Here is a 60237-nt window from a genome sequence, read left to right as displayed (position 1 = left end):
ACATTACAGATAATATTTTTAAATAGGAGCTACTCACTCATTTCTTTCACAGAAGCAATGACCCAACACAGCATTGTGTGTGTGTGTGGGGTGGGGGGGGGCTTCTTTGCAATATCAAATTTAACTCGTGTTTATTTTAAGATGTAATTGCTATCGGTTGAAGAACTGGTTAAAACAAAAGGAAGTTTGGGGTGAGTAGGACTCTCACCTGGTTCATAGAGAAGTTGATGTAACCCACATCAACTTGCTACTCAACCTGCAACATCAACTCACCAGCAGCAGCACATACCCAGCAATTCTTCCCTCACCCTGCCAGGCTCACCTCACCTTGCAAAGCCTTGACATTGAAGATATTTTCCATCTAGTGGAAGAGCTGAAACATGCTTCTCTCCAGCCTTCTGAAGGTGGTCGTGGCTTCACTGTGTTTAGGTAAGGATGGTCTTGATGGGATTGTGCTTCCTCTGTGACCTAAGGACCAAAGGAACAGGCAGTTTTAAGCGTATCCTGGGAAGGAAGCCTAGCTGAGTGTAAAGTAGAATTTCTTTATTCTACATCACTTATTCCTAAATCTCTATTGTTTTTGTTCAGTAGCTAAGCTGTGTCTGACTCTTTATAACCTTATGGACTGCAGAACGCCAGGCTCCCCTGTTCTTTGCTATCTCCTGGAGTTTGCTCAAATTCACATCCATTGAGTCCGTGGTACTGTATAATCATCTCATCTTCTGCTGCACCCTTATTTTGTCTTCAATCTTTCCCAGCATCAGGGTCTTTTCCAATGTGTCTGCTCCTTGCCTCAGGTGGCCAAAGTATTGGAGCTTCAGCTTCAGCATCAGTCCTTTCAATGAATATTCAGGGTTGATTTCCTTTAGGATTAACTAGTTTGAGCTCCTTGCAGTCCAAGGGACTCTCAAGAGTCTTCTCCAGCACCACAATTTGAAAGCATCAATTCTTCAGCACTCAGCCTTCTTTCTGGTCCAACTCTGACATCCATACATGACTACTGGAAAACCCATAGATTTGACTATACAGATCATTTTTGGCAAAGTAATGTCTGCATTTTAATACACTGTCTGGCTTTTCCATAGCTTTCCTTCCAAGAAGCAAGTGTTTTTTAATTTCATGGCTACAGTCTACTTCTATCTATTTTTTCCTCTAGGATCCAGTATTGCCCAGAAAGTAACTCAAGACCAACCACCAATGTCAGTGCAGGAGAAAGAAACTGTGACCCTGGATTGCACATATGACACTGGTGATACAACTTATGGTCTATTCTGGTACAAGCAACACAGCAGTGGGGTGATGACCTTCCTCATTCCCCAGGACTCTTATAACAGGCCAAATGCTGCAGAAGGTAGCTACTCATTGAATTTCCAGAAGCCAAACAAATTCATCACTTATCCTCTCAGCTTCACAACTGGAGGACTCTGCAGTGTATTTCTGTGCACTGAGTGAGCCCGCAGTGAGAGGCATGTAGGAGGGACCTGCACCAAAACCCAGAGTTCTGATTGATTAATGCACCTGCTGTAGGGACCAGGGTAGGGAATTGCCTTCACAGACAGGAAGGGGTTAGTACTGTGGCAGCACAGGTATAGGTTTAGAGGGGAAACACTCATTCTAATTGAGTATTTCTCTAGGTTCATAGACCATGTCTAGGGCTATCGCGCATCAAAAACATTCTTATCCCTGAAAATTTGGATTTAAATTTCTTATTGAAGACAAATATAACCACCAAAATCTTTATCATTTGGTGATTAGATTAAGCTAGAAGAATTGACTAAGGAAATTCAGAAATGTCTGAATTAAAAATCAGTTAAAAATATATGTGAATTATTGGTCTTTCAGATCAGTTCCGTTCAGTTCAGTCGCTCACTTGTGTCTGACTCTTTGCGACCCCATGGACTGCAGCACACCAGGACTCCCTGCCTATCACCAACTCCTGGGGTCTACTCAAACTCATGTCCATTGAGTCGGTGATGCCATCCAACCATCTCATCCTCTGTTGCCCTCTTCTTCTCCCACCTTCAGTCTTTCCCAGAATCAAGGTTTTTTCCAATGAGTTAGTTCTTCACATCAGGTGGCCAAAGTATTGGACTTTCAGCCTCAGCATCAGTCCTTCCAATGAATATTCAGGACTGATTTCCTTTAAGATGGACTGGTTGGATCTCCTTGCACTCTCAAGAGTCTTCTCCAACACCACAGTTCAAAAGCATCAATTCTTCAGTGCTCAGCTTTCTTTATAGTCTACCTCTCACATCCATGACCACTGGATAAACCATAGCCTTGACTAGATGGACCTATGTTGGCAGAGTAATGTCTCTGCTTTTTTTCTTTTCTTTTTTAATTTATTTATTTTTAATTGAAGGATAATTGTTTTACACTATTGTGTTGGTTTCTACCAAACATCAACATGAATCAGTCATCGATTTACCCATGTCCCCTCCCACTTGAACATCCCTCCCATCTCCCTCCACATCCAACCTTCCTTTTTTTTTTTTTTTTAACTTTACAATATTGCATTGGTTTTGCCATACATCAGCACAAATCTGCCACGGGTGTACACGTGTTCCCAATCCTGAACCCCCCTCCCACTTCCCTCCTCATACCATCCTTCTGGGTCATCCTAGTGCACCAGCCCCAAGCATCCTGTATCCTGCATCAAACCTGGACTGGCGATTCATTTCCTATATGATATTATACATGATTTAATGCCATTCTCCCAAATCATCCCACCTTTTCCCTCTCCCACAGACTCCAAAAGACTGTTCTATACATCTGTGTCTCTTTGGCTGTCTCGCATACAGGGTTATCATTACCATCTTTCTAAATTCCATATATATGTGTTAGTACACTCTATTGGTGTTTTTCTCTCTGGCTTACTTCACTCTGTATAATCGGCTCCAGGTTCATCCACCTCATTAGACCTGACTCAAAGGTATTATTTTAATGGCTGAGTAATACTCCGTTGTGTATATGTACTACAGCTTTCTTATCCATTCATCTGCCGATGGACATCTAGGTTGCTTCCATGTCCTGGCTATTATAAACAGTGCTGCGATGAACATTGGGGTACACGTGTTTCTTTCAATTCTGGTTTCCTCAGAGTGTATGCCCAGCAGTGAGATTGTTGGGTCATAAGGCAGTTCTATTTCCAGTTTTTTTAAGGAATCTCTGCACTGTTCTCCATAGTGGCTGTACTAGTTTGCATTCCCACCAACAGTGTAAGAGGGTTCCCTTTTCTCCACACCCTCTCCAGCATTTATTATTTGTAGACTTTTGGATCGCAACCATTCTGACTGGCATGAAATAGTACCTCATTATGGTTTTGATTTGCATTTCTTTGATAATGAGTTATGTTGAGCATCTCTTCATGTGTTTGTTAGCCATCTGTATGTCTTCTTTGGAGAAATGTCTATTTAGTTCTTTGGCTCATTTTTTTTGATTGGGTCGTTTATTTTTCTGGAATTGAGCTGCAGGAGTTGCTTGTATATTTTTGAGATTAGTTCTTTGTGAGTTGCTTCATTTGCTATTATTTTCTCCCATTCTAAAGGCTCCATTTCACCTTGCTTATACTTTCTTTTGTTGTGATTCTTTTACAAGTGATTGAGCAGTTTTCCCAGCACCACTTGTTAAAGAGATTGTCTTTGATCCATTGTATATTCTTGCCTCCTTTGTCAAAGATAAGGTGTCCATGGGTGCGTGGACTTATCTCTGGGCTTTCTGTTTTGTTCCATTGATCTCTATTTCTGTCTTTGTGCCAGTACCATACTCTCCTGATGACTGTGGCTTTGTAGTAGAGCCTGAAGTCATGTAGGTTGATTCCTCCAGTTCCATTCTTCTTTCTCAAGATTGCTTTGGCTATTCGAGGTTTTTTGTATTTCCATACAAATTGTGAAATTATTTGTTCTAGCTCTGTGAAAAATACCGTTGGTAGCTTGATAGGGATTGTATTGAATCTATAGATTGCTTTGGGTAGTATATTCATTTTCACTATATTGATTCTTCCGATCCATGAACATGGTATATGCCTCCATCTATTAGTGTCCTCTTTGATTTCTTTCACCAGTGTTTTATAGTTTTCTATATATAGGCCTTTAGTTCCTTTAGGTAGATACATTCCTAAGTATTGCATTCTTTTCATTGCAATGGTGAATGGGATTGTTTCCTTAATTTCTCATTATTCATGTATAGGAATGCAAGGGATTTCTGTGTGTTGATTTTATATCCTGCAACTTTACTATATTCATTGATTAGCTCTAGTAATTTTCTGGTGGAGTCTTTAGGGTTTTCTATGTAGAGGATCATGTCATCTGAAAACAGTGAAAGCTTTACTTCTTCGTTTCCAATTTGGATTTCCTTTTATTTCTTTTTCTGCTCTGATTGCTCTGGCCAAAACATCCAAAACTATATTGAATAGTAGTGGTGAAAGTGGGCACCCTTGTCTTGTTCCTGACTTTAGGGAAAATGCTCTCAATTTTTCACCATTGAGGATAATGTTTGCTGTGGGTTTGTCATATATAGCTTTTATTATGTTGAGGTATGTTCCTTCCATTCCTGCTTTCTAGAGAGTTTTTTTTTTAATCATAAATGGATGTTGAATTTTGTCAAAGGCTTTCTCTGCATCTATTGAGATAATCATATGGCTATTATTTTTCAATTTGTTAATGTGGCGTATTACATTGATTGATTTGCGGATATTAAAGAATCCTTGCATCCCTGGGATAAAGCCCACTTGGTCATGGTGTATGATCTTTTTAATGTGTTGTTGGATTCTGATTGCTAGAATTTTGTTAAGGATTTTTGCATCTATGTTCATCAGTGATATTGGCCTGTAGTTTTTCTTTTTTTGTGGCATCTTTGTCAGGTTTTGGTATTAGGGTGATGGTGGCTTCATAGAATGAGGTGGAAGTTTACCTTCCTCTGCAATTTTCTGGAAGAATTTGAGTAGGATAGGTGTTAGCTCTTCTCTAAATTTTTGGTAGAATTCAGCTGTGAAGCTGTCTGGACCTGGGCTTTTGTTTGCTGGAAGATTTCTGATTACAGTTTCAATTTCTGTGCTTGTGATGTGTCTGTTAAGATTTTCTATTTCTTCCTGGTCCAGTTTTGGAAAGTTGTGCTTTTCTAAGAATTTGTCCATTTCTTCCATGTTGTCCATTTTATTGGCATATAATTGTTGATAGTAGTCTCTTATGATCCTTTGTATTTCTGTGTTGTCTGTTGTGATCTCCCCATTTTTATTTCTAATTTTATTGATTTGATTTTTCTCCCTTTGTTTCTTGATGAGTCTGGCTAATGGTTTGTCAATTTTATATATCCGCCCAAAGAACCAGCTTTTGGCTTTGTTGATTTTTGCTATGATCTCTTTTGTTTCTTTTGCATTTATTTCTGCCTTAATTTTTAAGATTTCTTTCCTTCTACTAACCCTGGGGTTCTTCATTTCTTCCTTTTCTAGTTGCTTTAGGTGTAGAGTTAGGTTATTTATTTGACTTTTTTCTTGTTTCTTGAGGCACGCCTGTATTGCTATGAACTTTCCCCTTAGCACTGCTTTTACAGTGTTCCACAGGTTTTGGGTTGTTGTGTTTTCATTTTCATTCATTTCTATGTATATTTTGGTTTCTTTTTTGGTTTCTTCTGTGATTAGTTGGTTATTCAGAAGGGTGTTGGAATTTTTAATAGTTTTTCTCCTGTAATTGAGATCTAATCTTACTGCATTGTGATCAGAAAAGATGCTTGGAATGATTTTATTTTATTTTATTTTTATTTACCAAAGCTAGATTTATGGCCCAGGATGTGATCTATCCTGGAGAAGGTTCTGTGTATGCTTGAGAAAAAGGTGAAATTCATTGTTTTGGGGTGAAATGTCCTATAGATATCAATTAGGTCTAACTGGTCTATTGTATCATTTAAAGTCTGTGTTTCTTTGTTAATTTTCTGTTTCATTGATCTATCCATAGGTGTGAGTAGGGTATTAAAGTCTCCCACTATTATTGTATTATTGTTAATTTCCCCTTTCATACTTGTTAGCATTTGTCTTATATATTGCAGTGCTCCTATGTCAGGTGCATATATATTTATAATTGTTATATCTTCTTCTTGGATTAATCCTTTGATCATTATGTAGTGTCCTTCTTTGTCTCTTTTCACAGCCTTTATGTTAAAGTCTATTTCATCTGATATGAGTATTGCTACTCCTGCTTTCTTTTGATCTCTATTTGCATGGAATATCTTTTTCCAGCCCTTCATTTTCAATCTGTATGTGTCCCTTGTTTTGAGGTGGGTCTCTTGTAGACAACATATATAGGGGTCTTGTGTTTGTATCCATTCAGCCAGTCTTTGTATTTTGTTTGGGGCATTCAACCCATTTACATTTAAGGTAATTATTGATAAGTATGATCCCGTTGCCATTTACTTTATTGTTTTGGGTTCCAGTTTATACACCATTTTTGTATCTTCTGTCTAGGGAATATTACTTTAGCATTTGTTGGAGAGCTGGTTTGGTGGTGCTGAATTCTCTCAGCTTTTGCTTGTCTGTAAAGCTTTTGATTTTTCCTTCATATTGGAATGAGATCCTTGCTGGGTACAGTAATCTGGGCTGTAGGTTATTTTCTTTCATCACTTTAAGTTTGTCTTGCCATTCCCTTCCAGCCTGAAGAGTTTCTATTGAAAGATCAGCTGTTATCCTTATGGGAATTCCCTTGTGTGTTATTTGTTGTTTTTCCCTTGCTGTTTTTAATATTGTTCTTTGCGTTTGACCTTTGCTAATTTGATTAATATGTGTCTTGGGGTGTTTTGCCTTGGGTTTATCCTGTTTGGGACTCTCTGGGTTTCTTGGACTTGGGTGATTATTTCCTTCCCATTTTTAGGGAAGTTTTCAACTATTACCTCCTCAAGTATTTTCACATGGTCTTTCTTTTTGTCTTTTTCTTCTGGGACCCCTATGTTTCGAATGTTGGAGCATTTAACACTGTCCTGGAGGTCTCTGAGATTGTCCTCATTTCTTTTAATTTGTTTTTCTTTTTTCCTCTCTGATTCATTTGTTTCTACCATTCTATATTCTACTTCACTAATCCTGTCTTCTGCCTCCCTTATTCTAGAATTTGTTGCCTCCAGAGTGTTTTTGATCTCATATATTGCATTATTCACTATATATTGAGTCTTTTTTATTTCTTCTAGGTCCTTGTTAAACCTTTCTTGCATCTTATCAATCCTTGTCTCCAGGCCATTTATCTGTGATTCCATTTTTATTTCAAGATTTTGAATCATTTTCACTATCATTATTTGGAATTCTTTATCAGGTAGATTCCCTATCTCTTTCTCTTTTGTTTGGTTTGTTGGGCATTTATCCTGTTCCTTTACCTGCTGGGTATTCCTCTGTCTCTTCATCTTGTTTATATTGCTGTGTTTGGGGTGGCCTTTCTATATTCTGGCAGTTTGTGGGGTTCTCTTTATTGTGTAGTTTCCTCACTGTGGATGGGGTTGTATCAGTGGCTTTTCAAAGTTTCTTGGTTAGGGAAGCTTGTGTCGGTGTTCTGGTGGGTGGAGCTGGATTTCTTCTCTCTGGAGTGCAATGAAGTGTCCAGTAATGAGTTATGAGATATCAATGGTTATGGAGTAACTTTGGGCAGCCTGTTTATTGAAGTTCAGGGCTGTGTTCCTGTGTTGCCAGAGAATTTGTGTGGTATGTCTTGCTCTGGAACTTGTTGGCCCTTGGATGGTGCTTTGTTTCAGTGTAGGTATGGAGGAGTTTGATGAGTTCCTATTGATTAATGTTCCCTGGAGTCAGGAGTTCTCTGGTGTTCTAAGGATTTGGACTTAAGCCTCCTGCTTCTGGTTTTCAGTCTTATTTTTACTGTAGTCTCAAGACTTCTCCTTCTATACAGCACCATTGATAAAACATCTAGGTTAAAGATGAAAAGTTTCTCCACAGTGAGGGACACCCAGAGAGGTTCACAGAGTTACATGGAGAAGAGAAGAATGAGGAGGGAGTTAGAGGTTACCCGAATGAGATGAGATGGAATCAAAAGAGGAGAGAGCAAGCTAGCCAGTAATCACTTCCTTATGTGTGCTCCACAGTCTGGACCGCTCAGAGATGTTCATGGAGTTATACAGAGAAGAGAAGAGGCAGGAAGGAGACAGAGTTGGCCAGGAGGATAAAAGTGGGGAATGAAAAGGAGAGAGACAGATCCAGCCAGTAATCAGTTCCCTAAGTGTTCTCCACCATCTGGAACACACAGAGATTCACAGAGTTGGGTAGAGAAGAGAAGGGGAAGGGAGGAGACAGAGGCAACCTGGTGGAGAAAAAGCAGAGTCCAAAGGAGGAGAGAGCAGTCAAGCCAGTAATCTCGCTCCCAAGTAAAAATGGGTACTGAAAATTGGGTTCTTAAAGGTAGAAAATTGATAACAAATACCAAAAAGCAAAGATTAAAAATCTAGAGAAGTTGGATTTTCAAAAATACAATATTAAAGGAAAGAAAAAGTAAAATAAAAAAAAACACAAAGTCACAAAAATTATTAATATATATATATATATATATATATATATATATATATACACACACACACACACACATATGAAGTTTGCTTTAAAACATAGGGTCTTTTTTTGAAAAGTAATAGTAGGTTATAAAAATGAAAATTAAAGGAATAATAGAGTACTTAAAAATTTAAAGAAGTTAAAAAATTGAATCATCTTAAAAATAGTAAAAATATATTTAGGACTTTCTCTGGTGTTGTGGGCAGTGTGGAGTCAGTTCATTTTCAGATAGTTCCTTGGTCTGCCTTCTATTTCCCATGACCTATAGGCCCCTTCCTATGTAGTTGGTACTAACTACAGGGTTTTAATCTATTGCACCTGTCACTTCCAAGGCGGTTCCCTCTGTTTTAGCTTCTTCTGTTTGCTGGTCTCTTCAGTGTCTGATTTCTGCCCTGACACAAGGGGGGCGGTGGTGGACACATTTTTTTTTTTTTTTTAGGCTCACTTGTTCAGTCGCACTGTGGGGAGGGAGGGACGCTGCAAACAAATAACACTAGTGTGTGCTCGCAGTGTCTCAGCCACGCTGGGCCTGCCCCGCTCACGGCACGTGTACCCTCGCTGCCCACACAGCTCAGGTTCTAGGTTGCTCCACTGGGAACCATCTGAGGCCGGCCCTGGGCTGCATGCACCTCCTAGGTCTAAGCCACTCAGGTTCAGGCACTCAGGTAGTCCTCAGAGGCGCAGACTCTGTTGGGTCTGCGTTTTGTGCCCTTGCCAGGTCCGAGCAGCTTGGGTGATGAGGTGTTTGGCGAGTGCGGTCACTGCAACTTAGCACCTCTCCTGTCGCTGCTGCTCAGTTTTCTGGGTGTACAACCAGCACACATTCTCAGGCAGATGATGACTGTCCTGAACCCCAAGAAGTCTTAGTTAGCAAAGAAGCCTGCTTGCAGTTTGGTAGATAATGTCTCTCTGGGGCTGCAATTGCCCCCTTCCAGCTCTGGCTGCCTGTCTCTGGAGGGGGATGGTCTGCAGCCCGCTAATTCTGTTCAGTCCTTTGTTCTGTGCATGGTCCTGGTGGTGTTTTAAGTTAGAGCTTTTCGCGTGGTATCTATCCCACAGTCTGGTTTGCTAGCCCAAGTTAGTTTGCTCTGATTACCCTTGGGGCATTCAGGCCCAATCCTTACTCTAAGCAATGCAGCCTGGGCCTCCCTGCCCAGCCCCCACCTGCTACTGGCGGATGCAGGCATCTGCGCTGCTTCTCCACTGGTGGAGTTACCATTGGGCTCATAATCTGTGGGGCTTAATTTATTTATTTTTCCTCCCTGTTATGTTGCCCTCTGTGCTTCCAAGGCTCGCCACAGACTCAGCAGTGAGAGTGTTTCCTGGTGTTTGGAAACTTCTCTCTTTTTAAGACTCCCTTCCTGGGACGGAGCTCCGTCCCTCCCTCTTTTGTCTCTTTTTTTGTCTATTATATTTTTTCCTACATCTTTTTGAAGACAATGAGCTGCTTTTCTGGGTGCCTGATGTCCTCTGCCAGCATTCAGAAGTTGTTTTGTGGAATTTACTCAGTGTTTAAATGTTCTTCTGATGAATTTGTGGGGGAGACAGTGGTCTCCCCATCCTATTCCTCCACCATCTTAGGACTGCCTCCTAGGCCCTCTTTTTCAATCAGTGTTAACATAGTCCAAAATACCCTTGTCTCCAATTTCCTCCTACCTCTAATCTCATTTTCTCAGCACCTTAAAATCTGAATGGTAATGGATGATTGATAAGTGGTCTTGTATTATAACTCCCTCTTATATTTGCATTTGGTAGCAGATGTGTAAAGTAGAATTCTTAAAATACTCCCTTAAATTTTTTTAAATTAAGTTTTTATCATTTGGACATTAAGTTTTACTACTTTAACTATTTTAAGTGTTCAATCCAGTGATACTAAGTACATTTACATTGTTGTTCAGCAAGCACCATCCATCTCTAGTACTCTTTGCATCTTGAAAATGGAAAATCTATACTTATTAAAGACTAACTCCTCAGGACTTCCCTGGTAGTCCAGTGATTAGGATTCCAGCTTACAATGCATGGGGCACAGATTTGATCCCTGGTTAGGGAACTGATATTCCCCATGCCTCGATGTGCAGCCAAAAATGTAAATTAAAAAAAAAAAAGGCTAATTCCTCATTCCCTTGTCCCTCCAACCCATGGCCACTGTTGTTCTACTTTCTCTTTCTATGAGTTTGACTACTTTAGATAACTCATATAAGTCAAATTATAAAATATTGGTCATTTTGTTACATCTCTTTTACTATCAGATCAGATCAGTCATGTCCGACTCTTTGCAATCCCATGAATCGCAGCACGCCAGGCCTCCCTGTCCATCACCAACAACACAGTTCAAAAGCATCAGTTCTTTGGCGCTCAGCCTTCTTCACAGTCCAACTCTCACATCCATACATGACCACAGGAAAAAACATAGCCTTGACTAGATGAACCTTTGTTGGCAAAGTAACGTCTCTGCTTTTGAATATGCTATCTAGGTTGGTCATAACTTTTCCTTCCAAGGAGTAAGCGTCTTTTAATTTCATGGCTGCAGTCACAATCTGCAGTTCTACTTTCTCTTTCTATGAGTTTGACTACTTTAGATAACTCATATAAGTCAAATTATAAAATATTGGTCATTTTGTTACATCTCTTTTACTATCAGATCAGATCAGTCGTGTCCGACTCTTGGCAATCCCATGAATCGCAGCACGCCAGGCCTACCTGTCCATCACCAGCTCCCGGAGTTCACTGAGACTCATGTCCATCGAGTGATTCTGGAGTGATTCTGCAGTGATTCTGGAGCCCAGAAAATAAAGTCTGACACTGTTTCCACTGTTTCTCCATCTATTTCCCATGAAGTGATGGGACCAGATGCCATGATCTTCATTTTCTGAATGTTGAGCTTTAAGCCCACTTTTTCACTCTCCACTTTCACTTTCATCAAGAGGCTTTTTAGTTCCTCTTCACTTTCTGTCATAAGGGTGGTGTCATCTGCATATCTGAGGTTATTGATATTTCTCCCGGCAGCCTTGATTCCAGCTTGTGTTTCTTCCAGTCCAGCATTTCTCATGATGTACTTGGCATAGAAGTTAAATAAACAGGGTGACAATATACAGCCTTGATGAACTCCTTTTCCTATTTGGAGCCAGTCTGTTGTTCCATGTCCAGTTCTAACTGTTGCTTCTTGACCTGCATACAGATTTCTCAAGAGGCAGATCAGGTGGTCTGGTACTCCTATCTCTTTCAGAGTTTTCCACAGTTGATTGTGATCCACACAGTCAAAGGCTTTGGCATAGTCAATAAAGCAGAAATAGATGTTTTTCTGAAACTCTCTTGCTTTTTCCATGGTACAACGGATGTTGGCAATTTGATCTCTGGCTCCTCTGCCTTTTCTAAAACCAGCTTGAACGTCAGGAAGATCACGGTTCACATATTGCTGAAGCCTGGCTTGGAGAATTTTGAGCATTACTTTACTAGCGTGTGAGATGAGTGCAATTGTGTGGTAGTTTGAGCATTCTTTGGCATTGCCTTTCTTTGTGATTGGAATGAAAACTGACCTTTTCCAGTCCTGTGGCCACTGCTGAGTTTTCCAAATTTTCTGGTATATTGAGTGCAGAGCTTTCACAGCATCATCTTTCAGGATTTGGAATAGCTCAACTGGAATTCTATCACCTCCACTAGCTTTGTTCGTAGTGATGCTTTCTAAGGCCCACTTGACTTCACATTCCAGGATGTCTGGCTCTAGGTCAGTGTTCACACCATCGTGATTATCTGGGTTGTGAAGATCTTTTCTGTATAGTTCCTCTATGTATTCTTTCTAACTCTTCTTAATATCTTATGCTTCTGTTAGGACCATACCATTTCTGTCCTTTATCGAGCCCAACTTTGCATGAAATGTTCCTTTGGTATCTCTGATTTTCTTTAAGGGATCTCTAGTCTTTCCCATTCTGTTGTTTTCCTCTATTTCTTTGCATTGATCGCCAAGAAAGGCTTTCTTATCTCTTCTTGCTATTCTTTGGAACTCTGCATTCAGATGTTTATATCTTTCCTTTTCTCCTTTGCTTTTCACTTCTCTTCTTTTCACAGCTATTTGTGAGGCCTCCCCAGACAGCCATTTTGCTTTTTTGCATTTCTTTTCCATGGGGATGGTCTTGATCCCTGTCTCCTGTACAATGTCATGAACCTCATTCCATAGTTCATCAGGCACTCTATCTATCAGATCTAGGCCCTTAAATCTATTTCTCATTTCCACTGTATAATCATAAGGGATTTGATTTAGGTCATACCTGAATGGTCACATGGTTTTCCCTACTTTCTTCAATTTAAGTCTGAATTTGTCAATAAGGAGCTCACAGTATGAGCCACAATCAGCTCCTGGTCTTGTTTTTGCTGACTGTATAGAGCCTCTCCATCTTTGACTGCAAAGAATATAATCAATCTGATTTTGGTGTTGACCATCTGGTGATGTCCATGTGTAGAGTCTTCTCTTTTGTTGTTGGAAGACGGTGTTTGTTATGACCAGTGCATTTTCTTGGCAAAACTCTATTAGTCTTTGCCCTACTTCATTACGTATTCCAAGGCAAAGTTTGCCTGTTACTCCAGGTGTTTCTTGACTTCCTACTTTTGCTTTCCAGTCCCCTATAATGAAAAGGATATCTTTTTTGGATGTTAGTTCTAAAAGGTCTTGTAGGTCTTCATAGAAACGTTCAACTTCAGCTTCTTCAACATTACTGGTTGGGGCATAGACTTGGATTACTATGATATTGAATGGTTTGCCTTGGAAACGAACAGAGATCATTCTGTCATTTGTGAGATTGCATCCAAGTACTGCATTTTGGACTCTTTTGTTGACCATGATGGCCACTCCATTTCTTCTGAGGGATTCCTGCCCGCAGTAGTAGATATAATGGTCATCTGAGTTAAATTCCCCCATTCCAGCCCATTTCAGTTCGCCGATTCCTAGAATGTCAACATTCACTCTTGCCATCTCTTGTTTGACCACTTCCAATTTGCCTTGATTCATGGACCTGACATTCCAGGTTCCTATGCAGTATTGCTCTTTACAGCATTGGACCTTGCTTCTATCACCAGTCACATCCACAGCTGGATATTCTTTTTGCTTTGGCTCCATCCCTTCATTCTTTCTGGAGTTATTTCTCCACTGATCTCCAGTAGCATATTGGGCACCTACCAACCTGGGGAGCTCCTCTTTCAGTATCCTATCATTCCGCCTTTTCATGCTGTTCATGGGGTTCTCAAGGCAAGAACACTGAAGTGGTTTGCCATTCCCTTCTCCAGTGGACCACATTCTGTCAGATCTCTCCACCATGACCCGCCCATCTTGGGTTGCCCCACAGGCATACCCCTTGTCCAAGGTAAGGAGCATTGGCTGCACTTTGCTGGAGCAGCAGAGAAGAGATACTCCACACCCAAGGTAAGAGAAACCCAAGTAAGATGGTAGGTGTTGCAAGAGGGCATCAGAGGGCAGACACACTGAAACCATACTCACAGAAAACTAGTCAATCTAGTCACACTAGGACCACAGCCTTGTCTTTTACTATAATGTCCTCAAATTTCATCCATGTTGTAGATTTTTTTTAATACCTTTCTAAGGTTGAATAATATTCCATTGTACATATACACTACTTTTTGTCTACTCATTCATCTGTTGATGAACATTTGGATTCCTTCCATCTTTTGGTAGAAACATGGATATATGAATATCTCAGTGTTTGGGTTATATATCCAAATTCTTTCAAGTGTTTTGAATATAATATAATCAGAAGTAGAATTGCTGGATCACATGGCAGTACAATTTTTAAATTTTTGAGAAACGTTTATCCTGCTTAGTCTGAAAAACTATGCTCTAGACTTCTTTATCACATGTCAGTTTCAAGGGAAAGAGACATAGAGTGATCAGTAGTCATGAATGAGGTTTCAAAATTGTAGTGGTTTACAGAAACCTAGAAGAGTTTGTCACCCTTGGTATGGTGTATTGCTCCTCAGGTGCCAAGTAATTAGTAGTCTGAAAGGAATGGTCAAGGCACTACCTCATGGTCATCTTCTGAATTGCAGCTTGAATATATATTTTTTAAACTTTATATTATATTGTAGTATAACTGATTAACAATGTTGCAATAGTTTCAGGTGGACAGCAAAGAAATTCAGCCATACAGATACATGTATCCATTCTCCCCCAAGCTCCCATCCCATCCAAGCTGCCACATAACGTTAGGCAGAGTTTCCTGTGCTATATATTAGGTCCTTGTTGGTTATCCATTTTAAATATAGCAGTGTGTACATGTCCACCCCAAACTCCCTAACTATCTCTCCCCCCATCCTTCCCCTTTGACAACCATAAGTTTGTTCTCTACGTCTGTGAGTCTGTTTCTGTTTTGTAAACAAGTTCATGAGTATTCTTTATGTTTCTTTCCTCTTTCAGTGAAAAGGCCAAATCTATAATTATTTAATTAGTTAAATTTGCATTAAGTAAAGAACCTATTAAAAGACTGTCTTAAAGTATTTCAAAGATTTGAGAAGTAATTTTGCTGCTCTCTCTCTCTCAAAATTTCTCTGAAAAGACTCTATAGTGGAAAAAGGGAACAGATTTTTGCTATTAGACAGGTCTGTGTTCAAAACTATTAACTCTAAAATTAAGTTTATAGATACCTTTGTTTTACTATTTGTAAGATGATGGAGTGACATCTTCTTTAATATTTTGTTATGACAGTTTATCAGTAATGTATCCACAGAGATTAACAAGTCACAGATGATTAATGACAGTAACCTCTATAGGTACAGAAAAACCACTGGACAAAACTCAGTATCTATTCTTGATTAAAACCTCCCAGCAAATTAGGACTTAAGGGAATTCATTAACTTAATAAAGGTCCTCTACAAAAAATCTACATCAAATACACTTGATGGCAAAAGACTGAATGCTTTCCTTCAAATTTCAGGAATAAGGGAAGAATTTTGACGCTCATCATTTGTACTGAATATTGTACTAAGGGTCCTAGCCAGTGCAACGAGGCAAGAGAAAGAAACAAAAGTCATACAGTTTGGAAAAGAAGAAGTGAATCTACCTTTAGTCACAGACAGCGTAAGTATCTGAGCATCAAATCCAAGGGAATTTGCAAAAACGTTACTAGAAAAAAACGAAAGATAAACAAAGTCAAATATATACTTAACATAGACTCCAGTCATTCCACTCCCAAATATTGACCCAAGAGAAATGAAAGTTTGACTATAAAAAATCTTATTCACACATGTTCATAGCAGTTTTATTTGTAACAGCCGCAAACTACTGCTACTGCTGCTGCTAAGTCGCTTCAGTCGTGTCCGACTCTGTGCGACCCCATAGATGGCAGCCCACCAGGCTCCCCCATCCCTGGGGTTCTCCAGGCAAGAACACTGGAGTGGGTTGCCATTTCCTTCTCCAATGCATGAAAGTGAAAAGCGAAAGTGAAGTCGCTCAGTCGTGTCCGACTTTTCAGGACCCCATGGACTGCAGCCCACTAGGCTCCGCCTTCCATGGGATTTTCCAGGCAAGAGTACTGGAGTGGGGTGCCATTGCCTTCTCCAGGAACAGCCCCAAACTAGGACTAACCTAAATGTCCATCAATAGGTGAATAGATAAATGTATCTATAGATAAATCATATCCATATAATGGAATACTATTCAGCAATACAAAGGAATGAAACATGATTATAATAACCATGGAAGAATCTTAAAATAATTATGCTGAATGAAAGAAGCTATCAAAGGTACCTATCATACCATTTATTTGAAATTACTGAATATGCAAACTATTTTATGAGAGAAATGTTGCTTGAAAATGGGAGTAGGAAGTGAAGAGAGGGCTGAGAGGACTAAAAAGAGACAAGAGGAGACTTTTGGGGTGATGCATTGTTCATTATCTTGATTGTGGTGATGGTTTCACAAGTATATACATGTATCAATCTTATTAAGTTAAGGAGGTACAATTTATTTTAAAGAGAACTATGCATTACTAAAGCCATTAACATCCAATATAGCAAATATTTTTCTTCAGTGTTGTAGTAGTCTTCTTTTATGACCCCGAAATGCAAAAATACTTCTCCTATATGTACTCATTGGCATTAAACTATGTTTTTTTTTAAAGTAGAGATAACAACTACCTGCATCCATGTGCTATACATTTATTTTCAGTCCTACATCATTACAACCTATTTTAGAGTCTTTCTATATACCAGAATTGCCAGCATATTCTTTACCATCTAAGCCACCAGGGAAACTCACCTACCAGAACATAAGTTTGTAACTGATTTTCCAGAATTTCTTTCTAGCATATTTTTGAGGCAGTTTCTCACTATGTGATTTGGATGGTAGAGAAAAAAAGGAAGGGATATGTGAATCCAAGAAGTATCAAGCCTGGTTTTCTAAATTTAAACCTGAATTTGGAAAATGATTCATGTGCTGACTCTGGACTCATGAAATTCCTTGATGTGAATCTGAGAAGAGTGAACTCCCAGAAACAGAATGAGCTAAGCTTCCATCTGTGTGTTTAGGGATCTATGGTTACAGGGCTTTACAGAAGATGAATGCCTCTTAGAACTTCATCTTGATACTCCTCAGAGGTTTTGTTTTATAAAATGAATGGTCATAAAAAGAGAGCTAAAGAAGTGCTTGTTTTTGCTGCTGGTACTCAAAAAGAGAGGTTTTGAGTATGTTTGTAATCCTGGGAACATCCTGTTGCTCCCTAATCTTTGACAACTACCTTGATCTAGGACATCTGTCCCAAATGAAAACTTGTAAACCAACATTGGACTGGCTGCCACCCAACTTCTTGGGGAGCTCTCAAAAATTACAGATTCATGGGTCTCAACTCTGGATAGTGTGGTTCATGAAGTTATTGGTGGGCCCAGAATGTGTAATTTTCAGTCATTCACTCATTAATTCTACTTTCAGCTGTCATGTGAATATTGGCTCAGAGGTTTTTAACAATTTGAAAAGCTGGGAAAGAAGAGCATCCTAATTCATGCTCTAAGCTTTTGACACAAATCTACATCTTCAGGGTTTCAAACACTGGGGGGAAAGTATTTGGTTAAAGTTTGGCAACAAAATGTGGCAGATGGAATAGAAAGTATCTTTGAGGCTAGATATCAACTAAGAATATACAATAGGATAACGCATATATATGGAATTTAGAAAGATGGTAACAATAACCCTGTGTACGAGACAGCAAAAGAGACACTGATGTATAGAACAGTCTTATGGACTCTGTGAGAGAGGGAGAGGGTGGGAAGATTTGGGAGAATGGCATTGAAACATGTAAAATATCATGTATGAAACGAGTTGCCAGTCCAGGTTCGATGCACGATACTGGATGCTTGGGGCTGGTGCACTGGGATGACCCAGAGGGATGGAATGGGGAGGGAGGAGGGAGGAGGGCTCAGGATGGGGAACACATGTATACCTGTGGCGGATTCATTTTGATATTTGGCAAAACTAATACAATTATGTAAAGTTTTAAAATAAAATAAAATTTAAAAAAAAAAGAATATATAATAGGATTAGTACTTGTCTGATTTACATAGGCCAACCCTCTTATCTTAGAGTCAAAGAAGAAAAAGGAGAATAAGATATTGATCTTAGATAATTCTACAAGGATTTGATAATTTCAATTATGATATTTCTTTTATTTTCACATTTTAATGATTCTGAAATTCAGGGTTATTTGACTATTGATAAGACAGTGGACTTTTTCCCTTAAAAAATTTTATTAGAAAGATAATATTTCTTACAAATGATATTATTTAGGACTGAGAAAATATTTTATTTCAAGTAGTAGTGATTCCACAATCAAAGACCCTTTATTCATTACTTTTTTGGTATAGCAAATATTTAGTGAGCATGTAATAAACATCAGTCAGGGCTTCCCTGGTGACTCAGTGGTAAAGAATCTGCCTGCCAGGAGACTCAAGTTCGATCCCTGGATTGGGAAGATCCCCTGGGGAAGAAAATGGCAACTCCAGTATTCTTGAATGGGAAATCCCACGGACAAAGGAGCCTAGCGGGCTACAGTCCTTAGGGTTGCAAAAGAATCAGACCTGACTGATTCAGTGACTAACAACAAATAATTGTCAGTCACTCTTCTATAAATAGGGGTACAATGCTGAAAAACAGAGATTCACTCAATAATGACCTAGCTTCTTATTACTTCCTCTGTAATCAACCACAAACTCTTCTGACAGTCAGTGGATTATAGGTTGGCCCACAATGGATACATGAGAATATAAAATACTATATTAAAGTTCTTAATAAAATTGATATGTTCTCAGCTACAAAAATACCTGGAATGCTTTGTTAAAGAACTTCCATGTCAGGTAGTATCCTAGGAACAAAACAGACCTGAGAAGTGTTGACAGCAGTTGATCAGATTTCCAAGCTCCATCTGAAGACTGATATGTGCCTCATGGATAAAGTCAAGGATAACATTTTTCTAATTTAGGGAGGAGACCAGGATACGTGGGCTTCCCTGGTGGCTTCCCAGTTGGTAAAGAGTCTGCCTGCAGTGTGACAGACCCAAGTTCGATCCCTGGATCAGGAAGATCCCCTGGAGAAGGAAATGGCAACACACTCCAGTATTCTTACCTGGAAAATCCCATGGATGGAGGAGCCTGGCAAGCTACAGTCCATGGAGTCTCAAAGAGTCGGACCCGACTGAGCGACTTCACTTTCTCTCCAGTATACATGCATCGCATTTCTGTCCCTGTCCACCAGAGGGTGCAGTTTCCTAACACAGACACATTTCCTGTGTGTCTAAACTTCACAGAAACTAAACCTCACTGTGACTTCAACATTTCTTCATGTTAAGAGTCAAGAACGTTATTCAGGAGACACTCTAGAGATGAGCTCTTCTCCAGGCTTAGTGACTGAGATACTCTTCCTACTGGGTAAGAAAAACACCTCTAAAAATTTGGATCCTTTCTTCTGTTATGTCAACAAAACCTTTAGGCGTAGTTTTATCCCAGAGTTTTATGCCCAAGATCAGAGAGAACTCTCTTATTTTCCCCAGGACAAACCCGTGGAGACTCAGTGAGCCAGACGGACGGCCAAGTGACCCTTTTGGAAGGGGCTACCTTGACTGTGAACTGTACTTCTTCAGCCACCGGGTACCCCACTCTTATCTGGTATGTCCAGTATCCTGGAGAAGGTCCAGAGCTCCTCCTGAAAGCCACGAAGGCCAATGACAAGGGAACCAACAAAGATTTTGAAGCCACATACAATGCAAAAACCACTTCCTTCCACTTGGAGAAAGCCCCAGTCCAAGAGTCAGACTCGACTGTGTACTACTGTGCTCTGAGTGACACAGTAGTGACAGAAACTGCAGGGGGAGCTGAGCACAAACTCGGAGCAGCAACGGGGCCTGGATCCACTGTGGTTCCAACAGAGCCTATGGTTGTTTGTCTCTTAGTCTCTGGTTGATACAAAAAACACAAATGGCTAAAGCATAAGAATAAGAAGTGAATATTCCGCATACTCAACTCTTTATTAGTGAAACTGAAAACTCTCTGACACCAATAGTTCCTTTTCCAGGGTCAAAGTAATTTCAAGGTAAACCACATAAGCAATGAAGTGGTGTTTTGCATATTCTGCTGCTTCCACAAGTTGTTCCAAGTCACCCAGGTCGTTATTACTATGCCTTACTATACTTTCATAGAACCAAAGTGTGCCAGATGAGGTGTGGCCTGCACAATGTCTTCCTGACAGAGCATGATATGAGAGGTGATAGGAGAGCCACAGCCTCCAAAAATTATCATTCTTAATAGAGAAAGAAAGGATGAAAGGAGGAGGAACAGAATCTCATACATAATGAAACAGTGGAAAGAGACGAAAAGATTTTATTCACACTCATCTCTTTATCCCCCTGAAACTCTATTTAAAAGATAGTAAATAAAATAGAATGGGTATACACCTGAAAATACAGAGAACAGAAAAGGAGTTAGCAGCGCAGAGTGCTATCAACAAATTTCAGAGGATGAGAAGTATAAGGAGGAACGAAGACTTGTAGAATAGTTGAAGAAGGAACCTAGACCTAGTGTGAGATGCATCACAATGCATGCTGAACACCTGTGCAAAGGTTAAGAAAACAAGGCACTGATCATCTTTGAATAATTGAGAAAGACGGTGTTGCCCTCATAAGTGCACATGTGTGAGTGTTGAGGGTTTTGGGGAGCACTAAAACAGGAGGCCTGAGTGAGGTCACTTGTAAGCAAAGAACAGCTGTGCTCTCCACAATTCTTTATGACAAGCAAGATGACTTTCTAAACTCAGCATAAAAGTGGAAGTTAGTCTTTAATGAACTGAGAACAACACGAAGAATTCCCCCAAACTTTGTATGTGCTGTGCTGTGCTTAGTCACTTCAGCTGTGTCTGACTTTTGCAACCCCATGGACTCCTCTGTCCATGGCTCCTCTGTCTCAGGCTCCTCTGTCCATGGGATTCTCCAGGCAAGAATCTGTGTTGCCATTTCCTTCTCCAGGGGACCTTCCTAACCCAGGAATCGAACCCAGGTCAGGTAGATTCTTTACTGTATGAACCACCAGGGAAGACCAATAATACTGGAGTGGGTAGCCTGTCCCTTCTCGAGGGGAACTTCCCGACTGAGGAATCAAACTGGGGTCTCCTGCATTGCAGGCGGATTCTTTACCAGCTGAGCTACCCAAGTTTGTTAAACTTTACTATTAAACTTTTTGACTTCTACTCATTGTTTAGGCTTTATTTTCTTAAAAGTGTTCTGTAAATTTTTTTCCCTTCTCTCCTATAACCCCTTGCAAACACTGATCTTTTTACTGTCTCCATAGTTTTGCTTCGTCCAGAATATTACATAGTTGGAATCATATGGTATGTAGCTTTTTCAGATTGGTTTCTTTCACTTGTGTATATGTGTGCTCAGTCCCTTCAGTCCTGTCTGACTCTTTGTGACCCTGTGGACTGTAGCCATAACAATGGCTATGTAACTATTTTAAAGGTTACTTTCCATTTATAGTTATTACAAAATATTGGCTATATTCTCCATGTTGTAACAATACATCCTTAAACCGACCTTATACCCAATTGTTTGCATCTCCCACACCCACACCCCTCTACTGACTCTGACTCCACTAATAACCACCAGTTTGTTCTCTATGAGTCTGCTTTTATTGTTATATTCACTAGTTTATTGTGTTTGTTAGATTCTATACACAAATGATATCATATGGTATTTGTCTTTCTCTGACTTATTTCACTTAGCATAATGCCCTCCAAGTCCATCCCTGTTGCTTCAAATGACAAAATTTTGTTCTTTTAATAAATTACAGTATTTACAGCACAACTTCTATAAATAAGGATTTATTTTGAACTAAAGAAATGAAAAAAAAAGCACAAGATGAAATTTGTCAAATTTTTTAAGGCATAAATTTCCATGAAATGACATTTTAAGAGTAAGAGTTTACTTTTAGTTTCCACTTCAATCTAGGCGGTGACTGTTTTCCTCTGACTACTTTCTTCATCAGGAAGCATGCAGTGAATGGGACTGGAGTTTTGTGATGCTGCAGTTGTGGGTCTGAAGGGGTCTTTGTTGAGGGTTTCAGTCCACTAGGGGGCACTGTAGGCTTTACAAGACATGAAGACTTTTTCTGATGATTCCAAAGATGGAACAGTTAAGAGAGGGAGCCCAGAGAGCATGGGAAACAGTCAAATTATAGACAGCAAAGGTGGGGAGTGGGGAACAGTGTTTCTGTCAAGTTCATTTCAGATTTCAGCTATGTCATTCTATATAAGGTTTGGAAAGCTGTAGCCCTTACCCCTGTAAATCCATGGTGAGGATGATTTTCTGAGCAGAAGTAGAGAAATAGGGATACTACTGAGCTCTGAGAGCATGGAAGCTCAACAGAAAACATCTGTGTTACCTGGATTCATTTTTAAAGTTTTTATGACAAAATTCCTCAAACCCACTGACCCAGAAATTATTCCAATACCTCAGACCTCCTACCTTTTCATATATTTCCTCGAGAGTAGAAAGAACAAGAATAAAAAGAGGAAAAAATAAGGAACAAAAATAGAAGGAAAGGAGAAACACAATATTGAATTTAAGCAAAAAAGTGTGGCCAGATCAGAATTAGCTGTGGGTCAACAGGGCGTCCAAGAATTAAGGCAGAGTGAACATTATATGCATGTCCTGTTTTTCAACAACCAAATTCTTATTGGAATCATTTCTATGCAGAGGCTGACTATATATCTTGGTTTCTAAATGATTTCAAGAAATTGTATTTACTTCTGCAATAAACAATGCATGTATCAGATAGTTTTCCTTGATCAGAATTTTCACATAACCGAATTATCTAAATCTCTGCCAAACTATGCAATCTGAAAAATGGGTCATCCTTCCCTATAATTCCTCAAGGTTCTATGTAATCCATCCTGACACAACTCTTCTAGAAATATCATCGACCTTTCCTCACACATTATCCCACAATCTTCTCTTACGTATAGTCTTTTAAGAAAAAAAAAATTCTTTATGACTTCACATATTGGAAATATTGCTTTTACCTCTCTGCCCTGCCCCCCCAAACCTCAGTTTTGGAGAAATTGCTGACCTTACTGCAGTCTCACTAGGCCACTGTGGGTGGAGTTTCCTGTTAAGTGAGTTGACTCACCTCAGATGTGATTGGTCCTCAGTGATTCTGGAGGAACATACTGACAATAAGAACAAAATTTCTCTGGCCCCAAGACTCTATATTCTTCAGAGTAGGGGTGAAGGCACCTCAGTAACTGGGCAAGGGATCATGAAGAGAAAATGGGGAGCCCTGCTGGGGTTTCTGTGGGTCCAGATTTGCTGTGAGTCGGGGTCATCCCAGATAGGGAACTGGGGAGTGTCCACAGCTGTCAGTGGGAGGGAGGGGAGGAAAGCTGACCTGGAGCTCCTAGATGGTCCTACATCCTCAGGTGTTTCCTGAGATAGTTTCCTGGTCTGGAAATCCCATCCGTGACTCCTCAGTGACATCATTCGTGTTTGCTTCTCTCTCTTTCCAAGCAGGGGTGAGGGGAGTGAAGGTGGAGCAGAGTCCTTCAGTCTTGAGCCTCCAGGAGGGAGCCAACTCCACTCTGAGGTGCAATTTTTCTGAGACGGTGAACAATGTGCAGTGGTTCCAGCAGAATCCCAGAGGCAGCCTCACCAGGCTGTTTTTCATAGCTTCAGGGATGAAGAAGAATGAAAGGATGAGTTCCACAGTGAATTCTAAGGAGCGGTATAGTACCCTACACATCACAGCCTCCCAGCTGGAAGACTCAGCCACCTACCTCTGTGCGGTGGAGGCACAGTGCTCCCAGGCGGCCTGCAGCCTGTACCCAAACTGCAGCTGCCTCAGCCCCAGCCCTCCACAGTACTACAGCATCCAAGTACCTTGTTACGTCTTTGGGTTTCCAGATTCATAACTCAGCATTTTTTCCTCTGAAGATCAGATCCTTTAGGACTGTCATTTCACTTTTTTTTTTTTTTTTTTGTCCTTCTTCTTCCCAGAAATCTCTTGTGGATACAAAGCTCTAATATGGAGCCATTGTAAAAACTGATGTAGATGCCAATACTCAATGTCCTGTTGAAACAGTCTAGTGCTCCTGATAGATAAAATGTAAGCTACATTTTATATATAAGTATATATATATATATATATATATATATATATATATATATATGTATATAAATTTCTCTGATGGAAAATGCTTGGAAAAATATACAGTGATCAACAAATAGAAAGAGATGACTCAATTTTTTGGTTAACTGCACGTGTGTGTTCCTTCGAAGTGAAAAGGGAATTAAATGTGTGTAATGTTTTTAAAGTTTGTATTCAGATTTTTGAGTCCTGGTAATAACAAATATGAGAAAAATAATTTTTTATGTGAAGACAAGGCAGAGACTGGAGTGATGTGTCTGAAAGCCAAGGAGCACCAAATACTGATGGCAGTTGCCAAAAGCTAAGAGAAAGGCATCGAAATTTATAGCAGCTTTATTCATAATTACCCAAATTTGGGACTAACCAAGATGTCCTTCAACAAGAGGATGGATAAGTAAATTGTGGTACATCCAAACAATGGAATATTATTCAGTGTTAAAAAGAAATGGGCTGTCAAGCCATAAAAATACAGAGGAAACTTAAATGCATGATACTAAGTGAAAGAAGTCAATCTAAAAGGCTGCCTACTATATGATTCCAACTATATGACATTCTGGAAAAGGCAAAATTATAAAGGGAGTAAAAACCAGTGATTGAAAGAATTGAGGGGAGTGGAAGGATGAATGGGCAGAGCACAAAGGATTTTTAGGAGTGAAACTACTCTCCGTGATACTATAATGATGAACACATGCCACTATACCTTTGTGTAAACCCGCTGAGCGCCGGAGAATTGATGCTTTTGAACTGTGGTGTTGGAGAAGACTCTTGAGAGTCTCTTGGACTGCAAGGAGATCCAACCAGTCCATTCTGAAGGAGATCAGCCCTGGGTGTTCATTGGAAGGACTGATGCTAAAGCTGAAACTCCAATACTTTGGCCACTTCGTGCGAAGAGTTGACTCATTGGAAAGACCCTGATGCTGGGAGGGATTGGGGGCAGGAGGTGAAGGGGACGACAGAGGATGAGATGGCTGAATGGCATCACGGACTCGATGGGCGTGAGTTTGAGCGAACTCTGGGAGTTGGTAATGGACAGGGAGGCCTGGTGTGCTGCGATTGATGGGGCCGCAAAGAGTCGGACACGACTGAGTGACTGAACTGAACTGAACTGAACTGATAGAACATACAACACCAAGAGTGAATCCTGGTAAATTATAGACTTTGGGTGATTATAATGTGTTAATATGGGTTCATCAGTTGCAAGAAATAGACCAGTCTCATGTGGAAGTTGATAAGAAGAGAGGTTATGCAAGTGTGGGATTAGGAGGTATATTGGAAACCTCTGCATCTTCTCTTTAATTTTTCTGTGAACCTAAAATGATCAAAAGTCTCAACAAATTAGATTCAGATATATGAAACTAATTTGTATGAATAGTTAATGCATTTTAGGAAAATGATGCCACTAGAAACGTTGAAAGTGAAAGTGTTAGTTGATCCATCCTGTCCTACTCTAGGTGACCCCATGGACTATAGCCTGCCAGGCTCCTATTTCCATGGAATTCTCCAGGCAAGAATACTGGAGTGGGTTGCCATTTCCTACTCCAAGGGATCTTCCTAACCCAGGGCTTGGACCCAGGAATGGACCCAGAGATCGAGCTGAGGTCTCCTGCATTGCAGGCAAATTCTTTACCATTTGAGTCACCAGGGAAACACACTAGAAACATTACCTAATGAAACTTTACCCTGCTTCTTGTAAAGAAGATTCAAAATTTTCATTTTGCACTGGTTCTAAAAATGGTATAGGTGATCCCCACCTACACTTGCAAGGAGAAAGACAGAAGCCAGAAAGCAATTTGGTTGCTTTAGAAAGAGCCTCTTGCTTTACCTGTTGGCAACTCATCTACTTCCTCCAGGTCCTCCAGTTGTGCAGATGTTTTTTCTTTTATTCCTACAAGATGAAATAAGACTTATAGAATGAATCACCAAAAGAACATCTTCTACCAATTCGGTCACAAAGCCCCTTTGACCTCACACTCTGTGATGATGCTTACACTCAGTGAGCCACGTCCCATTTTATGTCATGTAAAGCGTCTGTCTACAATGCGGGAGACCCGGCTTCAATCCCTGGGTCAGGAAGATCCCCTGAAGAAGGAAATGGCAATCCACTCCAGTACTATTGCCTGGAAAACCCCATGGACAGAGGAGCCTGGTAGGTTAAGGTCCATGGGCTCGCAAAGAGTCAGACACGACTGAGCGACTTGACTTTGACTTTGACTTTGACTATGGATTTATATTCTCCTTGATCTTATAGGAGAAATGAAATCACAGATAGGAATTCATTCCAAGGAAGGCCCTAGGGTTAATTAGTGGCAACTGCAGCCCCCGAAGACTGCATGTGATGCGAAAATAGTGTTGGGGTTCCAGAGTGCAAGGGGTTTCTCCCCACTCTCTCTCATCACTTTACATTGTATATAAGTAGACCTCAATAAAGGTTTGTTCTTCTAAATAGTATAAAAGAATTTAGAGCTAGATGTGCCCATAGACAGGGTTTAGTTCAACCTCATTTTACAAAACAGGAAATAGATCAAAGATGACTGAATGAAAAATTATATAATTAAAAAATAGATCAAATGAGCTAGCAGTAGAAAGTAGAGGATAAACTGGATATCCTCACCTCCCCCTTAATGTTCTTTTCCTATCTCCTACTTCCAGACCCTTGTTGCTGAGCAAAGAAAAGCTGTCTAATGCAAACTGCAACACTTAGATCTCTGCCATTTAGTACTTGCATTTTAGGATACATTTCAACTGTTTCTACTGTCAATTCTCTGAGAAAGCAAGGGACCACTGAAACCCAGCTTAGGAGACAGTCTGAGATAACAGGCAGTTGAAATGTCAAATGATCTTCTCTCTGTTACTCTGATCTTTGGCTTATAAGTTCCTTTTAGAGACAGTTTTCCTATATAACAGGCAAAAGAAAATGGTATATTGGCTGAACTTGATAGTTTCATATATATATATATGTTTGGCTGGTTGGTTTGTTTAGGAGAGTGAATCATGGTGCTTTTATAATTTAAAAACTATATATCAGGCCCATCATTGAACAAAGAGCAACAACATCTACCTTTTTTCAGCTTATAAACAAATTCTCTATCTCCATATTCTTACTGTGCATGAGTGCTGAAGAATTGATGCTTTTGAACTATGGTGTTGGAGAAGGCTCTTGAGAGTCACTTGGACTGCAAGGAGATCCAGCCAGTCCATCCTAAACGAGATCAGTCCTGGGTGTTCATTGGAAGGACTGAGGTTGAAGCTGAAACTCCAATACTTTGGCCACCTGATGCAAAGAGCTGACTCATTTGAAAAGACCCTGATGCTGGGAAAGATTGAGGGCAGGAGGAGAAGGGGATGACAGAGGATGAGATGGTTGGATAGCATCACCAACTCGGTGGACATGGGTTTGGGTGGACTCCGGCAGTTGGCGATGCACAGGGAGGCCTGGCGTGCTGCAGTTCATGGGGTCACAAAGAGTCGGACATGACTGAGTGACTGAACTGAACTGAATTGAGATTACGTCAATCTGAGACATAATTTGCTTGACCTTTGCTGTTTTTATGCATGTCCCTCGTAGGCACAGCCATGAAAGGACACTTAACCAGAGTTCAGTAGTTAGAGATGTGACCATCAGATGGTGGTGCACCTCTGCTGATCAGAACATGTGGAGGGTTCATGTGAGTGGGTTCTGAATGCATAGGCTTAGGGCAGAAGCACAGCCTTTTACTTATTAGCTGGGTAGACAATGAAAGAAACCACTAGAGAAAAGAAGGGATCCCTTGGTAACAGAAGCAGGTCGCCTGGTTGGAGACTGCAGGTCCACAATTGATCCTAAATGGGAAAAACAATGAAGACACCCATTGGAGCTTTAATCATGTTCTTATGGCTGCAGCTGGACTGTGAGTTGAGGGTTTAAGGGTAACGGAGTGTATTAGTAGATATTCGTTAGACACTGAGACTGATTTTATTCAGGTTTCTTCTAGTTATTGTAGAAAAGGGAAAGTAAATTGTGGAACTTAATAATCTGACAACCCTTCTTCTTTCTCTGACTTTGACTTCCTCCATAGGTGTCAGCCTTGGAAACGAGATGGAGCAGAGTCCTTCTACCCTGAATGTCCAGAAGGGAAACAGCTCTGTTATCACCTGCACTTATACAGACACAGCTTCAGACTACTTCCCTTGGTATAAACAAGAACCTGGGAAAGGTCCCCAGCTCCTTATAGCTATTCGTTCAAATATGGGTGAAAAAAAGACCAGAGACTGACTGTTTTATTGAATGAGACCGCCAAACATCTCTCCCTGCACATCGCAACCATCCAACCTGGAGACTCAGCTGTCTACTTCTGTGCAGCAAGGACACAGTGCTTCCCAGGCACCCGCTACCTGTACTCATACTTGTGACTGGGGCAGCCCCCCTTCCCTTGGTGCAACCTTCAAAGTAGCATTTGTCATATTGTGTGTCTTCAAGTGGAAACTGATGTGTTAGACAAGCGTAGAATAAGAAGGTTAGGTTCAAGATGACCCAGAAAGTATGACACATTTTATGGATAATTTCTGCTTACTGAATTCTTGAAGGGAGATAGCATTGTTTTGTTTTGAAATTGTAAGATTGCCTTTACATTTGCCACTCACACTCCTTTTCCATAAATAACCTCTTGGTATCAATTCACAATCCTTATTATGAATGGGTTTTTTTAATACTGTGTTTTGAAAACAGCATTTATTATTTTTCTGATTACATATTGCATGCCAATTATAGGGAAATGTCTGATATCCAATAAATATGATTTTGACAATTCTGCAATCACATAATATTGTGAATATTCAGCTTACCTTTTTAAAGAATTATTGTTACAATAGGCTTATAATGTTTTTCACTTACTATTATATGTTGAATTGAGCATTCACCATTCTCATAGTTGATTATCAGTAGATGTTTGTTAAAGAAATAAGAAAGGGTGACTCCTGCAATGCAGGAGACCCTGATTCAATTCCTGGGTTGGGAAGATCTGCTGGAGAAAGTGTAGGCTACCCACTGCAGTATTCTTGAGCTTTGCTTGTGGCTCAGCTGGTGAAGAATCCACCTGCAATGTGGGAGAGCTGGGTTCAATCCCTGGATTGAGAAGATCCCCTGGAGAAGGGAAAGGCTACCCACTCCAGTATTGTGGCCTGGAGAATTCCATGGGCTGTATAGTCTATGGGGTCACAGAGTCGGACATGATGAGCGACTTTCACTTTTAGTTTAACAGGCATACGTGATATGTGAACTGTGTTAAAAATCTATAACTATGACTATAAGTATACTTTTTGCAATTTAATGTATCCAAGATAGATCCACAAGTTCAGCTACTTTGTTAATTTCGTTTTTGCTAATGATTGGTTTAAAAAGGAGTTTAGAATAGTTATTGCATAGACAGCCTGGTATTGTTTCTTTTCAATATTTAAGATAAGATTATTTTAAAACACATTAATTCACATTTGGTATGAGAGTGTTAAAAAAATCTGTTCAGGACATGAAGGCATTTTGAATAGCAGAGGTGCTATCAGGAGAACCTTTCACTGAGAAGGGTAACAAAATTGAATAACCTAAGGGGAAATTAATATTTTATATTAGTCAACTGATTGGTAGAAAAAGGTTGGGTGTTTTAGATTGGAGAACAATTTGTGCTATGTGTGGTACTATCAGATTTAATGGAGATTCCAGGGCAGAGATCTGAAAAAACTTCAACCAGTTCAGCTGAGGCTGTAATTACTTTGAGATAAGAAGGTAAGTTCTGTTCAACTTTAAGGGGTAGGCCACCATAGGTAACAGCCCTCTGCTGTTTGCCATTGTTGACTAAAAAGATGCACAACGTGAGAGTTGAGAGCTAAGTTTTACTTGGGGCAAAATGAGGACTGCAGCCGGGGAGACCGAAGCTCAGATAGCTCTGAGACTGCTCCAAAGAGGTAGCGGGGGAAAGTCAATATATAAGATTTTGGTGAAGGGGGAATTCAATGCAATCAAGTGCTTACTTTACAAAAGATTTTCTGCTAGTCACAAGGAGCTGACATCACCATGAAGGGATTTAGTGCTTTTCTAGATATGAAGAGATGCAAGGATTGGGATCATGAAATCAGTTCCTGAAAATATCTAACCATGTAAAGACCTGTTTCACCAGTTTCCCTGGAGCACAGAGTGCCTCACTCTCCACCCTGCACTCCCCTTAGCAGGTGTTGAAGGTCAGCAGCCGCAGCAGCACAGGGTTCAGTCTCTGCAGAGGCAGAAGACAGATGCCCTCACTATTGTTCAGTGGCTGGCAAATAGTCTTGGCAAGTGCCAGTTTGTAGTTGACACCATGTTGTTTAATAATATCCTTAGGCATGATTTTCCTTTTACATTCTTACACAAATATTATGATCAGTAGTGGTCTTATGATCAACTGTCTTATGGAGGTCTCTTGTGGTATATTCCCTTAGAACTAGGTGCACAGAATATAGAGGCTTTTTGTGGCTTTTTTGGGCTTCCCTGGTGGCTCAGATGGTCAAGAATCTGCCTACATTGATGGAGACTTGGGTTCAATCCTGGGGTTGGAAAGATCCACTAAAGAAGGGAATGGCTACCCACTCCAGTATTCTTGCCTGGAGAATGCCATGGACAGAGGAGCCTGACAGGTCTGGGGTCGCAAAGAGTCAGACCTGACTGAGAGGGTTCCAATTGAATTAATGGGAACAATATAAATTCAAAGGTTTGATAACCCGATGACCAAAATCTAGCATCTATTTGCCCTCTCTGAACAGACCTGGGTTGTCAGAACAAATAGAGAAGAGAAAGGGACCACTTTGACAGGGCTCCATGTCTGCGAGATTCATCCTAGCCTTCTGTAAAGGGAGATTATCTTTTCTCCTGCTATTAGGTTCCAAGTTAGATAAGATAAACAGATGTTGATGAACAGATGTTGTAGTGAAGAATTATAGTGATCGTTATATTGATATGTAGGTTGAGAAAGCTGCAGTAATTAACACAAACAGATTTTTCTTCTTTTCATAAAACAATTTATTTCTATCTTAAGTGAAAGAAAGCATATGTAGGTATGAGGATAAATGATCATTACATCTTATGTTGTTTCCATAATACATTACATGCAGTATCTTAAAACAAGTTCCATCATAGACACAACAGTTGAACACAGTAGTTCGTCAAATTATCACTCTTCCTTTCAACATCAAATTTGACTTGTGTTTATTTTCATATGTAATTGATGTCAACTGAAAATGGGTTTGGGTGGGCTCCGGGAGTTGGTGATGGGCAGGGAGGCCTGGCATGCTGCGGTTCATGGGGTCGCAAAGAGTCGGACATGACTGAGCGACTGAACTGAACTGAACTGAACTGAACTGAAGAGCTGGTTAATGCAAAAGGAAGTTTGGGGTGAGTGAGACACTCACCTGGTCCATAGAGAAGTTGACATGAGCCACAGCAACTTGCTACTCCAGGAAACCCCTGTTTCCTGTTGTGGGGCAGCAGCAGCACATGCCCAGCAATTCTTCCCTCACCCTGTCAAGCTCACCCTGTAAGGCTTTGACATTGAAGAAGAAGATATTTTCCATCTAGTGGAAGAGCTGAAACATGCTTCTCTCAAGCCTTCTGAAAGTGGTCGTGGCTTCACTGTGTTTAGGTAAGGATGGTCCCGGTGGAACTAGGCCTCCTCTGTGACCTAAGGACTGGGGGAACAGGCAGTCTTATGGGAACCCTGGGAAGAAGTGGGGTCTAAAATAGGATTTCTTTATTCCATACCACTTATTCCTGAAGTTCTGATTCTATTTTCTTTCTTTAGGATCCATTATTGCCCAGAAGGTAACTCAAGACCAACCACAAGTATTAGGGCAGGAGAAGGAAGCTGTGACCCTGGACTGCAAGTATGACACCAGTGATTCAGGTTATAGTTTATTCTGGTACAAGCAGCCCGGCAGTGGGGGGATGATTCTCCTTATTCGTCAGGATTCTTCTGACCAGCAAAATGCCACAGAAGGTCGCTACTCATTGAACTTGCAGAAAGCAAGAAAATCTATCACGCTTGTCATCTCAGCCTCACAGCTGGAGGACTCTGCAGTGTATTTCTGTGCACTGAGAGAGCCCACAGTGAGACGTGTGTAGGAGAGACCTGCACCAAAACCCAGGGCCCTGCTCCACCTGCTGTAGGGACCAGGGCAGGGAGTTGCCAGCACAGACAGGAAGCGATTAGGGTTGCACAGGCATAGGGTTAGAGAGAAGATACTCATTCTAAGAAATAATTCTCTAGGTTCAGAGGCCATATTAAGAGCTATCATTATTTAAAAAAAAAATCCTTATCCCTAAAATTTAGGTTTAAATTATTTATTTATTAAAAATGTAAAATTATGTATTGAGGAAAAAAATTAGCCACATAAAATCCTTGCCATGTAGTGATTAGTATGAGCTAGAAGAATTGACTAAGGGAATTCAGAAATGTCTGAATTACAAATCAGTAAAAATATGTGTGAATTGTTGGATTTTCATTCAATTTATTCATGTTTTACCAAAAGTTTTCACTTTTGTCTCAGCTTCAAAGGATTTGTTAACAAAATAAGCCATTTGTTATATACAAATAGATAATATAGATGTTTATTGGAGAATTATCTATGATACATCACCAAATTGGGTTTTAACCAACATCCAGACTTGGATGGAGGTCAACATCCAGACTTGAGAGTTTTCAGCACTGGAAAGTCCCAGGTCACAGCACATCTGGAGTCCCAATTATGAAGAGTCCTCCCTGTGTGTGAGACTTCAAAGATTGCAGTTCAGAGCTCCCATTTACAATACCAGGGTAGTTGCAAACTGATATCATCATCAATCTGTGATGAAATTGGAGCTCTGGTTTCATGTTAATGCTGTTTCTTTAGTCATGTAAAACTTGGAGTGGTGCTAAGGCTGGGGGATCCCTCTAACAGCTCAACAATCTCAAGATTCCTTCCCCATCTTATCCATGGTGCTGGAAGTCTTGCACTCACAGCAGGCAGTTACTCACAGTCAGGGCAGTGTCCAGGCAGGTTAGAAGCAAGGTCAGAAGCCTGTTCTGCTTTGTCTCTGAAGCCCAAACAAGACTATTTAATTTTCTTAGCAATTCATTAAATATTAATTGACTATATGTTATATTACAGGCATTGTTTTGTCATGATATCTCTGTGTGATTTTCCTCCTTTTGAATATCATGTTGTTTCACACAATTTAATAAATTCATTCATTTTAGTTTTGTTAGCTGAGTTAATAGGACCCTTATTTACATTCTAAGGTGCCTACTTTGGGCTAATACTCATTGCTTCTTATTAACACCTCTATCACTGAATGGCTCAATTTTCATAATGTAAGTTTTTTCTGCCTCTCTCCAGTCTTATCCATAAAAAGATCAATAATTAGTGGCTCTTATAGGGGATTGGAATGCAAAAGTAGGAAGTCAAGAAACACCTGGAGTAACAGGCAAATTTGGCCTTGGAATACGGAATTAAGCAGGGCAAAGACTAATAGAGTTTTGCCAAGAAAATGCACTGGTCATAGCAAACACCCTCTTCCAAAAACACAAGAGAAGACTCTACAAATGGACATCACCAGATGGTCAGCACCGAAATCAGACTGATTATATTCTTTGCAGCCAAAGATGGAGAAGCTCTATACAATCAACAAAAACAAGACCAGGAGCTGACTGTGGCTCAGATCATGAAATCCTTATTACCAAATTCAGACTTAAATTTAAGAAAGTAGGGAAAACCACTAGACCATTCAGGTATGACCTAAATCAAATCCCTTATGATTATACAGTGGAAGTGAGAAATAGATTTAAGGGCCTAGATCTGATAGAGTGCCTGATGAACTATGGAATGAGGCTCGTGACATTGTACAGGAGACAGGGATCAAGACCATCCCCATGGAAAAGAAATGGAAAAAAGCAAAATGGCTGTCTGGGGAGGGCTTACAAATAGCTGTGAAAAGAAGAGAAGTGAAAACCAAAGGAGAAAAGGAAAGATATAAGCATCTGAATGCAGAGTTCCAAAGAATAGCAAGAAGAGATTAAAAAAAAAAGCCTTCTATCAATGCAAAGATATAGAGGAAAACAACAGAGTGGGAAAGACTAGAGATCTCTTCAAGAAAATTAGAGATACCAAGAGAACATTTCATGCAAAGATGGACTCGATAAAGGACAGAAATGGTATGGACCTAACAGAAGCAGAAGATATTAAGAAGAGGTGGCAAGAATACACAGAAGAACTGTACAAAAAAGATCTTCACAACCCAGATAATCACAATGGTGTGATCACTCACCTAGAGCCAGACATCCTGGAAGGTGAAGTCAAGTGGGCCTTAGAAAGCATCACTACAAACAAAGCTAGTGGAGGTGATGGAATTCCAGTTGCGCTATTTCAAATCCTGAAAGATGATGCGGTGAAAGTGCTTCACTCAATATGCCAGCAAATTTGGCAAACTCAGCAGTGGCCACAGGACTGGAAAAGGTCAGTTGTCATTCCAATCCCAAAGAAAGGCAATGCCAAAGAATGCTCAAATTACCACACAATTGCACTCATTTCACACGCTAGTAAAGTAATGCTCAAAATTCTCCAAGCCAGGCTTCAGCAATACGTGAACCGTGAACTTCCAGATGTTCACGCTGCTTTTAGAAAAGGCAGAGGAACCAGAGATCAAATTGCCAACAGCTGCTGGATCATGGAAAAAGCAAGAGAGTTCCAGAAAAACCTCTATTTCTGCTTTATTGACTATGCCAAAGCGTTTGAGTGTGTGGATCACAATAAACTGTGGAAAATTCTGAAAGAGATGGGAACACCAGACCACCTTACCTGCCTCTTAATAAATTTGTATGCAGGTCAGGAAGCAACAGTTAGAACTGGACATGGAACAACAGACTGGTTCCAAATAGGAAAAGGAGTACATCAAGGCTGTATATTGTCACCCTGTTTATTTAACTTCTATGCAGAGTACATCATGAGAAACGCTGGACTGGAAGAAGCACAAGTTGGAATCAAGATTGCCCAGAGAAATATCAATAACCTCAGATATGCAGATGACACCACCCTTATGGCAGAAAGTGAAGAGGAACTCAAAAGCCTCTTGATGAAAGTGAAAGAGGAGAATGAAAAAGTTGGCTTAAAGCTCAACATTCAGAAAATGAAGATCATGGCATCAGGTCCCATCCCTCCATGGGAAATAGATGGGAAAACAGTGGAAACAGTGTCAGACTTTATTTTTTGGGGCTCCAAAATCACTGCAGATGGTGACTGCAGCCATGAAATTAAAAGATGCTTACTCCTTGGAAGGAAAGTTATGACCAACCTAGATAGCATATTGAAAAGCAGAGACATTACTTTGCCAACAAAGGTCCATCTAGTCAAGGCTATTGTTTTTCCTGTGGTCATGTATGGATGTGAGAGTTGGACTGTGAAGGAGGCTGAGCGCCAAAGAATTGATGCTTTTGAACTGTGTTGTTGGAGAAGACTCTTGAGAGTCCCTTGGACTGCAAGGAGATCCAACCAGTCCATTCTGAAGGAGATCAGCCCTGGGATTTCTTGGGAAGGAAAGATGCTAAAGCTGAAACTCCAGTACTTTGACCACCTCATGTGAAGAGTTGACTCACTGGAAAAGACTCTGATGCTGGGAGGGTTTGGGGGCAGGAGGAGAAGGGGATGACAGAGAACGGCTGGATGGCATGACTGACTCGATGGACATGAGTCTGAGTGAACACCGGGAGTTGGTGATGGACAGGGAGGCCTAGCGTGCTGCGATTCATGGGGTTGCAAAGAGTCGGACACGACTGAGCGACTGAACTGAACTGAACTGTGAACAACATTTTTCGAAGTACTGTATGAACTATGTTCTGTCACATATTTTATTTTTATTGTGTTTTACAAATATGTCATTCCATGATAAATCAGGATAATAACCTTATCACTTAACTGCACATTATTTGACACCTGCCTTAGATAAAATTTTCTCCATGGCATGTTGACAGAGTCAACATGAATATAACTACTTCAAAGAAATGACTTGAGGAGAGAAGGAAACACTTTCCGTACAGAGGGATCCTTCTCTGTCACATGGGAATCCTGGAGGCATATGCAAGGAAGAAACCTCTGACTATTCCATCTGGAAATTGTAACTGGGGTTTCTTGTGAAGCTAGAGATACTTGTACCATGCAAAAAATTATGGAAGTAATAATAGAATGTTTCCCTAAGCACGCTTATGTTTAGGACTCTCTTCTTAGGGTCCTGTCCCCTTCTCCTGTATGTACCCCACAAGCTATTGTCAGGAGGAATAGGTCAGACCTCTCTGTGGTGCAGTTTTCACGATCACCACCAGAGGGCGGGGCTTCCTTGAGATGCGATTCCTCCTTGTATTCAGGAGCTGGTTTCACTTGCCTGCTTTGTAGCCACAAGAAAGAATATTGCTACAGTACAGAAAGGGGCTCTCAGTTTCTAAGCGAGGAACTTCTGTAACATTCAGATGGAGACTAAATTTGTTTGACTGATGTATTTCAGGGAACAAGGATCATTTTCTTTTGTGGACATGCATTCTGCCACTCACTCAATTCTTCTGATCATCTTAATATTCAGTAAGTAACATTTTATCCTAAATGTTAATGATTTTTCATTTTCCTATGATTATAGGTAAGTTTTATTTTTCTTCTCTGGCTGAAAACTCTCCTCCTGTACATTTCTATCATAACAAAGTGATTGTCTGCTAGGAGGGACCAATGGTGACTCAGTGAACCAGAAAGAGGGCCCAGTGACTGTCTCAGAAGGGGCTCTCCTGACCCTGAACTGCACTTACCAGACCACGTATTCAGATCCCTATCTTTTCTGGTACGTCCAGCATCTCAACAAAGCTCCTCAACTCCTCCTGAAGGGCTGGATGAAAGACCAGAGTCCAGTACGTGAAGGTTTTCAGGCCACTCTTGTTAGGACTGACAGCTCCTTCCACCTGCAGAAACAGGCAGTGCAAGCATCAGACTCGGCTGTGTACTACTGTGCTCTGAGTGACACAGTGAGAGAGGGCTGCGGGGGAGCTGAGCACAAACCCAGAGTGCAGATGGGGCTCTGGCTGTGGGCAGCCCTGCAAGGGGTTGTTGTTTCTCTCTCCAGTGTGCTATGCTAGAGGTCTTGTGAAAGCACTTCCAGGTCTGCTCCTCAGAGCCAAGGACCTATGAATTCTTGGGATGCCCTGCAGAGAGGAAACTGGAACGGGACAATGCAAAAAGTAACCCAAGAGCTTTTCTCCAGAAATGCCTGTTTTCAGCCCATCGACATCCCCCCAGATAGAATCCCTTAAAGTGACATTAACTCTTCAATGACAATTCAGATTATATATGCTGAAATATTTCACAATGTATTAAGGAAAATTCCAGGGCACATTGTTGATGGATGACTGTGTGACCTGGAAGGTAGTCTGGTTTTTAAAATTCAGGCCATGATTGTGTATCCTGCTGAGTTTCACCTACAGACACTCCCATCTTCAGAGACTGGAGCTTTATTCTCTCTTTCCTTGACTTTTCCATCCCTTCTGGTTGCTCCAGAAATGCTGCTGCCTAAGTAAGTTCCAGGAGGAGACATCCTGAAAAGATATTCCTTCTGTCAAGGGCCCTGTGGATCAGAGCAGCCCACTCTGTAAATATCGCAGGTGTTGTGTGGATTGTTTGTATTCAAACTGGGTACAGGATATTCTCTTTGCTAATAACCTCATCTCATGGAAATGAATGCCAAAGAATGATCAAATTACCATACAATTGCACTCATTTCACATGCAAGCAAGATTATGCTCAAAACCCTTCAAGCTAGGCTTCAGCAGTACGTGAACCAAGAACTTCAGATGTACAAGCCGAGTTTAGAAAAGGCAAAGGAACCAGAGATCAAATTACCAACACCGGCTGGATCACAGAAAAAAGCAAGGTAATTTTAAAAAATCTACTTCTGTTTCATTGACTATGCTAAAGCCTTTGACTGTGTGGATCACAATCAACTGTGGAAAATTCTTAAAGAGATGTGAATACCCAAGAAACCTGTATGCAGGACAAGAAGCAAGAGTTAGTACTGCACATGGAACAATGGACTGGTTCAAATTTGGAAAAAGAGTACTTCAAGGCTATATGTTGTCACCCTGCTTATTTAATTTATATGCAGGGTACACCATGCGAAATGCTGGGCTGGATGATTCACAAGCTGGAATCAAGTTTACCAGGAGAAATATTAACAATCTCAGATATGCAGATGGTACCACTCTAATGGCAGAAAGCGAAGAGAAACTAAAGAGCCTCTTGATGAGGGTGAAAGACGAGAATGAAAAAGCTGAATTAAAACTCAACATTCAAAAAACAGATTATGGCATCCAGTCCCATCACTTTATGGAAAATAGATGGGGAAAAAGTGGAAACAATGACAGATTTTATTTTCTTCGGTTCCAAAGTCACTGCAGATGGTGATTGCAGCCATGAAATTAAAAGATGCTTGATCCTTGGAAGAAAAGACGTGACAATCCTAGATAGTGTATTAACAAGCAGAGATATTACTTTACCGACAAAGGTCCCTGTAGTCAGAGGAATGGTTTACCCAGTAATCATGTATGGATGTGAGAGTTGGACCATAAAGAAGACTAAGCAGTAATCTTGAATCTGGAATTCTGATGCAGTCACCACCAGTGGAATAAAACCTGCTAGAATACTGAAAGTGAAGCTCCAATTCTTTGGCCACCTGATTGCGAAGAACCGATTCACTGGAGCAGACACTGATGATGGGAAAGATTGAGGGCAAGAGGAGAAGAAGGTGACAGAGGATAAGATGACTGGATGGCATCACTGACTCAATGGACATGAGTTTGAGCAAACTCTGGGAGATAGTGAAGGACAGGGAAGCCGGACGTGCTGCAGTTCCTGGGGTCGTAAAGAGTCAGACATGATCTAGGGACTGAACAACAGCAAAATCAGGGAAAATTAATTCATCAGTCAGTCATATTTCAGACACGTGGGAGAAGTATTTATGTACTCTTACAATAAGCTATCTTGGCAGTGGCGTGGGCTTTTCACCTGCTCAAGAGACTAGGAGAAATTAACACCCAGTCACCAAGCAGGAACATCTCCACACTCCTCTGCTCATGAGCAGGAATGTGGAGCCACTTTGGTCACTCTCTGTGTCTCTGCTACAATCATGTCTGTTGCACAGAGTGTCCCCTCATCTTTTCAGGCTGAACTCCTGCCTGCACCTTCCGGGAGCAGACTTTCTGGAAGGACAGTGGTGGGCACAGCAGGTGGGAAGAGATGTATGCTTACTGCTGGGCAGTCTGTGAGATGTGGTCAGAATACTGAATCATTGTCATTTCATAATTTATAGGCATGTGTATGTTGTGTCTAGTGCTCAGTTGCTAAGTGGCGTCCGACTCTTTGCAATCCTGTGGACTGTAGCCTGCCAGGCTCCTCTGTCCATGGAATTTTCCAGGCAGAATACTGGAGTGAGTTGTTGTTTTCTCCTCCAGGGTATCTTCCTGATCTCCTCTAGGGTATCTTCCTGACCCAGGGATTGAACCCTCATCTCCTCAATTGGCAGGCAGATTCTTTACTGCTGAGCTACTGGGGAAACCCAATTTATATACACAACTACTTAAATGCAGAGTTTAATAGTTATAGTAGTTTTATGGTCTTGGCAGATATAGTCACCATCATCACTTACGGTGAATCTGGACACCCACCTGAAGGTAAGCACTGCCTTCCTCCCTGACATCCTAGAGTCCTGCACACTGGGTGCTGGCCACCTGAGCACTGGGGGCTCACATCTTAATAAAGAGGCCACAGAAATGGAGAGGGAGATGAAAGAACAAAAATAAATCTTAACTGTGGGGAAAAAAAAAAAAAGTTTTCTGGCAGGTTTTATTCCCCTGGTGGTAACTGTATTAGCTCTCTACTTCCAGTCTGATTCCTCATTTCACGTATTGGGGTCCAGGCTAGTGGGAGTACAGACAGGGCATAGGATTTTTTTTTTTTTTTTTTTTTTTTTTTTTTTTTTTTTGCTTACCTGCTTCTCAATCAACTGAAAGGAATTTGAGATAGGAATTGTATCTGATTTTGTTTTCCACATTGCAGACAACCCTGTAAATTTCCAGAATGAATGCTGGAAGCTAGGGATTCCTGAAAATGCACAAGAGTTTAAGAGAATCTAGGTGATCTGCTGAGCCAGAGAGTCCTGCCAGCTTGATAACTTCAACTCAAGATTCTAATTTTAGGGGGAGCGTTGGTTCAGTCACTGGGACTCTGCACTCACATTGCAGGAGGCCCAGGTTCGATCCCTGGTCAGGGAACTAGATCCCACAAGCCTAAACTAAGACCTGGCACAGAAAAAAAACAAAACAAGCAAAAGGAACAGCTCAGCAAACAGATGTGCATTAAAAATGATCCCACTTTTGGTAAGAACTAACAAAATTCATTTTAACTGGTGAGAAAATCTCAGTAGGTGAAAAAGGCACATTTGAAGAAGATTGTTCTTGAGTTCAACTGACTTAGTCACAGCTATTGTTACTGGATTGACAACGCTGCCCTGAGGGCCCGTGTAAGGCAACCTCACAGCTGTCTGCAGCCACATGTTCCCATGCCTTAAAATGTTTTATGTCAGCAAAGAACAATGGCAGCAATTCTCACCATAATATAGTCAGACTTTGCATAAAATAAACCCTATCCTAGAGAAAAGAACAAGCTATGAAATGACCCCATTAAATCTTCTGCTGGGTTCGCTTCACTGGCGCAAATAATTGCACAAGAAACTAGACAAACAGGCTGACAGACATGAGCCAACAGTTCTTTCCACTGAGATCCCTGAATCCCTAAGAAAACAAACAAACAAACAGAAGACAGATCAATACCACACACATGCCTCAGGAATGAAGAGTGCCTGGCTAATATATTAACCATCTAAACTTGACATTCTAAAAAAAGATACTTAGTTGAATTACTTAGTTTCAAGAACCAGGTTACCTAAGTAAGGTCACCTGTCTCTCATGAGGCTAGAGGTGTAAGGTGGCTTGTCATCCAAGTAGGGTCCAGGGCCCCAGAGGAGGCCCCTTCAGGGAGGTTTACCAAACTCTTTGAGTCTTCTCTCTTTAGTTACAGATCAATACTCAGTCCAAGATTCACAGTGACTCCTCCCCAACCTCTTTGCCCTCATCTCTGTCCCTCTTTCACTTTTGCCCACATCCCTCCTCTCTGATATACTGGTCCACAAAATTCTAGGTTCCTCAGGATCCCCCAAATATTATTCCATCTCACAGTGAGACAGTTGGGCCATTTTTGTTAAATCCCTCATGCACTGGTGCCTGGAAGCTGCCTCTGTGAAGAGAGCTGGGCGATGTCCTTTCTCATCTCACCTGTTTTCCTTATCTCTGTGCCACCTGATGTCCAAGATCCACAGCTTGTTTCATATATTTTGCCCAGTTTTCTAGTTGGAAGGTTAACTCTACCTTTATCAGTAAAAAGAAGTAACAGCAGTTTATTTTTTAATTTTACAAATATGTCATTTTATGATGGATAGGCCTAATAACCTGCTCATTCAACCACACATTAGATGAGATCTGCCTTAAATGATCTGGTGGCTCAGATGTGTAAAGAGTCCACCTGCAATGCGGGAGATGCAAGAGACTCTGGCTCAATCCCCATGTTGGGAAGATCCCCTGGAGGAGGGCATGGCAAGCCACTCTAGTATTCATGCCTGGAAATCCCATGGACAGAGGAGCCTGGCAGGCTATAGTCTCTAGGGCCACAAGAGTCAGACGCAACTGAGCAGCTGAGCAGAGCACACAGCACAGGGGTAGTTACTGGTCACTCAGCCACACATTATTTGAGACCTGACTGAGATAATGTTTCCAACATTATGCAACATTCCAACATTCCAGCAGCATGTGGGCTGTGTCTTGGGGATGAATAGAGTGAATTCAGGTGAAGGTCTAGGGAGAGGAGGGAGTGCTTTCCATGCAGAGGGGGGCCTTTCCTGACCCATGGGAATCATGGAGACATATGGAAAGAAGAAACCCTCTGACCATTCCTCCTAAAAATTGTTAACTGGCATTATTTGCAAAGCTAGAGATATCATACCACATAGAAAATGGTGGATGTAATAATGGAACGTTTCCCAAAGCATGTTTGTGTTTAGGGCTCTCCTCTTAGAGTCCTGTCCCAGTCTCCTGTGTGTACCCCACAGACTATCAGCAGGAAGACTAGGTCAGGAGCAGGTCAGGATGAGGACAGTGAAAAAGCTGACTTTAAACTAAGCATTCAAAAACTAAGATCATGGCATCCTGTCCCATCACTTCATGGCAAATATATGGGGAAACAATGGAAACAGTGACAGACTTTATTTTCTAGGGATCCAAAATCACTGCGAATGGTGACTGCAGACATGAAATTAAGGGACACTTACTCCTTGGAAGAAAAGCCATGACCAACCTAGACAGAATATTAAAAAGCAGAGACATTACTTGGCTGACAAAAGTCCATAGAGTCAAACCTATGGTTTTTCCTGTAGTCATGTATGGATGTGAGAGTTGGACCAAAAAGAAAGCTGAGTGACTAAGAATTGATGCTTTTGAACTGTGGTCTTCAAAAGAGAGCCCCTTTGCTCTTGAGAGCCCCTTGGACTGCAAGGAGATCAAACCAGTCAGTCCTAAAATAAATCAGTTCTGAATATTCAGTGGAAGGACTGATGCTGAGGTTGAAGCTCCAATACTTTGGACACCTGATGCGAAGAGCCAACTCATTGGAAAAGATCCTGATGCTGGGAAAGATTGAAGGCAGGAGGAGAAGGGGATGACAGGTGAGATGGTTGGATGTCATCACCGACTCAATGGACATGGCTTTGAGCAAGCTCCGGGAGCTGGTGTTGGACAAGGAAGCCTGGCCTGCTGCTGTCCATGGGGTCGCAAAGAGTTGGACACGACTGAGCGACTGAACTGAACTGAGGTCAGATATGACTTTGGTGTAAAGAAATAGAGGAAAACAACAGAATGGGAAAGACTAGAGAACTCTTCAAGAAAATTAGAGATACCAAGGGAATATTTCATGCAAAAATGGGCTCAATAAAGGACAGAAATGGTATGGACCTCACAGAAGCAGAAGATATTAAGAAGAGGTGGCAAGAATACACAGAAGAACTGTACAAAAAGATCTTCATGACCCAGATAATCATGATGGTGTGATCACTGACCTAAAGCCAGACATCCTGGAATGTGAAGTCAAGTGGGCCTTAGGAAGCATCACTACGAACAAAGCTAGTGGAGGTGATGGAATTCCAGTGGAGCTATTTCAAATCCTGAAAGATGATGCTGTGAAAGTGCTGCACTCAATATGCCAGCAAATTTGGAAAACTCAGCAGTGGCCACAGGACTGGAAAAGGTCAGTTTTCATTCCAGTGCCAAAGAAAGGCTATGCCAAAGAATGCTCAAACTACTGCACAGTTGCACTCATCTCACATGCTAGTAAAGTAATGCTCAAAATTCTCCAAACCAGGCTTCAGCAATACATGAAACATGAACTCCCAGTTGTTGAAGCTGGTTTTAGAAAAGGCAGAGGAACCAGAGACCAAATTGCCAACATCTGCTGGATCATGGAAAAAGCAAGAGAGTTCCAGAAAAACATCTATTTCTGCTTTATTGACTATGCCAAAGCCTTTGACTGTGTGGATCACAATAAACTGTGGAAAATTCTTCAAGAGATGGGAATACCAGACCACCTGACCTGCCTCTTGAGAAATTTGTATGCAGGTCAGGAAGCAACAGTTAGAATTGTACATGGAACAACAGACTGGTTCCAAATAGGAAAAGGAGTACGTCAAGGCTATATATTGTAACCCTGATTATTTAACTTCTGTGCAGAGTACATCATGAGAAATACTGGCTGGAAGAAGCACAAGCTGGAATCAAGATTGGAGGGAGAAATATCAGTAACCTCAGATATGCAGATAACACCACCCTTATGGCAGAAAGTGAAGAGGAACTAAAAACCCTCTTGATGAAAGTGAAAGTGGAGAGTGAAAAAGTGGGCTTAAAGCTCAACATTCAGAAAACGAAGATCATGGCATCCGGTCCCATCACTTCATGGGAAATAGATGGGGAAACAGTGGAAACAGTGTCAGACTTTATTTTTTGGGCTCCAAAGTCACTGCAGATGGTGACTGCAGCCATGAAATTAAAAGACGCTTACTCCTTGGAAGAAAAGTTATGACCAACCTAGATAGTACATTGAAAAGCAGAGACATTACTTTGCCAACAAAGTCCATCTAGTCAAGGCTATGGTTTTTCCAGTGGTCATGTATGGATGTGAGAGTTGGACTGTGAAGAAAGCTGAGTGTCGAAGAATTGATGCTTTTTAACTGTGGTGTTGGAGAAGACTCTTGAGAGTCCCTGGGACTGCAAGGAGATCCAACCAGTCCATTCTGAAGGAGATCAGCCCTGGGATTTCTTTGGAAGGAATGATGCTAAAGCTGAAACTCCAGTACTTTGGCCACCTCATGCAAAGAGTTGACTCATTGGAAAAGATTCTGATGCTGGGAGGGATTGGGGGCAGGAGGAGCAGAGGACGACTGAGTATGAGATGGCTGGATGGCATCACTGACTCGATGGACATGAGTCTGGGTGAACTCCGGGAGTTGGTGATGGACAGGGAGGCCTGATGTGCTGTGATTTATGGGGTCGCAAAGAGTCAGACACGACTGAGTGACTGAACTGAACTGAACTGAACTGATGACTAAAGATATTGAGCATCTTTTCATGTGCCTGTTGGCCATCTGTATATCTTTTTTGATAAAATGCCTATACTGGTCCTCTGCCTAATTTAAAATAAGATTATGTATTTGATATTAAATGAACAAGTTCTTTATATATTTTGGATATTAAATCCTTGTTGACATGTTGTTTGCAAATTTCCTTTTCTTTGTGTTAATGGTTTTCTTCTCTGTGCAAGAGTTTAGTTTGATTAGAAAAAAATATGATAAAGATGAATGTCACAAAGCATACTGTCTATATTTTCTTTTAGTAGTTTTATGATTTCAGCCCTTACATTTTAGTCTTTAAAACATTTTGGGTTATTTTTATTCATGTTGTGAGAAATTTTTCTAGTTTCATTCTTTTACATGTAGCTGTTCAGTTTGCTCAAAACCTACTTATTGAAGAATCTGTCTTTGCCCCCACTGTATATTCTTGCCTCTTTTGTCATAGATTGATTGATCATAGGTGCATGTGTTTATTTTGGTTCTATTTTGTCCCATTTATCTATGTCTGTTTTTGTGGCAGTACCATACAATTTTGGATTGCTATGACTGTGTAGCATATTTTCATATCAAAGAGTGTAGTATTTTCAACTTTGCTCTTTTTTCTCAAAATTGCTTTGGCTGTTGAGGTCTTCTATGGTTCCATACAAATTTTAGGATTATTTTTTCTAGTTCTATGAAAAATGCCATGGGTAATTTGATTAAGATTGCACTGAATCTGTAGATTGCTTTGGGTGTATGGATATTTTAGCAATATTAACTCTTCCAGTCCATGAACACGAGACATCTTTCTATTTATTTGTATTGTCTTAAATCATTTTTATCCATTCTTACAGTTCTCAAAGTACAGGTCTTTCAATTCCTTTGTTGAAATAATTGCTAATTATTTTATTATCTTAGATTCAATTGTAAATTGGGTGTTTTCTTAAATTCTTTTTCTTATAATTATTATTAGTATATAGAAATGCAAAAGATTTCTATATATTAATTTCATACTCTGCAACTTTACTGAGCTTTACTTTCATTTATTTATCCTAATAGCTTTTTGATGGTACCTTACAATTTTCTATACACAAATCATGTCATTTGCAAATAGTGGCAGTTTCTTTCTTCAAATTTGGATGCCTTTTCTTTCTTTTTCATATCTGATTGCCATGGCTAGGACTTCCAGTACTATGTTAAATAGAAGTGGTGAGATTTGCAGACTTGCCTTGTTTAAGGTCTTAGAGAAAAAGCTTTCATTTTTTTAATTTTTATTTTATTTTTTTTTATTCTTGCATTCTTTATTAAATGAGAACAGCTATTGACTAAGTTACTTTAAAGATCCGTAATGATATTTAAAATAAGCAAAATATTATACTGTAAGATGAACCAGTACACAGAAACACAGCTTAATTGGAATTAATTTAGGCAATCAATCACAACGTTGATGCTACCAACAGGGCTCAAATTAGTGCCAATAACAGCTGAGGTTCTTTTCTGACAATTGTTTTATGAGTATTAAATAAAAAGCATAATAGCATTAAGCTCAAAGGAATCCTGTTGTTTCTCGCCTCCAGACACAACTTATCACCACTTACTATAAATCTGTATCCACTCATCTTCTTTTCTAGCTGGTTATAGCATTGATTCAAAATCCTTGCTTTTTCTTTAGTTGCTTCTTACACAATTTATCAAATGTCTTGCTGAGATCTAGGGAAAAGACTCCCACTGCCTTTGCCTCATCTACTTTCTTATTCACTGCAAACACTTTATCAGATCTCTCAGGTCCTATCGTTTGTTCTTTTTTTTTTTTTTTTTTTTTTCCATTATCTTAATTTTATTTTATTTAAAAATTTTACAATATTGTATTAGTTTTGCCAAACATTGAAATGAATCCGCCACAGGTATACATGTGCTCCCCATCCTGAACCCTCCTCCCTCCCCCCTCCCCATACCATCCCTCTGGGTCCTCCCAGTGCACCAGCCCCAAGCATCCAGCATCGTGCATCGAACCTGGACTGGCAACTCGTTTCATACATGATATTTTACATGTTTCAATGCCATTCTCCCAAATCTTCCCACCCTCTCCCTCTCCAACAGAGCTCATAAGACTGCTCTATACATCAGTGTCTCTTTTGCTGTCTCGTACACAGGGTTATTGTTACCATCTTTCTAAATTCCATATATATGAGTTAGTATACTGTATTGGTGTTTTTGTTTCTGGCTTACTTCACTCAGTATAATAGGCTTCAGTTTCATCCACCTCATTAGAACTGATTCAAATGTATTCTTTTTAATGGCTGAGTAATACTTCATTGTGTATATGTACCACCGCTTTCTTATCCATTCATCTGCTGATGGACATCTAGGTTGCTTCCATGTCCTGGCTATTATAAACAGTGCTGCAATGAACATTGGTGTACACGTGTCTCTTTCTCTTCTGGTTTCCTCAGTGTGTATGCCCAGCAGTGGGATTGCTGGATCATAAGGCAGTTCTATTTCCAGTTTTTTAAGGTATCTCCACGCTGTTCTCCATAGTGGCTTCTACTAGTTTGCATTCCCACCAACATTGTAAGAGGGTTCGCTTTTCTCCACACCCTCTCCAGCATTTATTGCTTGTAGACTTTTGGATTGCAGCCATTCTGACTGGCGTGAAATAGTACCTCATAGTGGTTTTGATTTGCATTTCTCTGATAATGAGTGATGTTGAGCATCTTTTCATGTGTTTGTTAGCCATCTGGATGTCTTCTTTGGAGAAATGTCTATTTAGTTCTTTGGCCCATTTTTTGATTGGGTCATTTATTTTTCTGGAGTTGAACTGTAGGAGTTGCTTGTATATTTTTGAGATTAGTTGTTTGTCAGTTGCTTCATTTGCTATTATTTTCTCCCATTCTGAAGGCTGCCTTTTCACCTTGCTAATAGTTTCCTTTGATGTGCAGAAGCTTTTAAGGTTAATTAGGTCCCATTTGTTTATTTTTACTTTTATTTCCAATATTCTGGGAGGTGGGTCATAGAGGATCCTGCTGTGATGTATGTCAGAGAGTGTTTTGCCTATGTTCTCCTCTAGGAGTTTTATAGTTTCTGGTCTTACATTTAGATCTTTAATCAATTTTGAGTTTATTTTTGTGTATGGTGTTAGAAAGTGTTCTAGTTTCATTCTTTTACAAGTGGTTCACCAGATTTCCCAGCACCACTTGTTAAAGAGATTGTCTTTAATCCATTGTATATTCTTGCCTCCTTTGTCAAAGATAAGGTGTCCATATGTGCGTGAATTTATCTCTGGGCTTTCTATTTTATTCCATTGACCTGTATTTCTGTCTTTGTGCCAGTACCATACTGTCTTGATAACTGTGGCTTTGTAGTAGAGCCTGAAGTCAGGTAGGTTGATTCCTCCAGTTCCATTCTTCTTTCTCAAGATTGCTTTGGCTATTCGAGTTTTTTTGTATTTCCATACAAATTGTGAAATTATTTGTTCTAGCTCTGTGAAGAATACCGTTGGTAGCTTGATAGGGATTGCATTGAATCTATAGATTGCTTTGGGTAGTATACTCATTTTCACAATATTGATTCTTCCAATCCATGGACATGGAATATTTCTCCATCTCTTAGTGTCCTCTTTGATTTCTTTCACCAGTGTTTTATAGTTTTCTATATATAGGTCTTTAGTTTCTTTAGGTAGATATATTCCTAAGTATTTTATTCTTTCCATTGCAAAGGTGAATGGAATTGTTTCCTTAATTTCTCTTTCTGTTTTCTCATTATTAGTGTATAGAAATGCAAGGGATTTCTGTGTGTTGATTTTATATCCTGCAACTTTACTATAATCATTGATTAGTTCTAGTAATTTTCTGGTGGATTCTTTAGGGTTTTCTATGTAGAGGATCATCTCATCTGCAAACAGTGAGAGTTTTACTTCTTCTTTTCCAATTTGGATTCCTTTTATTTCTTTTTCTGCTCTGATTGCTGTGGCCAAAACTTCCAAAACTATGTTGAATAGTAATGGTGAAAGTGGGCACCCTTGTCTTGTTCCTGACTTTAGAGGAAATGCTTTCAATTTTTCACCATTGAGGATAATGTTTGCTGTGGGTTTGTCATATATAGCTTTTATTATGTTGAGGTATGTTCCTTCTATTCCTGATTTCTGGAGAGTTTTTATCATAAATGGATGTTGAATTTTGTCAAAGGCTTTCTCTGCATCTATTGAGATAATCATATGGTTTTTATTTTTCAATTTGTTAATGTGGTGTATTACATTGATTGATTTGCGGATATTGAAGAATACTTGGATCCCTGGGATACAGCCCACTTGGTCATGGTGTATGATCTTTTTAATGTGTTGTTGGATTCTTATTGCTAGAATTTTGTTAAGGATTTTTGCATCTATGTTCATCAGTGATATTGGCCTGTAGTTTTCTTTTATTGTGGCATCTTTGTCAGGTTTTGGTATTAGGGTGATGGTGGCCTCATAGAATGAGTTTGGAAGTTTATCTTCCTCTGCAATTTTCTGGAAGAGATTGAGCAGGATAGGTGTTAGCTCTTCTCTAAATTTTTGGTAGAATTCAGCTGTGAAGCTGTCTGGACCTGGGCTTTTGTTTGCTGGAAGATTTCTGATTACAGTTTCAATTTCTGTGCTTGTGATGGGTCTGTTAAGATTTTCTATTTCTTCCTGGTCCAGTTTTGGAAAGTTGTACTTTTCTAAGAATTTGTCCATTTCTTCCACGTTGTCCACTTTATTGGCATATAATTGTTGATAGTACTCTCTTATGATCCTTTGTATTTCTGTGTTGTCTGTTGTGATCTCTCCATTTTCATTTCTAATTTTATTGATTTGATTTTTCTCCCTTTGTTTCTTGATGAGTCTGGCTAATGGTTTGTCAATTTTATTTATCCTTTCAAAGAACCAGCTTTTGGCTTTGTTGATTTTTGCTATGGTCTCCTTTGTTTCTTTTGCATTTATTTCTGCCATAATTTTTAAGATTTCTTTCCTTCTATTAACTCTGGGGTTCTTCATTTCTCCTTTTCTTGCTGCTTTAGGTGTAGAGTTAAGTTATTTATTTGACTTTTTTCTTCTTTCTTGAGGTATGCCTGTATTGCTATGATCTTTCCCTTAGGACTGCTTTTACAGTGTCCCAAAGGTTTTGGGTTGTTCTGTTTTCATTTTCATTCGTGTCTATGCATATTTTGATTTCTTTTTTGATTTCCTCTGTGATTTGTTGGTTATTCAGCAGCGTGTTGTTCAGCCTATATATGTTGGGATTTTTAATAGTTTTTTTCCTGTAATTGAGATCTAATCTTACTTCATTGTGGTCAGAAAAGATGCTTGGGATGATTTCTATTTTTTTGAATTTACCAAGGCTAGATTTATGGCCCAGAATGTGAACTATCCTGGAGAAGGTTCCATGTGCGCTTGAGAAAAAGGTGAAATTCATTGTTTTAGAATGAAATGTCCTATAGATATCAATTAGGTCTAACTGGTCTATTGTACCGTTTAAAGTTTGTGTTTCCTTGTTAATTTTCTGCTTAGTTGATCTATCCATAGGTGTGAGTGGGGTATTCAAGTCTCCCACTATTATTGTGTTATTGTTAATTTCTCCTTTCATACTTGTTAGCATTTGTCTTACATATTGCGGAGCTCCAGTGTTGGGTGCATATATATTTATAATTGTTATATCTTCTTCTTGGATTGATTCTTTGATCATTATGTAGTGACCATCTTTGTCTCTTTTCACAGCCTTTGTTTTAAAGTCTATTTCATCTGATATGAGTATTGCTACTCCTGCTTTCTTTTGGTCCCTATTTGCATGAAAAATCTTTTTCCAGCCCTTCACTTTCAGTCTGTATGTGTCCCCTGTTTTGAGGTGGGTCTCTTTTAGATAACATATGTAGGGGTCTTGTTTTTGTATCCATTCAGCCAGTCTTTGTCTTTTCGTTGGGGCATTCAACCCATTTACATTTAAGGTAATTACTGATAAGTATGATCCCATTGCCATTTACTTTATTGTTTTGGGTTTGAATTTATACACCGTTTTTGTGTTTCCTGTCTAGAGAATGTCCTTTAGTATTTGTTGGACAGCTGGTTTGGTGGTGGAGAATTCTCTCAGCTTTTGCTTGTCTGTAAAGCTTTTGATTTCTCCTTCATACTTGAATGAGATCCTTGCTGAGTACAATAATCTGGGCTGTAGGTTATTTTCTTTCATCACTTTAAGTATGTCTTGCCATTCCCTCCTGGCTTGAAGAGTTTCTATTGAAAGATCAGCTGTTATCCTTATGGGAATTCCCTTGTGTGTTATTTGTTGTTTTTCCCTTGCTGCTTTTAATATTTGTTCTTTGTGTTTGATCTTTGTTAATTTGATTAATATGTGTCTTGGGGTGTTTTGCCTTGGATTTATCCTGTTTGGGACTCTCTGGGTTTCTTGGACTTGGGTGATTATTTCCTTCCCCATTTTAGGGAACTTTTCAACTATTATCTCCTCAAGTATTTTCTCATGGTCTTTCTTTTTGTCTTCTTCTTCTGGGACCCCTATGATTCTAATGTTGTAGCCTTTAATATTGTCCTGGAGATCTTGAGATTGTCCTCATTTCTTTTAATTCGTTTTTCTTTTATCCTCTCTGATTCATTTATTTCTACCATTCTATCTTCTAATTCACTAATCCTATCTTCTGCCTTTGTTATTCTACTATTTGTTGCCTCCAGAGTGTCTTTAATTTCATTTATTGCATTATTCATTATATATTGACTCTTTTTTATTTCTTCTAGGTCCTTCTTAAACCTTTCTTGCATCTTCTCAATGCTTGTCTCCAGGCTATTTATCTGTGATTCCATTTTGATTTCCAGATTTTGGATCAATTTCACTATAATTATTCGGAATTCTTTATCAGGTAGATTCCCTATCTCTTCCTCTTTTTTTGGTTTGGTGGGCATTTATCCTGTTCCTTTATCTGCTGGGTATTCCTCTGTCTCTTCATCTTGTTTAAATTGCTGAGTTTGGGGTGTCCTTTCTGTATTCTGGCAGTTTGTGGAGTTCTCTTTATTGTGGCGTTTCCTCGCTGTGTGTGGGTTTGTACAGGTGGCTTGTCAAGGTTTCCTGGTTAGGGAAGCTTGTGTCGGTGTTCTGGTGGGTGGAGCTGTATTTCTTCTCTCTGGAGTGCAATGAAGTGCCCAATTATGAGTTATGAGATGTCTATGGTTTTGGGGTGACTTTGGGCAGCCTGTATCTTGAAGCTCAGGGCTGTGTTCCTGTGTTGCTGGAGAATTTGCTTGGTATGTCTTGCCCTGGAACTTGTTTGCCCTTGTGTGGTGCTTGGTTTCAGTGTAGGTATGGAGGCGTTTGATGAGCTCCTGTCAATTAATGTTCCTTGGAGTCAGGAGCTCCCTGGAGTCAGAGTTTGGACTTAATCCTCCTGCTTCCAGTTATTGGTCTTATTTTTACAGTAGTTTCAAAACTTCTCCTTCTATACAGCACCATTGATAAAACATCTATTTTAAAGATGAAAAGTTTCTCCACCGTGAGGGTCACCCAGAGAGGTTCACAGTGTTACATGGAGAAGAGAAGAGGGAGGAGGGAGTTAGAGGTGACCCGAATGAGATGAGGTGGAATCAATAGAGGAGAGAGTGAGCTAGCCAGAAATCACTTCCTTATGTGCACTCCACAACTGGACCGCTCAGAGATGTTCACGGAGTTATACAGAGAAGAGAAGAAGGAGGAAGGAGACAGAGGTGGCCAGAAGGATAAAAGGGGGGAAAAAAAAGGAGGGAGACAGATTCAGCCAGTAATCAGTTCCCTAAGTGTTCTCCACCTTCTGGAACACACAGAGATTCCCAGAGTTGGGTAGAGAGGTGTTAGGGAGGAGACAGAGGTGACCTGGTGGAGAAAAAGGAGAGTCCAAAGGGAGAGAGAGCAGTCAAGCCAGTAATCTCACTCCCTAGTGAAAAATGGGTACTGAAGATTGGGTTCTTAAAGGTACAAAATTGGTAACATATACATAAAAGCAAAAATTAAAAATCTAGAGTAGAGTTTGGAATTTCAAAAATACGATGTTAAAGAAAAGAAGAAGGAAAAGAAAGAGAGAAAAAAATGAACAAACAAAAACAAACAAGGTTGCGAAAATTATAAAGAAAATATAGGTACAAAATTGATAACTAATACCAAAAAGCAAAAGTTAAAAATCTAGAGTAGAGTTTGGAATTTCAAAAATGCAATGTTAAAAAAAAGAAGAAGAAAAAGAAAGAGAGGGAGAAAAAGAAACCTGACGAAGTCGCAAAAATTATAAAGAAAATACAGGTACAAAATTTGTATCAAATACCAAAAAGCATAAATTAAAAGTCTAGAGTAGAGTTTGGAATTTCAGATATACAATGTTATATAAAAGAAGAAGAGAAAGAAAGAGAGAAAAAAAAGTCACAGAAATTATAAAACAAAAAACTCTAGGTACAAAATTGATAAAAGATACCAAAAAGCTAAAATTAAAAATCTAGAGTAGAGTTTGGAATTTCAAAAATACAATGTTAAAGAAAAGAAGAAAAAAAAAGCATGGTCAAAAAATTATAAAAAATATATATATATGAAGTTTGCTGTAAAAAAAATAGGGTCTTTTTTTTTTGCAAAGCAATAGGTTATAAAAGTGAAAATTAAAATAACAATAGAGGACTTAAATTTTTTTTTAATTTTATTTTATTTTTAAACTTTACATAACTGTATTAGTTTTGCCAAATATCAAAATGAATCTGCCACAGGTATACATGTGTTCCCCATCCTGAACCCTCCTCCCTCCTCCCTCCCCATTCCATCCCTCTGGGTCGTCCCAGTGCACCAGCCCCAAGCATCCAGTATCGTGCATCGAACCTGGACTGGCAACTCGTTTCATACATGATATTTTACATGTTTCAATGCCATTCTCCCAAATCTTCTCGCCCTCTCCCTCTCTCACAGAGTCCATAAGACTGTTCTATTAATTAAAAAAAAAGAAAGAAAGAATGATCGTAAAAATAGTAAAAATATATCTAGGACTTTCTCTGGTTTTGTTGTGAGTATTGTGGGTTCAGTTCATTTTTGCCTAGTTCCTTGGTCCGACCTATATTTCTCAGGATCTATAGGCCCCTTCCTATGTAGTCGGTAGTAACCACAGGGTTTTAATCTATTGCCTGTAGCTTCCAAGGCGGTTCCCTCTGTTATAGCTTCTTCTGTTTGCTGGTCTCTTCAGTGTCTGGTTTCCGCCCTGACACAAAGGGGACAGTGGAGGACACTTTTTTTTTTTTTTTTTTTTTTTTTTTTAAGGCTCACTTGTTCAGTCGCGCTGTGGGGAGGGAGGGAGGGATGCTGCAAACAAATAACACTGGTGTGCGCTCGCAGTGCCTCAACCACACTGGGTCTGCCCCCACTCACAGCACGTGTAGCCTCCCTGCCCACACTGCTTGGGCTCTAGGTTGTCCCGCTGGGAACAATCCGAGGCCTGCCCTGGGCTGCATGCACCTTCCAGGTCCAAGCCGCTCAGGTTCAGGCACTAGGGTAGTCTTCAGAAGCACAGACTCTTTTGGGCCTGCATTTTGTGCCCTTCCCAGGTCCGAGCAGCTCAGGTGATGAGGTGTTTGGCGAGCGGGATTGCTGCGACTTATCACCTCCCCACCGCTCAGTTATCTAGGTGTACAACTGGCGCACCTTCTCAGGCAGATGTTGACCATCCAGATCCCCAAGAAGTTTTAGTTAGCAAAGTAGCCTGCTTACAGTTTTATAGATAATGTCTCTCTGGGGCTGTGATTGCCCCCTTCCGGTTCTGGCTGCCTGTCACCAGAGGGAGAAAATCTGCAGCTGGCTATCTCTGTTCAGTCCTTTGTTCCGTGTGCGGGCCTGGTGGTGTCTTAGGTTAGGGCTGGGCTTTTGCGTGGTAGATATCCCACAGTCTGGTTTGCTAGCCCAAATTATTTCGCTCAGATAGCGCTCAGGGTATTCAGGCCAGGTCCTAACTCTAAGTGATACAGCCCGCGCCGCGCCTCCCTGCCCAGCCCCCACTTGCTAATGGTGTGTGCAGGTGTCTGCGCTGCTTCTTCGCTGGGGGAGTTACCACAGGGCTCGCAATCTGTGGGTTTTAATTGTTTATTTATTTTTCCTCCCTGTTATGTTGCCCTCTGTGCTTCCAAAGCTCGGCACAGATTCGGCAGTTAGAAGGTTTCCTGGTGTTTGGAAACTTCTCTCTTTTTAAGACTCCCTTCCCGCGACGGAACTCCGTCCCTCCCTCTTTTGTCTCTTTTTTTGTCTTTTATATTTTTTCCTACATCCTTTCAAAGACTTGGGTCGCTTTTCTGGGTGCCTGATGTCCTTTGCCAGCCTTCAGAAGTTGTTTTGTGGAATTTACTTGGCATTTAAATGTTCTTTTGATGAATTTGTGGGGGAGAAAGTGTTCTCCCTGTCCTACTTCTCCACCATCTTGGCTCCTCCCCTCATTTTTTTTTTAAAACAATTGTGATGTTAGCTGTTGGTTTGTCATAAATAACCTTCATTATTTTGAAGTACATTTTCCCCATATCAAGTTTATTGAGAGCTTTTATCATGAGTGGATATTGAATTTTGTCAGATGCTTTTTCTGCATCTACTGAAGTAACTATGTGGTTTTTATCTTTCATTCTGTTGTTGTGGTGTATCACATTGATTTATCTGAGGATACTGAATCATCCTTGCATGCCTGGAATAAATCCTAGATGATCATGATGTATGATTACAAAGGGTCTTTTTAGAATAGTTCTAGTTCACTTGCTTATTTGTTTCATTCTGTTGGGGTCTTAAATATTTCTGTACAGTTGCTGTCTCAATAATAGATTCAATAAATAATGCAAAAACAAAAACAAGCTAAACTGATGTCATCAGTTTGCAAACAAAAAATAAAAAGACAGCAGTATTAAGTGTGTATTAAGCAATATTAAGCAGTATTAATTTAGAATCTATTTAAAGACATGATCTCTTCAGTAAAAAGGGCTCTTCTTGATTTGATGTTGCCATTACGGGAAGAAAAACAGCTCCTTACACTTACTCAGTCTGAGGGTCAATATTTCAACAAGGCAAAATCTCCTTCTGTCTCAAGAAATCACTGGTTCAAGATGAAGACTTGGTTACTTATTTCAGCACTCTGATTGATGTTCATAGGTGATGAACATGAATTTTTAAGAAGCTATATATATTTATTTCTGGGTTACTTCTTTCTATGGCCACAAAGGGGCAATGCTGCTTCAGAGATTACTGTAATGCTTGTCCCACAAACACATATTCTTCAAGTAGCCATAAAGGATCCCTTAAAAAGCTACTAAATTATTATCTCGTATTATGGTTCCATTTACATCTATCAGTCATGTATGAATGTATGTATGTTCCTATCTATTCATCCCTCTACCTAGGTAGTATCTATATATATTGTAGTCTAATAGTTTGAAAATATGGGTTTTAAAATCAACACTTCTCTTAATGATACATGTTGTCCTCAAGGATATGGCCACATTTAGCTTCTCTGATATAAATATATACCACACTTATCTCTGATATAAATATATACCACACTTAGTTAATCTGTGCCTAGAGTTCATGTCCTCCATCTTTATGGGAAAGGTAGTAGTGGTGTAAGTTCCAGTTCAAGTATCGCCTCCATTAAAATTGTTATCTGGCTGAGTTGAGAAGCAGAGTTTATTGCTTTTTTCTTTGTCATATCTTAGAGATACACATTTCTCCTTAGTAGCTTTTATCTGATTGTACTTGAGTATTGGGCCTCAGTTGACTGAAGATGGGAACTGTCTCTTTCCTTCTTGAGATCCAAGTATTGAATATTAAGTAGTCACTTAGCTGCTGCTGCTGCTAAGTCACTTCAGTCATGTCCGACTCTGTGAGACCCCATAGACTGCAGCCCACCAGGCTCCCCCATCCCTGGGATTCTCCAGGCAAGAACACTGGAGTAGGTTGCCATTTCCTTCTCCAATGCATGAAAGTGAAAAGTTAAACTGAAGTCTCTCAGCCGTCTGACTCTTCACGACCCCATGGACAGCAGCCTCCAGGCTCCTCCGTCCATGGGATTTTCCAGGCAAGAATACTGGAGTGGGGTGCCATTGCCTTTTCTGAGTTACTTAGCAGCACTCATTAAATATATATTGAGATTGCATTCATGAATGAATAAATGAAAAAGAAAACATATCAGAAGTCTAACAAACCATAAAAGTTCCCCTTTGAATGATGGGGTAGATGGGATTAGACTGAGGAATGAGAACTTTTATTATTTCTCCTGTTGGACTGTAACGATGTTTTCTTTGATTGAATTTAAGATGACATCATATACAGAGACAAAATTCTAGGCTTCAAAAACATGTGCTCCTTATTTATTTTAATTTTACAAATAGATGGGGAAACAGTGTCAGAGTTTATTTTGGGGGGCTCCAAAATCACTGCAGATGGTGACTGCAGCCATGAAATTAAAAGATGCTTACTTCTTGGAAGAAAAGTTATGAGCAACCTAGACAGAATTTTAAAAATCAGAGACATTAATTTGCCAACAAAGGTCTGTCTAGCCAAGACTGTGGTTTTCCTGGTAGTTATGTATGGATGTGAGAGTTGGACTATAAAGAAAGCTGAGCGCCCAAGAATTGATGCTTTTGAGCTGTGGTGTTAATGAAGACCCTTGAGAGTCCCTTGGACTTCAAGGAGATCCAACCAGTCCATTTTAAAGGAAATCAGTCCTGAATTCCTGATGTTGAAGCTAAAACTCCAATACTTTGGCCACCTGATGCAAAGAATTGACTCATTTGAAAAGATCCTGATGCTGGGAAAGATTGAAGGCAGGAGGAAAAGGAGACAACAGAGGATGAGGTGGTTGGATGGTATCACCGACTCAATGGACATGAATTTGAGTGAATTCCAGAAGTTGGTGATGGACAGGGAGGCCTGGTGTGCTGCAGTCCATGGGGTCACCATGAGATGGACATGACTGAGTGACTGAACTGATATCTTCAATAGACTTTAATTTGTATTTGTAATTAAAAAAAAGAGAAATGCTCATCTTGTGATTTCATGGGAGTCCCTCTCTTCTCCATTGTAGAATAATGTAATCCCTGTTAAGATATCAAGTTGTCCTGCTACATGATTTTTAACCTTCTTGGAAATGTGAAGGGAAAGAAGATGAGGAATAGAGGAGAGAAATTCTAAACTAATCATATTCCATGTATAAGGAGGGGATTTCTGCTTTTCAATGAAAGTAATTTTGAGCAAGTCTAAGATAGAGAAAATTGAGAAGTGCTTGCCTTGAAAAAATAGCTTTAGTTGAAAGTACTTGTGAGAAGGTGGGGCCTCTTGAAAGAATTAAAATTCATGTGAATCTTAAGTCAGAGCTCTAGCTGGCTGAGGAGATGAGAAGAACCTGAGCTGTCATTGAACTTTGGTGCCAGGAACAATGGGCAAGATACTGGAAGCATCATTCTTAATTCTGTGTCTTCAAGTAGACTGTGAGTTATGATGGAGAAACCCTAGGATATCTCATAATTTGGGGGAATGAGAAAATTGGAGTATGGACAAATTCATGCAGATAGAAACTTTAAGAAGGAAATATCAGTTTGTGGACCTAATGACTTTTTATCTCTTTAAGCAGGGGTGAGTGGACAACAGAAGGAAAAAAGTGACCAAGAGCAGGTGAAACAGAGCCCTCAACCTTTGACAGTCCAGGAAGAAGAGATTTCCATTCTGAACTGTAGTTATGAGAAGAGTGCATTTGACTACTTCCCATGGTACCGGCAATATCCTGGTAAAGGCCCTGCATTCTTGATAGCCATACGTTCAGTTGTGAATGAAATGAAGGATGGAAGACTCACAGTTTTTCTCAATAAGAGTGCCAAACAGCTCTCATTGCACATCGCAACTTCCCAGCCTGGAGACTCAGCCACCTACTTCTGTGCAGCAAGTGCACAGTGCTCCCCAGACACCTGCAGCCTGTACCCAAACCTGCAGCCGAGGCTCCAGACACATCCTGAAGTGCAGGTGAAATATATACACAGACACACACGGTTTGTTTGTGCATAAAAAGTCTTAATATAAGAAAATTGAAATTATACATAATTTATTCTTTCACCAAAATGGAGTTGATATAGAAATTCAATTGTGAAAAGATATCTCTAAAAACTCCCAAACATTTGGAATTTTGGCACTAAATTTAAAACAACTCATATGTATGTTTAAGAAGCAATTACAATGACTATTAAAAAGTATTTGAAAGAAAATATAGAGAGAACACAAACATATACATATGTATGAGGTACAGCTAAAATAATACATAGAAGGAAATTTATCTTTTTTAAGTACTTTGTAAAGTGCTGTACTCAATATGCCAGCAAATTTGGAAAACTCAGCAGTGGCCACAGGAATGGAAAAGGTCAGTTTTCATTCCAATCTCAAAGAAAGGCGATGCCAAAGAATGCTCAAACTACTGCACAATTGCACTCATCTCACACTCTGGTGAAGTAATGCTTAAAATTCTCCAAGCCAGGCTTTAGCAATACATGAAACATGAACTCCCAGATGTTCAAGCTGGTTTTAGAAGAGACAGAAGAACCAGAGATCAAATTGCCAACATCTGCTGGATCATGGAAAAAGCAAGAGAGTTCCAGAAAAACATCTATTTCTGCTTTATTGACTATGCCAAAGCCTTTGACAGTGTGGATCTCAATAAACTGTGGAAAATTCTTCAAGAGATGGGAATACCAGACCACCTGACCTGCCTCTTGAGAAACCCGTATGCAGGTCAGGAAGCAACAGCTAGAACTGGACATGGAACAACAGACTGGTTCCAAATAGGAAAAGGAGTACGTCAAGGCTATATATTGTCACCCTGCTTATTTAACTTCTATGCAGAGTACATCATGAGAAACTCTGGGCTGGAGGAAGCACAAGATGGAATCTGGATTGCCAGGAGAAATATCAATAACCTCAGATATGCAGATGACACCACCCTTATGGCAGAAAGTGAAGAAGAACTAAAGAGCCTCTTGATGAAAGTGAAAGAGGAGAGTGAAAAAGTTGGCTTAAAGCTCAACATTAATAAAACGAAGATCATGGCAACCAGTCCCATCATTTCATGGCAAATAGATGGGGAAAGAGTGGAAACAGTGCTGACTTTATTTTTTGGGCTCCAAAATCACTGCAGATGGTGATTGTAGCTATGAAATTAAAAGGCACTTTCTCCTTGGAAGGAAAGTTATGACCAACCTAGACAGCATGTTGAAAAGCAGAGACATTAATTTGCCAACAAAGGT

At 40.1% G+C, this 60237-nt stretch overlaps 1 pseudogene and 4 gene segments (V, D, J or C); all 5 read left to right on the top strand.

The window, feature by feature from the left end:
* Positions 1-19365: 19365 nt before the first annotated feature.
* LOC129620767 (T cell receptor alpha variable 9-2-like) lies at positions 19366-19979 on the top strand. The segment is given in 2 exon segments: positions 19366-19447; positions 19570-19979. Coding segments are annotated over 2 exon segments (456 nt in total).
* An 8064-nt stretch (positions 19980-28043) lies between these two features.
* Positions 28044-28597, top strand: LOC129620766 (T cell receptor alpha variable 13-1-like; annotated as a pseudogene).
* Positions 28598-31799: 3202 nt separating this feature from the next.
* LOC129620765 (T cell receptor alpha variable 14/delta variable 4-like) lies at positions 31800-32327 on the top strand. The segment is given in 2 exon segments: positions 31800-31848; positions 32008-32327. Coding segments are annotated over 2 exon segments (369 nt in total).
* Positions 32328-36762: 4435 nt separating this feature from the next.
* Positions 36763-38626, top strand: LOC129620441 (T cell receptor alpha variable 18-like; the record flags this gene model as incomplete). The annotated part of the segment is given in 3 exon segments: positions 36763-36808; positions 36941-37228; positions 38607-38626. Coding segments are annotated over 3 exon segments (354 nt in total), but the record flags the coding sequence as incomplete, so codon positions are not given.
* A 19759-nt stretch (positions 38627-58385) lies between these two features.
* On the top strand, positions 58386-59008 carry LOC129620764 (T cell receptor alpha variable 23/delta variable 6-like). The segment is given in 2 exon segments: positions 58386-58437; positions 58578-59008. Coding segments are annotated over 2 exon segments (483 nt in total).
* The last annotated feature ends 1229 nt before the right edge of the window (positions 59009-60237 follow it).

The sequence above is a fragment of the Bubalus kerabau genome, chromosome 10 (genome assembly GCF_029407905.1).
Source record: "Bubalus kerabau isolate K-KA32 ecotype Philippines breed swamp buffalo chromosome 10, PCC_UOA_SB_1v2, whole genome shotgun sequence".
Classification (NCBI taxonomy): Eukaryota; Metazoa; Chordata; class Mammalia; order Artiodactyla; family Bovidae; genus Bubalus; species Bubalus kerabau.
This window is presented reverse-complemented; position numbering and strand designations above follow the sequence as displayed.